The following is a 72,089-nucleotide window of genomic DNA, read 5'->3' on the forward strand; positions in this document are numbered from 1 at the left end:
AGGGTCTCTCCAAACTTCTTCAACAAGTCAGACTCGATCTTATCATCCTCTAAGTCGTTCCCTTTGACTGTACATGTGTAGGAGGTGACATGCTCGTTTGGGTTAGTCATTCCATTGTACTTAGGAATCTCAGGCATGCAAAAATTCTTAGGCATCGGCTTTGGAGCCCTGCTCGGAGGAAAAGGTTTTTGCACGAACTTCTTGGAATCCAGGCCTTTTAGTATCGGCGGTGCTCCTAGGATTTGGTCGACCTTAAATTGTAGGTTTCCACCTTTTTGTCATTAGCTTCGATTTTCTTCTCCCCTAATTTTACCCATTTTGTCAGTTCCTCGAGCATCTTTATGATCTCGGGGTTAGTCCCCGATTCATTTTCATTCGACCTCTCTTCGACTGGTTCATCCCTACGGGTGACTTTCCGGGACGGATCAGGTTCAATTCTGCTCGGAGTGCAGCTTTGGTTCTGTAACTGCGTTATTGCCGCTTGTTGAGCCTGTAACATTTTGAAGATCATCCGTAAATTGATCCCGTCTCCTCCAATATTTTGTGTATTTAGAGCTGAGGATCGTGCTCTACCACAGACGCTATTTTCAGGGCCGGTCGGCAGATTTGTGTCGATAGCCACATGTGAGTTAGCGTCATTCGGGTCCGCGACCGAAATTCTGATGGGATCAACCGGCGGTTCCCCATCACTGGGAACTATGTTTTATTTTCACCGTGATGGCAGGACTCGTTGTCAACATATAGGGGTGTTGATTGTGAGTTTGACATTTTGAGCTTTAACCTGAAATTAGAGGCACTTCAAAGAACAAGTGTAAAATAGTATGTGTTATGGAAATTTGTATCAAATAACCACTATTATTCTTAGCCCCACGATGGGCACCAAACTGTTTACCCTCAAAATCGGATAACAATTGAATTTGTAGGTAGTTTTAAGGATATGCGGATTAACTTGACACAAAGTGATAAATGAAGTTGCAATTGAAATAAACAACGATAAAGTAAATTCAAACCACGCGAATTGAAAAGTTACAGTCTTGGGAGTTCAGTCACACTTGAACTGGATGCACTTTGATCGGTATCAAGATACAGAAGAACAAGAGCTTAAAGAGAGAAATAATAATATATTGCTTTAGAATGCGTGTTACCCTGTCCTAAATAAATTATCAGACCCCCTTTATATAGCTGAGGAATCCTACTTTAGGTACAATTCAATAAAAGGTAAAAAATCTCTTGATTTGCTGATTGTCGATTCCTTATTGATAAGTGCCGAGATTTCCGTCATAATATTCGACCGGTCACGGATATTTCGGTCTTCTGTTGGTTGTGCTAATAATGTTACTTTGAGCTCGTTCGGGGTTAGGATCGACTCATCACGGCCTCGATATTCTCCAAGGCAGGCGTTCCGGCCCCGGGTTCGATCTTCAGTCCTTTATTGTCATGTTCTGAGCCTGACTTATCATGCCGTAGACGAGTTCGATTTCGACCTTATACAATTTGGCAATTCAATAGTTTAATATTTGGTTTAAACTTTAAAAAAATAGTATTATGTATGGTATTTGATATTTAAAAATAAAATACCGAAATACGAATACCGTACCGAAATATATACTAAGTTACACAATACATATATTATTGATTATAACATAACTATTAAAGTTCTAAATTTTACTTTTCGTTAATTTTATATCTCTCTCTAATCTGAACCGTCTTTTCCCCACCATACTTGCCCCCCCCCCCCTTTTGGTTGCACTTGCATTTCAACCTTTCTTTCATCAAGGTTTAGTATTTTTAGTTTTTATCTTTACTTTCACCATGTTATAATATATTTTTTTGTATTGATGAACACCTTACTTAAGAATATTACTTTGAGTCGAACAAATCGAAGTTATGCCCATATTTTTGTCACAATAAGAATATTACAATATTTATCCTTGTCACTCCAGGCCTCAACACAGTAGCAATCCACACTTATCGCTCCGCACCTAAGACAATAATAATATCTGCCCTTATCGCTTCGCACTCGACACAAATAATAATATCCGCCCTTATCGCCCCACACCCTACACAATAGCAATATCCGTCCTTATCGCTCCGCACCCGATACAATAACAATATCAACTACAATTGCACGGTAAAATCCCAAATAATCTGCCCAAAATGTCCATATGTGCCCTAATTATAACAAAATAATGATGCTAAAATTTTATCAAGATATAAGCTCATAGTTAGGGGTGTCATTGGTTCGGTTCGACCGGTTATTTTATAAAATTTGTACCATATCAATTTTTCGGTTATTCTATTATGTATAACCAAAATTAGACTTTTCGAATCCGTCACAATCATGTCGGTTTCTCTTCGGTATCGGTACGTGTCGGTTAATTTTCGGTATTTTTTTTAATATCATGTAAAATTCACCATTAGAAGTAGAATTGCAATAACATATGTTCTTTTATAGGACTTAGCAAAACTCTCTAGACATTTTTAATGTTTAAAGGGTGATGAATTAAAAAAAAGATGGCTAGAGTATAGATCCATCAGCTATTCTACAACAACGTAAAAGAAATTAAACAAAGGCAAAGAAAATATTAATCACACGAGTTGAAAGATATACCAAGCTGGGACTCAAGAATAAAGTCTATAGAAGATTAAATATTCAAAAAGATAAATCTAAATTATATGAAAGGAAACATATTCAATACATTGTAATACTTTGTGTCTTGCTAATAAAGATACTCGAAATAACTTAGTTTAAGTAGAAGTAGCATAATAGGTTTTAGGAATTAGTATTTTGAGTTTAATTACTTGTTGGATTGTAATAGTTTTCATAATTCCAAGGCTCAAAGAAAATTTAATGCATTATTATTTTTAAATATACTAAATAAATATATTTTCTACATGTAAAATTTATTCGGCACGGTTTGGTATTTTTTCGGTTTATTTTTATAAAATAAAAAACCTACCCTAATTATTGGCGCGGTTATAGATTTATATAAAAACCTACGATTTCTTTTAAAAAAACTAAAAATCGATTCGGTGCGGTACGGTTCGATCGATTTAATCGGTTTTCGAATATCCATTGACACCCCTACTCATAGTTTAGCAACAAAATATGTAAGGACATAACAATAATAAAAATGCGGATGGATATTCAATATATATATAATATGACTATAGTTAAATGTAACGCCAGTAACCGAGGAACACCCCTACGCTCTTCAACCTTCAGGCCCCTCCCCTGCTCCAAAAGATTAAACAAAATTTCAACTTACCACAGTAACATGGGGTGGTATCTGCAACTTTTCTCTTTTTTCCCATTAGGTTCGTCGTTGATATAATTTGCCTCTCTGGCCTCTGCCATTGGATCGTCGTCTTGGGTTCTCCGATCCCCTTTACTTCCTTTTCTTCTTTGACATAGAGATGCAAAACCTCATTCTTGTTCTAAAATAACTTTTTTATTGGGGGAAGATGGGGAATATATTCGTGAAGAAACCGAAGATCACCGAAGTGGATAAAGCAATTCTCTCTTTAAAGACTCAAAGGCGTAAGCTTGCCCAATATCAGCAACAGGTATTATAAGAATAATTTCTGAGAACTTCATTTTCCCCCTTTTGGAATTCTAATTGCAGTTTCATTTTTGTTGGGCTAAACTTAATTTGCTTTATTCTAGGATGGCTAATTCACCTTTGCAGATAAGAGTCTTGCTACCAGCATTCTGTTGATCCTTGTGTCAAAAATGATTTGATACCCATCCCTTGATTATGCTAATTTCCACCCCAAAAAAATTAAATATTAAAAGAAAAAAAAAACCCCAAAAAAGAATAAGTTAGTCTAAGATGAGGTAGGGGAAGTTTCTTGGAATTCTGGTAATTGAAGGTTCAAGGTGATTGTCTACCTTGAGAATAAGAATTCTCACCCTTTCTTGGTGCCAAAGGCTCCACTTAGGGACTGATTTGCGAGACGTCCTCAAGGAATATTCTACTAAATACGTGTTGGTTTACGATCTGCTAATCCTTTCTGTAATTCATTGCTCTCAGCTAGAAGCTGTCATTGAAGCTGAGAAACAAGCTGCAAAGGACTTGCTACGCGAAAAGAAGAAAGATAGGGCCCTTTTAGCATTAAAGAAGAAGAAAGTTCAAGAAGAATTATTAAAGCAAGTTGATGTCTGGCTCATAAATGTTGAGCAGCAAGTAAGTAATTCTTCTTAGTTCCCCTGCTAAATGTCCGTATTTAAGCATTTCAATGTTTTCTGATTCATGTGCAAATTCTTTTAGTTGGCAGATATTGAACTGACAAGCAAGCAGAAGGCTGTCTTTGAGAGTTTGAAAACTGGAAATAATGCAATCAAAGCAATACAAAGTGAGATCAACCTAGAGGATGTTCAGAAGTTAATGGATGATACTGCAGAGGCAAAAGCTTATCAAGATGTAAGCTCATTTGATATAAAATCCCCTGTTATCTTAGATATGGTTAACTCTTATTAGTCTTGTGAGATTTGGGAGTTCATTCATGCTCGTTGAGTCATAATATTTCTGGAGTAGTACCGAAAGGGAGATGGCTAAAAGGTAAGGGGAAAAGATGAGAAAGGGGAGAAGAAGGAAAATCAAGAGGAAAAAGATTACAGTAAGGGAGATGGGACAAAGACAGGGCAAGAAATGATAAATGAAGAAGGTAGAAAGTTAAGAGGACAGATTATAATAGGAGAATCAATTCTTGTCTATGTAAAACAACATAAAAATGGGTCTGAACTCCGACCTATAGAATAAGAGCCTTAAAGAAGCCAGGACATTTGTTACAAGGCTATATCTGTATCCAAAGGTACAAACGAAAACCAAACGAAGTCTAACAATTGGAGATTGATAATAATCGGTGATAAAATCTGAATTAAAAGATCCTACATAATCTAAAAGATAATCTGAAAATAATCTAAAAATAAATGTAAATTATCTGAAAATCTGGGAAAACACATATAGAAGTTTATTTTTGTTGAGAATCTTTTCCTTTTTGTTGAGATTATTGATTTTTTCGCATCTATCTTGAATAAGGGGTTTCCCCCTAGTTTCATATGCATGTTGTTAATGTTTCTGGGTGAGGAAGCGTACGAATGTCGGAGGACAGATTAGCTCTGTGCACAAGAAACGCTCCACATGACTACCTATGCTTGAAGTGGCCCAAAGGTGTTGCTTCCAATTAGATTTGCGCTCTAGGCACTAGTCAACTGAGCTCCCTTTTGAGAATTATTGGGATAAACCGATAAAGTGATTAATATTTGTGCAACTTTGGTCTTTGAGCAAATAACTTGACCAGTTATTAAATTTATAGTTTCCTATAATGCAAGATGTGAATGTTGGAGGGATTAATCATCTGCCTTTAGACATTTTCGCTCCTAACTGTTAGATTTTGTTTAACTTCTCCAACTCTATAAGACTTTGCTTCACTCACATTTTTCTAAATTCAGTTTGAAGGACAGCAACAATGTATTTTATATAGTTCTAGTGCTGTTTATTCTCAGTCAATAACAACTGCAATTTGGAAAGAGATCAGCCTGGCAGTGAAGAACGCTCCCTTTCCTATCTTGGCTTTTTTCGATAACTGCTTGTATCCTTTTGCAGGAAGTGAATGCTATTCTGGGAGAGAAGCTATCTGCTGAAGATGAAGAGGAAGTTTTAGCAGAATTTGAGGATCTGGAATCTCAGGTCTGTCTTTTTATGATGCAGGCAATTGTTGCTAAAACTTCGTTCATTTATTTCTTTTGGCAACTATATGCTCCTTCTGGTGATAACAAAATTACAGCTTTGCTGTGGCCTTTTCAGCTTATAACTATGAATCATCTTAATTTTCCTACTGGGCTATACTTCCCTTTTTGGCTGAGGGATAATCAACTGCACTAAATGATCACCTTCGCTATAGCACTACAAAATATCTAGTTCTAGTATACTGCTATCTAGTTTTCTGTTGATGCGTTCTCCTTTTTTCGAGGGAGCAAAAACTTGGAGATAAAAAAAAATAATATACTGTTATAAACCCATGTAGGGGTCTATAGAGCCTTCAAAATCCTGAGATATTACTTTTCCCATCCCTTTGATATATGTATAGTATTTATAGGCTAATTTTGTGCGTGTGAGCCATTTGGACAACTTGATTGGAATCAGATGATACTTGAATTATGAACCAAGATGTGCTGAGTAAATTAGAAGTATTAAGTTATGCATGAGTCGTATTTTATTTTATTTTTGATAAGGTAAATTGTATTAATCAAAAGGGAGAAAACTCCCGTATACAAGAAGTATACCAAAAAATAGAGAATTTACATCAGAACATGATTCTCTACAAATAACGCTCAATCTTCTATACAAGCAGCGGCTATATGAGTGCATCAAGAAGTATGCATGAGTCGTATTCACAAGTATTCTTTTTTTTTTTTTTAAAAACTGAGCGCTAGTTTTTCTTTCGTGCAACATGATGTTACTTAATAATAAGGGCAGCCTGGTGCACGGGGGGCACCCTGGGGAAAGAGGGGGGGGGGGTTGAAGTAGGCAGCGTACCCTGAAGCAAGCATCGATGGCTGATTCCACGGCTCAAACCCATGACCTATAGGTCATATGGAGACAATTTTACTGTTGCTCCAAGTCCCCCCTTCAATATGATGTTCTTAGTAAACCATCAATTTAACTATCTGGTGTGGGCCCACAGATGATAGTTAAGACTGTATTTGGGAAAAGTTGTATGTTGTGACCTGTGTTTGATGCATATCCATTTACAAACTTCAGTATCATAGCGCCGGGTTCTTTTCTAGTTTCAAGATTCTAGCATCAAAAGTTGCTAGCAGTGTCTTCTTTCTCGATGTATGGTGTTAGTCGTTATAGACTCTGGTTTATTTTACTGCATAAGGATGCATCGGAAATAAAAGGTGTCCATACATGTAGAGATTAGCTGTCCCGTACAAATGTTAATGCTTCTTTCTGCTGAAAGTAGTAAAATATTTTCAGCACGTTAGGAGAGGAGTTCTCCATAAATTTGTACAGTTGTGAGTTATTTCCTTTACCCTCTTCCCTAACCCCTCATCTTGGTCATATTCCATATTCCAGTATCACTGTCATTTTCTCAATAATTACTAGTATGTATTTGACCTGATGGTGGAAAATTTGTACAGTTAAAACTTCAAGATCTGCCAGAAGTTCCTTCTACAGTACCTTTTGCTGAGAATGTTGAAGATAAACTGGATCTACCTGACGTACCAACTAAAGCACCAGTCATCACGGAAGCTGTTATGGAGGACGCGCAAGATACTTCAGCTAGCGTGGTTGTGCAAAAGAAAGGTTACTATTCTTTTCTCCCTTATTCTTATACACACACACGCACACACACAGAGACATCTTTACTAAATCATGTATTCTGAATTTTCTGTTCAAATTTGCACAGTTCTGGAGGAACCAATACCTGCTTGATTCCAGCGCAACTTGGTTGCTTCATATGTCATGTTTGGTAATTTTTCGAAAAGTGTGTCAAGTTTCAGGATGCTATAAAAGTATTCGATGTTTAAAATTTGTAATTTTTCAAAAGATCCTATCATATCTCCTGTGACTTGTGCAAATTGTGGTTCTGGGGTCATGTACAAGATTTCAGATTTGTACCGTGCTCTTGTGCGTTGCTGACTCGTACGAAGTCATTTATTTACCATTATCTTCATGCTCATGTCTGAGTAGTTTCCTGTAGTTCTGTTACCTTTGTATTGTGCAAGAAAGAAGGTAATTGTGTCTTTTAAGACCCAACTCATGTTTTAGATTGACCAAATGAGCCACCAGAAAATTAATGACTCATAACTTCATTGAAACATCTCAGAACTGGTTCCAACTCTAGTATGTGCTAATTGCCTTACCAGCGTCCAAGCATTCTAAGCAAGGAATTGCCTTTCAAGGAAAGTTTCGTTTGGTTTTCCAAATGATGGTATCAGTACATAAGCCTTCGTTAATGTTGTGTTTTCCTAAGCTTGAGGAACTACTCTGACATATACCATGCAAAGCACCCAGACGTTTTTCCAGCCATCTAATTTCACCATTTTTTTTTGCATAACATTTGCTAAGAGACCGCAAATCATATGCAACCTCTAAGAGGAAAATAAAGTAATTGTAGGTGAAAAAGGGGATAAAGAAAGCAACAGCAGACAAACAGGAAAAGAATGTGAAAATAACATGGACTAGCCAGTTTTCGGATAGATATTAGAGCGTTTGCAAAGTCATTGAAAAATATCAATTATTTTATGCGGAAATAAAATCTGGACAAAAATACCCTAGCTGAAATATGAAAAGGATTATGGAGCTCCTTTATAGTATAAACTTCCAGCATATTATGTTGGAACTCCAACATATTATGAAATTCCAGCACATTATGCTGGAATTTGATATGTAAAAGATTCGAACTCCATCATATTATAAAAGAATTTTTTCGTATTTTAAGGGTGTTTTTGTTCAGATTTTATTTTACATGAAAAAATGATTAAATTTCGATTACTTTTAAAATTGTGACTATTTTTCAATTAGCAGTTGTAAACCATGCTATTTTTGTTTTTTTCCCTAAAAAGAATAGCGAGCAAAAACTTCTTAAAATTTTACAACATATTTAAGACATCCGAAATTTCTACATTTTTAGTACTACAGTCAAACCTCTCTATAATAGCCTCGTTTGTTCCAAATATTTTTGAATGTTATAGCGAAATACTATTATACAGAACATATATTATAACATAACATAAAAATTGGTTCTGAAAAAGTTTCGCTAAGGAAATCCAAAAGGGGTAGAGGTATTTTGATATTTTGTAGCTGGAATAATGCTGGTTTTTTGCACCCTTAGATCAAGAGGGCTCTAAATCTGACCAATAAGGGAAAAATTCTTGACTGTAGAACATTTATCCGATTTCACCACATTAAAACTCTTATCTTGCAGCTTGTCGAAAATAACTCCATTGTAATCCATCATTAAAATGGAGATTTTCCTGAACACTCTTCATCGATACAAACTCCGTTACATACTTGTTTTTTGATAAAAACTGGACAAAATATCCTGAATTTTTTTGGGTTTTAACACATTGTGGCATATGAAACTTGATTCATATATCAAATCCAGAGGCGGATCTAGAAATTCAAGAAGATGAGTGCACCACTGCTGACAACGACGAAAGAGGGACGAGTCGCAACTACCAAATTTGCGATTCAAGCAATTTTCAGGTTAAGATTCTAAAGTCACTAGAGTTGGGGGCTTGGTAGATGATGAGAGATATGTGAGATAGGCGTATTCTTTTTCTCCCGAAAAATTCAATTTACATACTAAAGATGTAAATTATTAGTATTACCGATTATGTTTGCTTAGAGATTAATTATAGGTAATTTCTTACCACAACCATTTGATTGGTAACCTCTAATAGTAAGTAATCTATCAAGCTAGTACAATTATAGTGATAATGTACATATCTTTTAGCTAATATATTTGACTGCAATGCTAAGCCTTTTTTAAGAGGGGAAAAAAAAAGAGGTTAAGGCTGTTTGGTTGTGGCAAAAAAAAGCAGGAAAAAAATAGAAAAAGGAAAAAAGAAAGATTCAAAGGGAAAAAAGGAAAAAGATAAAGAAAGAGTTTGGCACTTGCCTGCGGACAAGGGGCAAAATCAAAAGAATGCTCTAAATGAGATTTTATCTCATTACCTCCTAGCAAAGTATGTGTCTTATGGTAAAAGGTTGAGCCAGTGCACCAAACACTCATTTGAGAGTATGGGGGCATAGACAAATATATCACCTTTTTAAAAATAAAATGTATGGTAAAAATACAAATTTAGAGCCACAAACATGGGTTCACATGCACCAATGGCTCCAAGGCAGATCCGCCACTGATCAAATCGTGTCGTTCTTTATTCACTGTATGTGCCTTGCATGTGTCCAATGTTTTTAGAGAAGTTCGAGTTAATATCTCGAAAATTATCTCTGAAGAAAGTGAAGAAAAAGAAGAAGCCAAAGCCATTGAATTGATTCAGGAACAAGAAGTGATAGCAACTCTTCATGGTGAGAAATGACAAAAGACTGTATATAGTATAAATATATCAGAAGGTGGCTAAAACTTGAAGATAAAGAAATAGGTAACTTTATTCCCAAATAGAGTAGTGTTCGTAAACTGTATTTGTAAAATAATTCTAGAGAAGATAAAATAATATATAAACAGAAATGTAAACAAAACAGAATTTAATCTAAGCCTACTGAATTCAAAGGAACTTAATCCTCTCCTTATACCCGAGGTTTTGGATTATTTCCTCACTGGATAGAATGAATTACAAACTGGTGTAGCGGTACTTCAAACCCCAGTGTTTCAGCGAACACAATGATCGGTAGCAAATCACACTTACTGTTACTTTCTTTGTAGTTAAAATAATGCAGAAGAAATGAGGAGAATTCAGAAATTCGTATGAAAAATCTGAGAGAATTGACTGCAATTTATAGCCCCAACATGTTGAGTTCAAACGAAGAGGTGTAACTCTTCAGAGGTCAGTTACGTAAAACGGCCACAATGTAAATGGTTATTTATGCAAATTAAAACGGGAATTCAATAACTTTTCCGTTACAAAAAATGGACGGGCAGAGAAATTACTTAAGATGGATAATTTGGATTTAATATTAATTTCCGTTACAAAAACGGATCTTTAATAATATTACGTTAATATTTACTATTAATAAATAAATTTGGTCCAAAAAATTAATTAATCAATCATTTGACCAAACCCGAAGCCGAAGCCGAGCCGAGGAGCGAGCGGCGACGACACAAGGTTTGCCTTCTTCTTAACTCTTTAAGAGCTAAGAGAAGAGCAATTATATATATACCCATCAAAAGTCTTTTCCTCCTCCAATATAGGACAATGTCCCTTTATCAAAGAGGGAAATTCAAATATTTCATTTTCCCTCTATTTTCTATTCACCCTCTTTTAAGCTAAAATAGCTTAAATAGCCCAACAATCCCCCACATGAATGGGGAATGGCTATATCACAAAAATATGCATGAAAAATTGTGTGATTCACAAGCAAGGATTAATCGCATCTGGATAAGTATTTGAACTTTCCGTAGTGAACTTATGTCGAATATACTCGGTCAATCGGTAGATTTGATATCTTTGAACCGTCGAACTTTGGTGTATACCTAGACAACCATAAGTCACACAATTAACCCTTAACCGTCTTTGGTTCTCATTGTTGTGTTCGTTTCAGCCATGAACACCGCATGATTTCATAAGTGCGTAGAGAACTGGCCTTACAAAATTCTCCTTGAAGCGGCTAACACTTCACACTTACATAGGTGATTCCTAAACGTGTCATCCTATAGATACACTATTTGATATACCCCGTATCAAATTTAGAAATCATTAAAAAACCTTAATGCTTATCCTTGGTACTGAACATTGTCTCGTCACGAGAATGAACGAAAATTTTATTTGACAATGTTAAACCGTCATTAATGACTTTGTTTGATCTCTTTAAACCTAGATCTTGGGACCTCCAGTCTTTTAGGTAGAGTTAAGGCCATAATGACTTGTTCTCGGCCATAGTCTCATTCCCCTCGATGATTTCTCAACTACCTCTCTAATTAAGCCTTTCGTAAGTGGATCCGACACATTATCGCTTGATTTTACGTAGTCAATTATGATAATTCCTCTAGAGAGTAATTTCCTAACGGTTTTATGTCTTCGTCGTATATGACTAGATTTACCGTTATACATAACGCTCCCAGCCTTTCTAATTGCCGCTTGACTATCGCAATGTATGCATATTGGTGCAACAGATTGGACCAAAATGGAATGTCTTCCCATAAATTTTGGAGCCATTCAGCTTCTCCACTGGCTTTATCTAAGGCTACGAACTCGGCCTCCATTGTAAATCAGGCAATACAAGTTTGTTTGGACAACTTCCAAGATACCTCTCATCCACCAATAGTGAATACAGATCCACTTGTGGACTTAGAATCAGTTGAACAGGTGATCCAATTTGCATCACAGTATCCCTCAATCACCGCAGGATATTTACTATAGTGCAAAGCAAAGTCCTGGGTATGTTTTAAATATCCCAAAAATCATTTCATTTCCATCTAATGAGATTGACATGGATTAATCGTGTATTGACTCAACTTACTTATAACACAAACTATATCTGGTCGTATACAATTCACGATATACATTGAACATCCCAACACACGAGCATAATCGAATTGTGATATGCTTTGGCCTTTATTCTTTGCTAGCGCAAGATTCACGTCAATTGGAGTCTTTGCAACTTTAAAATCTAAGTGCTTGAATTTTTCAAGTATTGTCTTAATATAATAAGATTGTGACAATGCCAAACATTGAGGAGTCTTATGGATCTTAATACGTAGAATTAAATCAGCAACTCTCAAGTCCTTCATATCAAACTTGCTAATTAGCATAAGCTTAGTCACATTTATGTTGGCAATGTCATTACTCATAATAAACATATAATCCACATATAAGCAAACAATGACTATGTGATTTGGAACATTTTTAATGTATACACATTTATTACATTCATTTATCTTAAAACCATTTGACAACATTGTTTGGTCAAATTTCGTATGCCATTGTTTGGGTGCTTGTTCTAATCCATAAATGGACTTAACAAGTCTACATACCTTCTTCTCTTTACCTGGAACCACAAACCCTTTAGGTTGTTCCATGTAGATTTCTTCTCCAAATCTCCATTTAAGAAAGTTGTCTTAACGTCCATTTGATGAATTTCAAGATCATAAACTGCAGCTACCGCTACTAATGTTCGTATGGACGTAATTCTTGTAACTGGAGAGTATGTATCAAAATAGTAAAGACCTTCTTGTTGTCTATACCCTTCGACCACAAGTCTTGCCTTATATTTATCAATAACGCCATCATCTTTCATTTTCCTCTTAAAAATCCATTTAGAACCCAACGGTTTATTTCTAGGAGGAATATCAACCAATTCTCATATATGGTTGTCCAATATAGATTCTATTTCACTATTGACTGCCTCTTTCCAAAATAATGATTCCGAAGAAGACATAGCTTCTTTAAATGTTCGAAGCTCATTTTGCAATAAGAAAGTCAGAAAATCTGGTCCAAATAAAGTAGACGTTCTTCGACGTTTATTATGTCTTGGATCCTCCTGATTAAACGTACTTTCTTTTGTTTCTTCCCGAGGTCATTTAGATCTTTCACCAATCGACTCACATTACTTTTTATATGGATATATATTTTCAAAGAACTCAACATTATCTGATTCTATAACCGTATTATTATAAATGTCGGAATTTTTTGATTTATGACCAGAAATCGATATGCTTTACTATTAGTCACATATCCTATGAAAATACAATCAACGGTTTTCGGTCCTATTTTTAACCTTTTGGGTTTAGGAACTTGCACTTTTGCCAAACACCTCAACACTTTGAAATAATTCAAGTTGGGCTTCCTTCCTTTCCATTTTTATATGGAATCGATTATGTTTTGCTATGGGGTACTCGATTTAGTATCCGGTTAGCCGTAAGAATGGCTTACCCCCACAAGTTCTATGGCAAACCAGAACTTATCAACAATGCGTTCATCATCTCCTTTAATGAACGATTCTTTGTTTCCGCAATCCCATTGGATTGGGATGTGTAAGGGTCTGTTATTTGATGAATAACTCCATATTCTAAACATATTTCTTCAAAAGGAGATTCATATTCACCACCCCTATCACTTTTTATCATTTTGATTTTCTTGTTAAGTTGCATTTTAACTTTATTTTTGTATTGTTTGCATGCGTCTATTGCTTCATCTTTACTATTAAGTAAGTAAACATAGCAATATCGAGTACTATCGTTAATAAAAGTTATGAAATACTTCTTTCTACTGTGAGATGGTATTGACTTCATGTCGCAAATATTTGTGTGAATTAAGTCTAAAGGATTTGAATTCCTTTTAACTGACTTATAAGGATGTTTAACATACTTAAATTTCACACATATTTGACATTTTGATTTGTCGCATTCAAACTTAGGCAATACTTCCAAGTTAATCATTTTCTACGAGGTTTTAAAATTGACTTGTCCCAAACATATACGCCATAAATCATTTGACTCAAGTAAGTAAGAAGAAGCTGAAATTTTATTATTCTCAACGACCATTACATTCAGTTTGAAAAGTCCCTCAGTGAAGTAACCTTTTCCTACAAACATCTCATTCTTACTTATTACAACCTTATCAGATACAAAAACACATTTAAACCTGTTCTTAATGAGAAGTCCATCAGAGACTAAGTTCTTCCTAATCTCGGGAACATGAAGGACATTGTTCAGAGTCACAACCTTGCCAATATCTTGCCACATCCTTCAATTTTGGCAGTTGCAGAATTTCCTAGAGAAAGCGCCTCTTCGGGTCCAACGGGAGCATATGTAACAAACGCTTCTCTAATAGCACAAACATGGCGAGTGACTCCAGAATCAATCCACCACTCCTTAGGATTTCCACCAGGTTGCATTCAAAAAGCATAGCACATAAGTCAATAACATCTTCGCGATTTTCAACCATGTTTGCTTGACCCTTCTTCTTGTCTTTCTTTGGAGCACGACAATCTGCAGATTTGTGTCCAACTTTCCCACAGTTGTAGCAATTTCCGTTGATCCGCTTCTTGCTTGGGAGTTCTTTTCGGTCCAGAAGCGTTCTTCCTCTTTTTATTATTCTGAGGAGCATCCTCAACAATGTTTGCTCCCATTATTGTTGAGTTTCCATGACCTTTCTTTTCACCAGCTTTGTTGTCCTCTTCGATTCTCAACCGAACAACAAGCAACATCTCCTTGCGTTTGTGTTTCAAGTAAAATCCTTCCACAAAGGAGGCAACTCTCAATCATCGCTACAACTTGGAATGCTTCATTGATGACAAGACCTTCAATGAAAATTATGTTAGTAAAAACAATATAATTAATACTTTCAACATCAGTATTAATTTGAATTATACCTTCAGCAAGGAGATCGTGAATAATCACTTCCAATTCCTGGACTTGGGTAATAACAGACTTGCTATCTACTATTTTGTAGTCTAAACATTTAGCAGCAACGCATTTCTTCAACCCAACATCTTCAATTTTGAATTTTCTTTCAAGCGCAATCCACAATTCTTTTGACGTCTCCACATTACTTTAGACGTTATACAGATCGTCCTCCAGTCCGCTAAGAATCTAATTCTTGCATAGAAAATCAGAATGCTTCCACGCCTTAGTCAAGAGAAAGCGTTCATTGTCTGGAGTTTCATCGGGCTGAACATGAACATCTTCCTTAATGAACTTCTGTAGACTTAAAGTCATCAAGTAGAAGAACATCTTCTGCTGCCACTGCTTGAAATCAATCCAGGAAAATTTTCCAGGTTTTTTTGCCGGTGTCAATGCAGGTATTGTTTGGCTTGTTGATGCATTGACAGTCACCATAGGAATAGTCTGGTTCCCATTGTCATTCATCATTTCTGTAAAAGAATGACACAAGGAAACATTAAAATCATGTAGATTTTAATCTCCAATGGAGTAGAAAACCACAAAGGTTTTAGTCTCCAGAACAGTGAGTATAACACAAATACAGAAAATATTAAGTTCCTTAAGCTTGTTTGTAAACTGTATTTGTAAAATAATTCTGGAAAAGATAAAATAACATATAACCAGAAATGTAAACAAAACAGAATTTAATCCAAGCCCAGTGAATTCACAGTGTTTTCTTAAGGAACTTAATCCCCTCCTTGTACCCGAGGTTTTGGATTATTTTCTCCCAGGATAGAACGAATTACACACTTGTGTAGCGATACTTCAAACCCCAGTGTTTCAGCGAACACAATGATCGGTAGTAAATCACACTTACTGTTGCTTTCTTTGTCGTTAAAATAATGCAGAAGAAATGAGGAGAATTCAGAAATTCGTATGGAAAATCTGAGAGAATGGACTACAATTTGTAGCCCCAATATGTTGAGTTCAAACGAAGAGGTGTAACTCTTTAGAGGTCAGTTACGTAAACGACCATAACGTAAATGGCCATTTATGCAAATTAAAACGGGAATTCAATTATTTTTCCATTACAAAAAATGGATGGGCAGAGAAATTACTTAAGACGAATAATTTGGATTTAATATTAATTTTTTGTTACAAAAACGGATCTTTAATAATATTATGTTAATATTTACTATTAACAAATAAATTTGGTCCAAAAATTAATCAATCAATCGATCATTTGACTAATCCAAATACCAATCTAAATCCAAATCTGAAGCCGAATCCGAAGTCGAGCCGAGCAGAGGCGAGTGCAGAGAAATTACTTAAGACGGATAATTTAGATTTAATATTAATTTTCTGTTACAAAAATGGAACTTTAATTATATTACGTTAATATTTACTATTAACAAATAAATTTGGTCCAAAAAATTAATCAATCCGAAGCCGAGCGATGACGGTGCGAGGCTTGTCTTCTTCTTAACTCTTTAAGAGCTAAAAGAAGAGCAATTATATATATACCCATCAAAAGTCTTTTCCTCCTCCAATATGGGACAATGTCCCTTTGTCAAGGAGGGAAACTCAAATATTTCATTTTTCCTCCATTTTCCATTCACCCTCTTTTAAGTTAAAATAGCTTAAATAACATAACAGTAGGAAAATGAGGAGAAAAAGCTGTGGACGGCTTAGTACAAGTCAATACTAGCACTCTTTTCCAGAACAATTAGAAGGAGCAAATTTTCATTATTTAGGGTAATAATCTTTTGGCAAAATGACCTCTGGACATCTAAACTTGTACTCGTTTGTCAATGCGGTAAATTAACTTAGAACTTTTCCATTTGAACACTTCAAGTTAATTAAATGAATATCAATAAACATCTCTGACCGTTAACTATGCTTATGTGGCATTGGCACTGTCTATGTGGCAAAGATGCGTGCAAATAAGGCTTAAAAGGCGCGTTGATAGAAAAAATCTGATTAAAAATTCTGAAATAGAAATAATTATTAAAAACGTAACTAAAATAATAAAAATGAAAGTAAATATAACAAAAAAAACTCATCTCCTCTCCCTCTTTCTCCACCCCACCCCCTTCCCCTTTCCCTTCCCTTTCTGCTATGTCATTCCTCTGTCCCCTCCTCTTCTTCCCGTCCCCAATATCTTCGTCGTTTTTTCTTCTCCCCATCTTCTTGTCAAAAAGTGTTGTTTAGTTAAAAGAGAAAAAAAAGAGTTGAAGGTTGAAGATATGTTGTGTGTGAGGGATTGGCTTTATATGGAGAAGATGGGACGATTAGACCGATGGATAGTTGGTCTACTAATAGATAAGAAAATTGATAGGTTTTAAATGTTCCTGCCTTATGTTTTGATGATCTAACAAACTTACTGTTAAGAACCAAATAGGGAACCTGGCCTACTTGGACTATACTGCAAGCTTAATGAATTCCAAGCTAAAGGTGAACTGCTACAGCTTTAACAGCTAGGAACCCAAACAAGGATTTGATACCCTTGTGGTTCCCTTATCACAATACAAGTCAATTGGTCACAGCTGGAAATGAAGTGACTGACTGCACTGTTTTTGCCGCACTGCACTGTCTCCAACGCCACTCATTCTCTAACCAAATAAAGTACTCACATCATTTCAAGTGACTTGATCAAGGTTTACCTACAATCAGTTTATACAAAACATCACTTGAAGGTTTCAGTTTCTTATTCAAGCTTTTTTCCAAAACAGAGAAATCAATCCTCACAAGCTTGAAGAACAAAGTTGAACGCAGCTACAGACCAATTCCTAAAAGATAGCTTGTTGTTGTCCTAGTTGAGTTGTAACTTTGTGATTGTACTTATTGTATCTCCTAAACTGCTTAGCTAGAAGCGTTTGATTAGGAATCCTCTTGTAAATCCGTAAACTCCTTAAGTTTATGTTGTGACTAGATTTAGTCATAAGCAAAAGTCTTTGTAATTGTAGAGTTACAAAGTGGATTGTGGTAAGAGCATCGCAAGTTAGTAAAGGCCTTTGTAACTAGGAAGTCACAAAGTGGCTTGTGGTAAGAGTACCACAAGTCAGTTGAGTAAATCTTTTGTAATGTAGTCATTGCAAAGTGGCTTGTAATAGGTTTTTTACAAGTTAGTGAAGTTGAAAGCCTACAGGTGCATGTCATGGTTTTTGATCCCCTTGTGTGGGAATTTTCCGCATAAAAATCCTCTACCTTATTTACGTACTGTTTTAGTAACATTCTTAGTAGAATCTTATAGAGGACCAGGTACTCTACTGTTTGGTGGACTCATACAAACTAGCAATTGGTATCAGAGCGAGTTCCTCCTATCAGGCTAACACCTAGGAAGGATCCTCATGGCTGCTCCACCAAATTTGGAATAAGGTCAATCTACATACCGACCACCCAAGTTAAATGGAAAATACTATGGGTGGTGGAAAACAAGAATGCACGATTTTATCAAGGCCGAGGATTGTGGGATATCGTATGCGATGGTCCTTATGTTCCAACCAAGGTACTAGAGGAACTTTCATTTTCAATGACAAAAACCAGCAAAGAGTACACTGAAGCAGATAAGAAAGCTGTGGAGAAGAATTTTCGTGCCAAGAAAATTCTAGTATGTGGAATAGAACCTGAAGAGTACAATAGAATCTCCACCTGTGATACTGCCAATGAGATATGGGAAGCTTTGCAAACAGCTCATAAGGGAACTACACAAGTAAAACAGTCTAAGATTGATATGCTCACGACTGAGTATTAACTCTTCAAAATGAGGGACGATGAATCTATTCAAGATATGGACACAAGACTCACTTCCATCATAAATGAGTTACACTCCCCTGATGAAACTATTCCTAGAAACAAGCTAGTAAGGAAAATCCTCAGCATTCTGCCTAGCTCTTGGGAAAGCAAAGTGAATGCTATTACTGAATCAAAGGACTTATAGGAGCTGACCATAGAAGAACTGATCGGAAACTTGAAGACTTATGAGTTGAAGAGAAAGATAAACAGTAAAAGAAGAGAACCGAAGAAGGAAAAGAACCTGGTACATAAAGCATATAATAATGATTCAAGTGAGGAAGACAGTGACATGGCTTAATTAACCAAAATATTTCAGAAGATGGTCAGAAGAAATGGAAAAATGCTAAAAAAGGACAGTTATAATAGACCAAGAAACTGCGATCTTTGTTACAAGTGTGGAAAGCCTGGACATTTCATGAAAGATTGCCCTCTCTTGAAGCAAGAATTCTCCAAGAACTATCATGAGAAAACATCTAAGACTAACCCGGTTCCTTTCAAGGACTTCAAGAGAAAAAGATCTGCTGACAATATGATGCGACAAACTCTTGCAACATGGGGGGGATTCATCCAGTGAGTCTGAAGATGAACCTGATACTAGTAATAGTTCCATGATCACAGTTGAAGGCGAAAAGACTGGATATGACTCAACTTTTGCTTTGATGGCTCAATCAGATGATGATGAAGGCAATGTCAACAAAAAGGTAAATTTCATGGATGCTCAGAGAAATCTGAAATCCTATTCTCCAAAAAAACTCATGTCTTTGGCTGATGTATTAATCACTGCTTTTCATAGTCTTGTGGAGGATAGGGATTCTTTGACCGTAGAATTAGGAGAATCTGAACAAACTAGAGATGACTTAGTGGCTGTAGTTACTGACCATAAGAAAACCATTGAAATCCTCAGAAAAGAAAAGAGTGATCTGTTGGCAAAAATTGCAGATAAAAGGGAAACAATAGTGAAACCATGGACTAAGTAAAAACCTGAAAGTTCTAAAAAGGGAAAGGAGATAGCCAGTGAGGAACACAATAAGATTGAAAATGAGGCGAAAGCTATGAGATCTAGAATATGTGCTGAAATTGAGAAAAACGAGCTTCTCCAAACTAATCTGGAAAGAGTAAAGAATGATCTTGAAAAACCCCTAAAATGGACCTGGTCCTTAGAAGCTACCACTGCCTTGCATACTAATGATTGTGAAAACAGGCAGGGAGAAGGGTTCCAAAGGGAGAAAACTCCTCACAACCTTCACAGTAAGTACATCACTGTCTCTGATAACTAGTCTTTTACCCAATGTGGGAACACTGGGCACTTCAAAAAAGATGTCCAAGCCAAGAATCAATCAGTTCAGAAAAACAAAGTGTTTGCTGAAATAGTGACTACAAAAGAGGGACTAGGTTCCACTCACAAAAAAAAAGCACATTACCTGCATGGACTAAGAGAACTCTTATTCATCCTCTTGCTTACTACAAGGGACCCAAACTTGCTTGGGTTCCTAAAACTAACTCCTAATCTCTTATGTAGGGAACAATGAAAGGAAGCGGTCAATAATGGTTCATGGATAGTGGGTGTTCAAAATACATGACGGGGAACACCACAAACTTTCTTTCACTAAAAGCCCTGCAAGGAGGGAGTGTATACTTTGGCAATGGTAAAAAAGGGTACATTCTTGGAGTTGGAAAAGTCGGGAAGTCACTTACTCACTCTATTGAAAATGTGTACTATGTAAATGGCCTTAAGTACAGTCTCTTGAGTGTCTCTTAAATCTGTGATAAAGGAAACAAGGTGGAATTCTTGTCCAAAATATGTACAGTCACTAATCATGTGACCGGTGAAATAGTACTTGTGGCCAAAAGATACAAGAGCATCTATGTCGCTGATTTCGAGTCCTTACAGAGTGGTGATCTGAGATGTCTAAAAGTTGTTGATGATGAAGCTGAACTATGGCACAGAAGACTGGGCCATGCAAGTTTTTCTCTTCTGAACAAACTAATTCAGAAGGACCTGGTCCATGGTCTGCCTATGTCACAATTCAAGATGCAAAAAGTCTGTGATGCCTGTGCTAGAGGAAAACATATGAAGTCCTCTTTTAAGTCTAAAAGAGATGTGAGCACCTCAAAGCCACTAGAGCTTTTGCATATGGATCTGTGTGGACCTATGAGAGTGCAAAGTAGAGGAGGAAAAAGATACATTTTTCTGATAGTAGATGACTACTCCAGATTCATATGGACTTTGTTTCTCAAAACCAAAGATGAAACTATTGAGGTATTTGTGTCTTTTGTGAAGAAAATTCAGGTGAAGATGGAGTCTAGAGTCGCATGCATTAGATCAGATCATGGGACAAAATTTGACAATGTCAAATTTGATGAATTCTGCAATGAAAATGGCATCACACAAAACTTCTCAGCTCTCAAAACTCCCCAGCAAAATGGAGTAGTAGAAAGGAAGAACAGAACTCTGGAAAAAATGGCAAGAACAATGCTGATCGACAGTGGAATTGCAAATATCTTCTGGGCTGAAGTTGTCAATACTACCTGCTACTTGGTGAACAGGTGCATGATCAGATCACTTCTGAACCAAACCCCGTATGAATTGTTGAATGGAAGGAAACCCAAGCTGACTCACCTAAGAACATTTGGGTATAAATGCTATGTTCTCAACAATGGAAAGGATCAACTTGGTAAATTCGATGCCAAGAGTGATGAAAGAATATTTCTGGGATACTCTTCTCAAATCAAGGCTTATAAGATATATAATAAGCGGACTCAATATGTTGAGGAAAGTGTCCATGTTATTTTTGATGAATATTATCCATTATGTGAGAAAAGTGCTGAAGAAGATCAAGACGGAGAACCCTTACTAGTCCTTGGTGAAGTCATTAACATGATAAATGGAAAGGCAGATATGATGAGTCAAGTAAAGGAGCCAAATGAAGAAAACACTGCCTCATCTTCAAAATAACCAAACACCTCAATTACAACCACTGAAGCTGAAGAAAGAGTGGTTGATGCAGTTCAGGGAACTCCACTAGCACCTGAGAGAAGAACAGAGGAAAATCAGCCAAACATACCTTCTTCCTCTTAGAATGAACCTCAGGCGTCTAACTGGAGACACCATAGCTCCCATCTAATAGACAACATTATTACTCCTCTAGATTTCGGAGTACAAACCAGGTCAAGAGCCAGAAATTCACTTGCCTTCACAGCCTTTCTCTCCCAGATAGAACCCAAAAATATCAAGGAAGCTTTGAAAGATGCAGATTGGATTACAGCCATGCAAGACGAGCTACATCAGTTTGAGAGAAATAATGTGTGGCACCTGATACCTAGACCCCCAGATCAAACCATTATAGGAACCAGGTGGGTATTCAGAAACAAGCTCGATGAACATGGAATTACCACAAGGAACAAGGCCAGGCTAGTGGTCCAAGGCTACAATCAGGAGAAAGGGATTGACTATGATGAAACGTTTGCTCCAGTGGCTCACATGGAATCTATTAGAATTCTAATCACTTTTGCATCTCATATGGAATTCACCTTGTTCCAAATGGATATCAAGAGTGCATTTTTGAATGGACTCCTTAAGGAAGAAGTCTATGTGAAGCAACCCCCAGGGTTTGAATGCCATGAGCACCTTGAATATATGTTTAAACTGAACAAAGCTCTGTACGGGCTAAAGTAGGCTCCTCGAGCTTGGTATGAAAAGTTGTCAAAGTTGCTCTTGGAAAATGGCTTTAAAAGAGGGAAAATTGACAACATTTTTTTCTTAAAGAAACGAGGAAGGAACCTGCTCATTGTTCAGGTCTATGTTGATGATATCATTTTTGGAGCAATAACTGATTCTCGGTGTGAAGAATTTGCAAAACTCATGGGAAGTGAATTTGAAATGAGCATGATGGGGGAACTGAACTTCTTTCTGGGTCTTCAAGTAAAACAGTCCCCAAAGGGTATATCCATTTGTCAGCAAAAATACATCAGAGAGCTCTTGAAGAGGTTTGATATGGAGGCATCAACGGTGATAGACACTCCCATTGCTACTACCACTCGACTGGACATGGATGAAACTAGATCTCCTGTGAATCAAACCATGTATAGAGGCATTATTGGGTCTCTCCTCTATCTCACTGCCAGCAGACCTGATATTATTTTCAGTGTGGGGCTATGTGCAAGGTTTTAATCAAATCCCAAGGAATCTCACTTGAAGGCTGCCAAAAGAATACTAAGATATCTCAAAGGAACACAAGACCTGGTGTTGTATTATCCATCAGGTGACAGTTTTAATCTGATTGGGTATGGTGATGCAGATTATGCAGGTTGTCTTGTGGACATGAAAAGCACTTCTGGAATGTCTCACTTCTTAGGTTCATGTCTTATCTCTTGGGGCACAAGGAAGCAAAATCCAGTGGCTCTTTCAATAGCTGAAGCTAAATATGTAGCCGTAGTATCCTGCTGTGCTAAGATTTTATGGATCAAGTAGCAATTGGAGGACTTTGGGGTACTCACTAAGAGAGTTCCCCTTCTATGTGACAACACCAGTGCACTCAATATGGCCAAGAATCCAATTCAACACAAAAGGACAAAACATATCGATGTGAGGCATCATTTTCTGAGGGACAATATGGAGAAAAGGCTGATATGTATGAAGTTCTGTAGCACAGAAGATCAAATTGTAGACATTTTCACCAAGGCGCTAAGTAGGAACAATTTGAAAGAAATAGAATGAAGTTAGGGCTTTTAAAGCCCAATTGAGAACCTGATTCCTCTTTAGCTGACTTTTACCTTCAAAAAATAACTGGCTCAAAGTGTTTTCTGGCCATGTCTAACTCACTTCAATACCATTGCAGGTAAACACGCATGATGAGTATAGAAGTTGTAGATGTAGTGCATGAACGATAAAAGAGGATTTATTCTTTCAAATAAAAAGGTCAAGAACCTGGTTCTTGTACCAAAGGTTAGTAGTTATGTGCATCCTTTAATACACGTCTTAAAAAGGGGTACAAAACACAACTGCCATGTCATCAACTTTTCAGATCCTGCTGTCACGTCTCTTCATTTCAAATCGTTCCATGTCCCTCTGAAACATTGCAATTCTCCACGCCCAACCGCCATTTCAGAACCGGTGCCTATTCCTCTCTCTTTATAAGTATCCTCTCCTTTTAAAAACCCTCTTTTATGCTCTTCCTAACCATAAGTCTTACACTAGAATTTCCCAAAAAGGATTGTCACACCACTTCTTTCAATGTCTAAGACAACTTCCGATCTCCCTGTCACAGTCGTAACTACTACTGATCAATCTATGGAGCCTTCCGTTCTCACTGAGCCTTCCTCACCCACTATTACTCATGCCGCTACAATCACAACTCACCCAGTTTCCCAGTCTCTTCCTAATTCAAAAACCCTTAAAACTACTGCTCTGTTCTCCCCATCGTCTGAGGCTCCCACCAGTCAAAAACCAAGTGGAGAACAAGGTCAAAACCCTGAGGCCACAAAGAGTTCTGCCATCGTTGCTACCGATTCCATGGTGGTGGTAGCACCATTTGAGGAAGAGAAAAATGTTGTAACCGTTTTTGTAGTGTCTGTTGATGGTGCACCGCATGGGATTACATCTCAGAAAAACGAGGCACAAAGTGTGGAGGAAGAAGGGGCCATTGTAATTGTTAAAGGGGATGCAATAGCATATACTACTGGGGCATCACATGAGGAACCTGATCCCTCTCCGGAGGACCCAGGTTAGGGCTCTCGTTCCCAGGACAGCGCTGTTCCTGCATTCGATGCTGTGGCCCTAGAAATTTAAGCACCTGAAATGAGATTCGGCGATGAAGAGGACCTAGATAATATGGCGCTTGATGCATTCATAAGTAAGTGGAGGGTTGTGTCCACCCCTGAGTCTGAAACCAAACGACCTACTACCAGGCTTCAAGTTAAAGTGGCCTATGATTCTGCCCTTCAAAAGAGCAAGAAGAGTAGTAAGAAGAAAAGAAGAAAGTTGGTGAAAGACGGTGTACCTGTAAGTGATGAGGTGATCCCTGTAGTCGAGGTGGAAGAGGAAACCCTAGATGAACCTGGTTCACTTGTCCCTAGTGGCTAAAATTGATGGAGTTGGACGGTGAAAATGGTAGGTTTTGTCAAGAATCAAAATGGGTAAGTAAAATTGGTGACGATGAAAAAGGAGCGGAAGGAATATGCTTTCTATTATATTTGGGTTTGGCCATTTAGACTTGACTTAAGGGTGTGTGGTGGTGGTGGAATTATGGTAGAGTAACAGTTGGGGCATGAGTGTGATGAAGAGAAAGAAAAGTAATAATTTAGAAAATTGGTAAATTGGTAATTAAAAAGTGAAACCCACATATTACACGTGTCGAAAAATAAAAAGCCATAAAGTGTGACCTATCATTGTTGTTAGGCAATTGAAGCTCACGCTAGGGGTGGGCATTGGTCGGTTCGGTTCGATTATGAATATTATCGGTTTTGCCTATCGGTTATCGGTTTACAAATATCATAACCCGATAACCAAACCAATAAGATATTAGTTATCAGTTACTGGTTAATCGGTTATCGATCGGTTCGGTTATCGGTTTGCCCCATAAGATATAACAACTAAAACATTTTCGCAATGTATAAAACTATTTCACAATGTATAAAACTGTTTCGGTATAAAACTATTTTGCTAAAACAGTTTTATAAGATTTTAAGAACTGTTTTGCTAAAACTCTTTTCAGAACTGTTTTGCTAAAACTCTTTTCAGAACTGTTCTATTTCACAAGAATTTAACTTAGCTGCAACATCCAATAGAATAAATACTAACCAAAGTTTTTATCTTTCATTCTTCAACCCAAAATCAAGTAGCGTATAGGGTCTTTGAACATTGATATCTACTTTTTTACTCTAGTACAGAATTATGTATATAGATTAAAAAGTTTATTAGTTATGAAATACAAATTTTATAATAACTGACACAAGATAACTTTGTAACAGCTCAATAATTAAAGTACACGACAAATCTCACTTCAGCTTTCAAACAAACTAAGAAAAATCCAAAGCAAGAATACTTTCAAACAAACTAAGAAAAAGATGAAAATGAAGCAACTAAAAAATTACACGAAGAATCAAGATGAAGCTGAGGAATGCGGCTGAGAAATGCGACGGAAGAGTGAAGTGAAGATGAGACTGAAGGAATCTGATGGATCTGAGAAATGAAGTGAAGATGCGACTGAAGAGTGAAAGAAAGAAGCTGAGAAATGCGATTGATGCCAGCCTGAATCTTGATGGGCTGGCTGGGTGAAGACGTGATGCCACTGACGCCGGCCTGAGTCTTGACGGGGGCTGACTGGTGAGGGCGTGAGGCGAAGAAAATGAGAAAGAATAGGAAAATCAAAGAGTGAGTCAGTGAACTATGAATTATGAAACCCTAGTATGTATATACTTAAGGGTAAACTAGTAAATTAGTTAATCCTTATTGGGTTATCAATTTTACCCAATAACAGAATTGCCTAACCGAGCCCGAATCGATACCCAATAAAAAATATTTTTTAACCCGTTACCGAACCGTTAACCCAATACCGATAACCCAATAAATAATTAACAGTTCGGGTTATCGGTTTTATCCGATATATGCCCACCCCTAGCTCACGCTCTGTTGGAGATGTTTATTGATATTCATTTCATTAAGTTGAAGTGTTCAAATGGAAAAGTTCTAAGTTGGTTTACCAGGTTGACAAATGAGTATAAGTTTAAGTGGCTAGAGGCCATTTTGCCTAATCTTTTCTAACGAAATAATAAGCTAAACACAAATTGTCGGGATCGAAATAACATGGTGCATACGGAAGCTAACAATGGAAAACTTGATATGTCTCGTAAAGACTACATTGTAGAGTTTATTGTCTTTTGTTGTGAGAAGAAAACGTCAATTTATAGAAGTAAAAAACTTTTCCCCAAGAAATGAATAAGACATATAAAGGAGATTTATTCTTTTTAGGCGTCTTATTCCCCTCCTTCCAGAAATATAATCCTAATAGGTTAGAAATTCAGTACAAAACCCTAACACAAATGACATATAAAAACATTGAAAAACCTAATGGAGTATTGTTATTTACCGATTACGAAATAGAGCTTTTGTGTAGTTATTATTTATTCCAAATCTTTAATATTTTTTGGAGCTTAAGTGATACACGACCAGTGTAAGAAATATTTTATATTATCAAGTCAGTTAAAAGACATCTACAAATAAGCCTTTTAAAATGTGAAATTTATAATTCTGAAAATAAAATAATTAAACTTTCTTTTTGTATGAAATTGATACATACCAATTTTACCATTTGCTATTAAATAAAATTAGCTGTTGTGCAAGTGAAGATCTCATTATCCTCAATTCTCCCGAACTCTGTTCCTCTTCCCATGCATGTCCGCTCCCTCTGCTTCACTCTGATCTATTCTTCAAACATACCCCAATTTTGATTCCATTTTTTTGACTCATTCTTCTCTGCATGCTTTCCTTCTTCCTTAATTTCACCACTGATTATTTCTCTCCCTTTTCCTACGTACAAAATGGAGCTTTTTCCAGTTTCCTCTGTCTTTCTAAAAAAAACAAAAGAAATCTTCTGAAATAGAAAAGTCTGTGGAGTTGATGAATTCAAATCTTTTTGCATGTTTTTGAAATTAAAATATTTTCATTAGACAAATGACTCTGACTTGGAATTAAATTTAGTACTCCAACTAGATTTGATTACATGGACGAAAGCAAAGACGATGACGCACGTGCATGGGATCAGAATCCGAGTAGCACACAACCTGTTCGACAAAATCAATCCAAAAGCCACCAGCTGAGAACATATACAGGGACGCACCCCAAGTGTGGGCCCCACCACCACCAGCTCCGCAATAATTGGAGCCTCGATGATGGCATCACTAATCACAATCATAATTATGGTTTGCCGCAAGAGGATTATTTATCAAATGATATTAAGGGCTCCTCCGATTTGATTAATCAAAAGATTGAAGGTATTGGGCTGGCGGCGGATGGTTCAGATGATAAGAATCATGAATTGCCATTGCCGGAGTTTGAAGGAACTGGTGGTGGACTTGGAATCTTTAAAGTCCCAGTTCGTGCCCCTCTTCATCCTGCACGTCCTTCTTGCCTTGAGCTCAGGCCACACCCCCTCAAAGAAACCCAGGTAAACAAAATTCGTACTCCCTCTGTCCCGTTTTCTGTGACGGTATTTGACTGAATATAGAGTTTAATTATGAAAGAAAGACTTTTGAAACTTGTGGTATAAAACAAGAGTAATAGACATTTGTATAGCTCAATATATCATTGAGGATAGAATAGAAAGTTTATAAGTTAAACCGTCTCTAAATATAAAATGTGTCATTCTTTTGACCGGATAAAGATTAAAGTGTGTCATCATGCTCAATATTTTTATGGAGAAAATCCAGTGGAAGATGTTTTACCTTGGGGAATTATTTGGTTGTTCATTAACCTATCTCACATATAGTACATCTATTAGACAATGGCGGAGTCAGAAATTTATGTAAGGGATTTAAAAAAAATTAGAACGTCAGACCTGAGATTTGAACCTGTGCCTAAAGCAATTTTTGGACCCCTTTGCCACTTCATTCTAACCACAAAAAAAATCATTTTTACCCTATTTGCTTCGTTGGATTTTTTCAACGAAGGGGATTCAGCTGTACCCCTTTCCTTGACCTAGTTCCCCTTGGGTATTAGACGGAGGGCAGGGTATGATGATGGTGCTCTGTTATTATTTTTGAGCATTAAGGTTAACAACTAAGATACACATGTTGGTTAAAACAAGTGGTATGGGATAAGAGTTTGAAATATCTGTAAAAGGAAAATGACATCCACTCATAAGTGACGAAATAATTGTGTCTTTTGATGAAAATATTTTCTTTAGAGAAAACAGTTTACAAATACTAGAAACTGAATTATTCAAGAAACATGATACCAAGCACATCCAGTGTACTGTGTTTATTGGTAGAAACAAATGTACATGTTGGAAACACAGTTTTGAATGTGCATTGTCCCAAATAAAAAAAGATGAAGTCAGGAATCAGCTAAAAAATATTTTAAATGGATGGGTATTTTTAGAAGAGTAATGCATGCACTTCTGTACAGGTTGGGAAATTTTTCCTTTTCTCTTTTCAAAATTTTAATAACAATACAGGTTGGGAAATTTTTGAGGACCATTGCCTGTACAGAGACACAACTATGGGCAGGGCAAGAATCTGGGGTAAGAGTGTGGAATTTTTCAGATCAGTATGAGCCTGGAATGGGAGCTGGAGGTCGTGCAAGGAGAGGGGATGAGGATGCAGCACCATTTTATGAGTCGGCTGATATGTCACCCGCATTATGTTTGATGGTTGATTCTGGGAATGAGTTGATCTGGAGTGGGCATAAGGATGGCAAGATTAGGTCTTGGAGAATGGACCAGCCTAGTTCTGATGATTCCCCTTTCAAGGAAGGCCTCTCCTGGCAGGCTCATCGTGGTCCCGTTCTTTCAATGGTGATATCTTCTTATGGTAATGTCTAGTTTTTCCTTGTTCACGTTTTCAATTCATATATTAAACTAACCTATGATCCTAGTCAATGTTTATCAATTTGATCACCCTATTTAACTTCTATTGTTATCATTCTCAAAAAAAAAAAAAAAATTATATTGTTATCTTGTCTTACTGGTCTACTTCACCGACCTTATCTTAGCTTTAATTTTGCTGAAATAATCTTTTGCTTCTGATAGTGTTCCAAGATCAATATATCATAACTACTCACTTCTTGGAGAACAATATATCATGATTGCTCACTTCTTGGAGAACAATATATCATGATTGCTCACTTCTTGGTCCAGGTGATATATGGTCTGGGTTTGAAGGTGGTATCATCGAGATTTGGCCACGTGAAGCAGTAAACAAATCTCTCTCTCTATCACCAGAAGAAACACACATGGCTGCTTTACTCGTGGAAAGGTCATTCGTTAACCTTAGAAGCCAAGTTACAGTTAATGGTGTATGTAATATCTCATCTTCTGATGTAAAGTGTTTGCTCTCTGATCATGTAAGAGGAAAAATCTGGGCAGCTGGATCTCTATCCTTCTCGTTATGGTATGTTCCTCTACATTCTTCCAGATGAACATGATGTATGTATTTGTTTAATGTTAATTCATAAGGGAAGAGGTAAAACTTTCTTTATTGATTAATTGTTTAGCCACTAATTACCCTGATAGTTGGACAACTGCAGGGATGCACGGACTAGGGAACTCCTGAAAGTGTATAATATAGACGGTCAGATTGAGAATGGGGTTGATATGTCATCGATGCCAGACCAAGCAGTGGAAGATGAGAGGAATGTCAAGCTTGTCTCCAAATCTAAAAAAGAAAAGTCACAAGGAAGTAACTTTTTTCAGCGTTCACGCAATGCTATAATGGGAGCTGCAGGTGCTGTACGTCGAGTTGCAACAAAGGGGGCAGGGGCATTTGCAGAAGATAATAGGAAAATAGAGGCCCTTGTGCTTGCATCCGATGGGATGATTTGGAGTGGATGTTCAAATGGCTTACTTGTGCAGTGGGATGGAAATGGCAATCGTTTGCAAGATTTCCATCATCATCCTTGCGCTGTTCTTTGCTTATGTGCTCATGGTTCTTTAATATGGGTTGGCTATGTAAGTGGTATGGTACAGGTCCTGGACCTTGAAGGGAACTTGCTAGCTGGTTGGGTTGCTCACAGCGGGCCTGTAATAAAATTGGCAGTCGGGGATGACTATGTTTTTAGCTTAGCTAATCATGGAGGTATACGTGGATGGGCCCTCGCCACTCCAGGACCTATTGATAACATATTACTATCAGAAAGAGCTGAGAAAAAATATTTATACACCAGACACGATAATTTTAGGATTTTGGTAGGTACGTGGAACGTTGGTGAAGGAAAAGCGTCACAGGAAGCACTGGCAACTTGGCTGGGTTCTGCAATTTTGGATGTTGGGATTGTAGTAATTGGTTTGCAAGAAGTAGAAATGGGAGCAGGGTTTCTTGCAATGTCTGCTGCAAAAGAAACTGTAAGCTATCAAAGCACACCCTTTACATCTTGTAAAGAAAATGGACCTTGCGCCTAACTCAACCTCAAAAGCTAGGTCATAAGGTGAGGATTGTCCAAGATAATATAAGAAAACAATAATTCATTCCCTCACCCAATGTAGGACATTCTAGCCCCTGCATGCCCAGGGTTAGACATTTGGAGTGTGGAAAATATAACATGGGAGTCCAACATTGGGTAACTAGAGAGTTGAGATGAGGCAAGTTCTAATATCATGCAAAGAATGTACTTTGGCCTAACTCAACCTAAAACTAGCTCATGAGGTGAGGGGTTATCCAAATCCATATAGGGAAACAACATCTCATTCCCTCCACCAATGTCCCAAAAACTAATTAAAAGGGAAAAGGAGACAAAGGCCAAAGCATTGACTGAAGAGAGGGCAAAGAGATTCGCCTTTGACTTCTTCTCCGCTTACTGACAGAGACGTGCTAACACATCTTATAGGGATCCTAGCTGATCTAATTGAAACACCACCTGCAACTGGTAATTTTGGCATTCAGTAGAAAACAATAAGTAATTAAAATACTTGAGCTATCTATTATTCAGGCCCAAAAAGTCAAGAATCCATTAGCTAAAAGATTTGACAATATACAATGTCTATTCTGTCACTAACTGGTTATCAAATACCTGAGCATGATTAAGAGATTTGCGGACATGGTCTACCATTGTATGTATCCTGTAGGTAGAATCTTAGATCCACTAAAGGAACTTTTGCATTTCAAGAAGCAATTATTGAGCACAGAAAAGTTGTATACCCATTGGCTTTTCTTCTTTTTTTAATTGTTTCTATTACATAGGGGGATCAGGGAAGGGCAGGAAGCGCGGGGTAGTGGGAGTCAGACCCACACCTATTGTGTGGGAGACTCCCACTTACCACTAGGCTATAAACCTTGGTGATGTACTGGATGGCTTTAAATGCTCAATTTAGTTAGCAAGACTTGATCTCTTTAGCAGATCTCTTTCAATAGTTCCAAGTCTATCATTAATTCAATTTTGTATTTGATATTATTGATAATTGAGGATACTCATATTGGCAACCATGTGGATAGTGAAGCCTTATACTTTCCTGATCTTTTCTAATGTGCATAGCATTATCCTGATCGCAATGTCAACTGTAGGTAGGACTAGAAGGAACTTCTAGTGGGCAATGGTGGCAGGATGCAATAGGAAAAACTTTGGACGAAGGATCAACTTTCGAAAGGGTAGGATCAAGGCAACTAGCTGGCTTGCTTATTGCTATCTGGTAAGAACTTATGACGGTTAATTTAATAAGCTATTCTCCATTCTTCAAGCTGAAATGAAAGCCGTGCCTCAAAAACCCCATTCTTCGCAAAACTTCGTATTTTGGACTGAATTGGCTGAAGTATTTCTTCCATTGGCTCCTGCCTATTCATACTACTAAAATATTATGTTTATTAACACCCTTTAACTTACCGCAACTATTTTGGGATTGAAGTGCAATTGATTTATTGATTGTTAATCTTTAACTTAGGGTGAGAAAAACTCTTAGAGCACATGTCGGGGACCTTGACGTTGCGGCAGTTGCATGTGGTTTAGGACGTGCATTTGGTAATAAGGTAAGTATCTCTTCATGTTAAGAGGTATAGCAAATCATTGATCTTGTCCAGATTACAATTCATCAAACTATTTAAGTAGTAAAATTGGACAAAATTCTAGGTAGTCATTCAAGGTGAGGTAATGAAGATGATTGAGACACTACTTAAAAAAATTAAGGGCTTCGTCTTCTAGTCTAAGTTATTGTCTTTTTCTCCTTGAAAAGGGAAATGAATTGGCTGGCACAATGTTTTTATGGTTATACAATTATAATGCAGGGTGGAGTTGGTCTGCGGTTAAGAGTACTTGATCGGATTATGTGCTTTGTGAACTGTCACTTCGCAGCACATTTAGAAGCAGTCAACCGCCGCAATGCTGATTTTGACCATATATATAGAACAATGGCTTTCACTCGATCTTCTAACCTTCTGGACAATGCTGCTGGTATGCTGCGATACCTGTTTTTGACTTGCTCTCTTGTCTTCTCCACATATTTACTGTGGCTGCTTTACTCTTCTGGTCTGCCATGGATCCTCTCTCTTGCAGCTGGTGTTTCATCTGCTGCTCAAATGCTTCGTGGTACAGATGTATGATGCAGTATTTGTGTTCATCAGTTTCATACTATCTTTACAATTGAACTAACGCTTAACATCCTCTATAAAAGGCTGCAGCAATTAGTCCTGATGAGGAAAAGCCTGACCTTGCTGAAGCTGATATGGTGATTTTCTGTGGTGATCTTAATTATCGTCTTTTTGGAATATCTTATGACGAAGCAAGGGACTTTGTCTCGCAAAGATGCTTTGAATGGCTTAGAGAGAAAGATCAATTAAGAGCAGAAATGAAAGCTGGCAAAGTCTTCCAAGGGATGCGTGAAGCAATCATCAAATTTCCTCCAACTTACAAATTTGAAAAGGGGAAACCAGGATTAGGAGGTGAGATATATTTGTAATGATTAACATGTGACTCAACATCTTACTTTCTTACACTTTGTTAAGTACTAGTTAAACTGTTTTTTTTTTTTGGTGTGTTCTAATGACAAAGATATGTCCAAGAACCAGTTCGGGATTGCCTTTGGATTGTATTTCTTATTGCAAGAAATGTCAAAAAGGACTGAAAGATGTTTTCTCTTTCCACCTTAGGATATGATTCTGGGGAGAAGAAACGAATTCCAGCTTGGTGTGACCGAGTGCTGTATCGAGATAGCCGGGTAGCTCCTTCTATGGAGTGCAGTTTAGGGTGCCCTGTAGTTGCCTCCATTTTACAGTAGGTTTTCTCAAGGCGCTCAGTAGGCTCTTTCTTGCTTCATGTAGAGACTAATTTCTCTTATGTGATAGGTATGATGCTTGCATGGAAGTGACCGAAAGTGATCATAAGCCCGTAAGATGCAAATTTAACATTGAAGTTGCCCATCTTGATAGATCAGTAAGGAGACAAGAGTTTGGGAAGATTTTCCGGTATAATGATAAAATCAGGTCTTTATTGGCAGAACTGCGTTATTTACCTGAAGTAGCTGTCAGCACCAGCCAGATATTTCTTCAGAATCAAGAAGCATTCAGCTTAATAATTACCAACAGAAGCAGACAAGATAATGCTTTCTTCCAAATCACTTGCCAAGGTCAATTAGCTATCAACGAGGACAAGCAAAAATCAGAGAATCGTCCCAAAGGCTCTTTTGGCTTTCCCCGTTGGCTTGAGGTGATTTCCAAGGCCATGGCTTATTGAACAATCACTCTTCTCGAGTCCCAAGAAAAATATTTTTTGGTGAATTTACTTATCCATACGAAACTTCACCGGTTATGAAAAGAGCCTAAACATAGATTCAAGCTTCAAGGATTGTTTGTCCCTTATTTTTTTCAATTCCTGGCTTCTTACATCATAATTATGGAGTGTCATCACAAAATGGATAAAGGCGAAACTCCCTCTACATAATACATTTTGTAACATGTTGTAAACGACAGAAAAAGCATACTTAATCCAGGAACCTGAGCTCATATACTTTACTTTCTATACTAAAATAGAAAATTAGCATTTTATACTACTCTGGACTGAAAGTAGACCTCTTCTGCAAGCAATGCCGCTTATAAGTTTGTCTGATTCAGGTCACACCTGCGGCTGGCATGATCAAATCTGATCAAGATGTTGAGATCTTGGTACGTCAAGAAGATTTTTATAATACAGAAGATACTGCAGATGGTATTCCACCAAGAAAATGGTCTGAGGACACGAGAGAAAAGGAGGTGATTTTGATGATCAATGTGAAAGCCAGTCGCTCAACTGAGGTGAGAACACGTCAAGTACACCTCCGCTGCAGTTTCTCAGCTAATGCAGTATGCATGATTTCAAGAAGCAGTTCCAGAGGAAATGAAGGGAGCTCCCACCAAAGGTCAAACAGTTCCAGAAGAAATGAAGGGAGCTCTCACCACAGGTCAAACAGCTCGAAAAGAAATGAAGGGAGCTCGCACCACAAGTCAAACAGTTCCAGAAGAAATGAAGGGAGCTCCCATCACAGGTCTGCTCTTCAACATGTGGGGAGTGCGTCTGACATGATGAATGACCATCAAGGCTTTCATCGTACCTGATATCTGCATGAAAGCCTATAAACAAAAACAAAACAATTGCACCACAAGGGGGTTCCAAGCTATATTCTCTGATGTAAAAGGTTGGGGTCCCTTTGCTGACAATACGTGATAGATCTAGATGTATATACTCATAAGATGATTAGTGAGGAGCTTGGTATCCAGCTCAGAAATCTGGGCATAGAGTATTCATTCCCTCTTCCATTTTTGCAGTAGAACTAAGTTCCTAGATTTTTTATTGTTACTTTTATCGCAAAATTATATGATAAATTTTGCATTTTTGATCAGTCAAAAGCTGTTTATGGTTCACCAAAAGACTACTCGATTGTAGGATTCTTGCCAATTCTTTATTGTACAGTTCTTTTGTTGACTAAGCTGTTCTCAGTCGTGTTACATTCATGTTACATTCAGAGAATGGCTGCTCTGCAAGTCTCTTGTCCTGCATATGTGCTGATATGCATGGGAAGAAACATAAAAGATGCTGGATATATTGTGATTCTGGTACCTTATTGTAATTACCACCTCATGTCTAGAATCAAGATACTCTAGATGGGGAAGAAAGAAGGAAGTAAAAAATTGTTAAATGATGCAAATAAGGTAAATCATGAAAGAAAGCAAGAAACTTATCTTGATTTGAGTTCTTCTTCCATGCAGGGGCGGCCCTTCCATAAAGCAAGTAAAACAACTGCTTTAGGCCTCATATTTGTGGGGGCCCCATTTTTTGTTACACCTAATAGACTATGTATAAGTTTAAAAAGAGTTATATAAAGTGAAAAAGCTTGATTTCTTTCTTTAACAAATATAGAGAAGAATGATTTACAAATGCTATAATTTCTACCAAGGAAATTACACTTGAAATGAATGTCGAGCCCGAATTTCGTAAGAAATGTGTTATATATAGGAAGTAATAATTTTATTATTATGTTGATAATGAAATCTCAAAATATTTTGAAGAGTCCTTTAGAGTTGATTACTTTTATACATAATAGACAAGTCTATTTTTTCACTTCAAAATAGATTCGAACAATTCGAAGCATATGAAAATATTTTTGGTTTTCTATTTGGCAGTAAAAACTAAGATCACTAGATGTTGGACATTTGAAAAAATATTGCCTTAACCTTGAATATTCTTTAAAGTATAATTATCAATTCGATTTTGACAGTTTAGATTTATTTTCTGAATTAAAAGTATTAAGTAAAATAGTACAATTAGAAGATATCAGTTTAGTTGATACACTTAATCAAATAAAAAGATTTAATTCTTTTTCAAATGCCTAAATTGCTTATGAAATAATGTTAATAACTCATGTTACGTTGCTTCAGCAGAAAGAAGTATTCAAAATTAAAATTGATAAAATCTTACATAAGTACAACAATGTCATAAGAAAGGTTAAATGGATTAGCTATATTGTCAAAAGAGAAATACTTATTAGGAGTTATTGATTATAAGAAAATTATTAATTACTTTGTATCTAAGCAAAGCTAAAAAATAGACTTCAAATAAATAATAAAAAAAATTAAAAAGTTAAGGCTCATCATAAAGTTTGGCTTTAGGGTAAAAATTGCACGGGGCGCCCTATTTGGTCGTCCCCATTTAACATATACCCATTTTTTTTAAAACTTTTAACTTGTACCTAATTTTTAAATAACTTCAGCCCCCTTTCTCCTCCTCATTCTCCTCCTTCGTTTTCTTCTTCTTTCTTCTTCTGCTGTTGGTGCAGATTATTTTTTAGGTAAAATTTCTTTTAAACTGTTGGTGCATAGAAGTTAAAACTTTCTTTTGTACCTTTATATGACTAAAAAAGAAATTATTTTCCATAGTTCCTTTTGTGAGCGGAAACTATCAAGATACCATTGTTAAGTGACGACGTCTTTGCATTTTAATCGTATTACGGAGCTCATTATTTGTTCTCGCAATCAGGGATGATTAATTTGCATTTATTTACTTCTTTTTTAGGGGTTGTTTTGATAAATATTATTAAGGTGAAAGTTGTTTCTTGTAAAGCTAAATTGAGTATGTTAGCACATAAAAATTCTTGAGCCAGTGCTGAGATTTTACCCCAAAGATTTTAACAAACTAGCAAATTGTTTGATGGATGGATCCCCATCTTATTTGAGCAGATCCTATTCTAAAGCTAGCTTCCAAATAACTTCAGCTCTAGGACAGTTACAAAACAAAAACTTGAGCTCTAGAACTAAAGTTCGTCAGTTACAAAAACAAAAACTCTGAAGTTCGCCAGTTACAAACAAAAACTTTCGACAGTTACAAAACAAAAACTTCAGCTCTAGAGCTGAAATTCGACAGTTACAAAAAAAAAACTTTAGCTTCAGGCCCGGCTACTAGAATGCTGAAGTTTTGCGTGATTGTCTTTGCTACTTCAGCCTCGTATGCTGAAGTTATGCGAAAAAGCGGGTACGCTTGCAATTTTTTTTGCAAAGCGGCCACAAGTTAAAACGTGGCACAAAAAGCGAGTATAGATACAAATGCCCAGCTTTAGGCCACAAAATTCCTAGTTGACTAGTTGACTCATGGTTCGGGACCATGCCTAGTTGACTCATCCGAAAACTGAATACACTACCTCAACCAAACTGTGCAGTCTCATCAGCTCAAAATCATGTCAAAGGGGAGAACGTAACAGGTGGACCAACTTTGAAGGACGGAGACCTGGTTCTTGGTGTTGTCAAAATTTGGCATCATTCGGTGACACTTCCATTCATGTGACTGATTTGTCTGGAAAGCAATCCATGGTTCGTATCACTGATGGTATGAAGGTTTCTAGCTGATAGGCATGTATCTTCTCCAGAGCTGTGCTTGTAGCCAAAATGTTGTTTACTGGATGCGAAGTGGCATGAATGTATCCTTCATATTAGCACTACAAAGGATGAGGCTGAGGTTATTCGTGGCGACTCTTGGGTCATTGGGAAAAGTCTAGTCGCTGAAACTTATTCGTGGCAATAGGTGGAAACAAGGCTACGAACACCTAGCTTTGGTGGTCAGCGCTCTCAGGTCTTATGCTCACTGTGTAAAAAAAAAAAAATTGACAATAGAAGTGACATTTAAATTGTACATGAAATTTCACTTCTTTAAGCATACATTCCTGTACTTCTTCATATATATACACACACATGCGCCAGCGTGCGCGCGCACACACACTAGGAAAGGTTGCTGGCACAAAGATACTAGAGAGAGAGAATGGCCTACGCCTCAATCTTGCTAAATGCACAAACTAGAAACTATTAGCCAACGGAAAATAACCGGCAAAATTAGGATAAATTGGGTTCCCAATGTTCAGCCTAAATACTGTTACATGATTCTTGGAGTCGGAGAACTTGCTCAAACTAGAGATTCTGCTCCTTTAAAACCTACTAATTATCAATCCTGAACTGAGATTTTCCTTTCCTTAAGACACAATGTTGTGCTCTTATTATATTACAAGCTCAACTTTCTCAGGGCATGTTGGCAGAATTCTAACAAATTATGGCAGCTGGAAAAGATGGACCTTCATGATGAGGCAAAAAAAACTATCATAAAATATACAATGACACCATTTTGTTTGATGAACTAAGAAGTTGATCACGTATATAGGCATAAAAGTAAATAGCAGCCATCCCCACATTCTTGTCACGGAGTGCCAATCTGGTGTGCTAGTATTGGAGCCATATAGTTAGTCAACTTCAAGAGAGCATGCTTCTCGAAACTGTCCGCATTTTTATGAGGCGAAAACTGAAAGATCTGCTAAGGCTTCATTTTGAACTTGTAAGGAATATGCAACCCCAGTTTGCAACAATTCAGTGGTTGCAGGAACCCACATTAGAGAATTTTGCGGGGACAGATATAATAGAAATATTATTGAGAATCTATTGAAACTCTCTGCTCATTTGTTCCTAAGCAGCACAGATCCTTTTTGTACTTTCACCATTCTGAATCTGATGCCATGGCAGAAGTTCTTGGACCTCATGTTTGAGAACTGCATATATTTGCTTATAGTTTTAATTACAAAGCTGTGTTTTATGTCATAGGCAGAAAGCTGTCTGATTGTTCTTCCTAGACTGCATACATCCTCTTGTAGTTCTCACTGCAAAGCTCCGTATCTGATGCCACAGACAATGGAAAAGAACGTGAATGAGTCTCATCTCTTCTAATGCTCCTCAGCCTCGATTCTTCTAGCCTATGTTGAACTACACAATAGCACATGGAGCCAATTGTAGTGAGCATTATTATGCTACCAATTACAGTTGCATAGACAGCAAGCCATCTTTCCTTAGATCCAACTACCACGTAACTAAGAGAGATAAAGGCGATCGAGATGAAGAGGCAAGCTGCCCACATGAGCTTGTTTATCCAAAACATGAGTCGCTTCTTTGCTTTCTGTTCAATCACGACCACGGATGTCTGGACCACGACAACAGCAACTGAAATAAACAAGGCCATACTGTCGAACAAGAAGAAGATTATGAAAGCTGCTTTTCTGCCTACGTTTGCTTCGCCAAGAGAAAATCCATCTGTTTTCTCTTCAACATATTGGCCAGGTACAGTGAAGATGGCAGCAAAAGCAACAGTAGCAATAAGGACAGCGACAACTGTTGCATTGTTGATGGCATTATTAAGACCACTAATGTGGAGCTTCTTCACCTTCAATGCAATTTTTCGTACTCTGAAGCCAGTCTGCCGACTCTGTTGGAGCTGGGAGTGCACATCATGTTTTATGTCACTGACAGTCTGCTTGAGTTGCTTTGCAGCAGGGGGGGGCTTCCCGTGATCTTTGGAATGGGTAGCTCCGGCCTCTATCAAAATAGAAACAAGCTCTGGAGTTCCAAACTTTTCTGCAATATCAAGAACCGTTTCTCCAGCCTTATTAATTGCACTGAGATCGATGCCCTCAATTGATATAAGACATTGCACCATCTGCAATTACACATAGCAGAATTTTATTAGGACATCGGTTTTCCTAGATTGAACATGCAAAAGACATTGTACCATCTGCAATTACACATAGCATAGTTTCATACAGACAACTAAAAAGGGCACGCGAAGTAGGACTTTGGTTTTCCTAGATTAAAAAAAAATTATAGCCAAAGAATCTATCTCAAAAACTTTCTATCACTTAAACTGGCCGGAACATCAAATGCACAACTTCGAGCTAGAGACTGCACAGTAGCTTGATTCTTGATGTCCCTATAAATGAACATTTTAAATATAACAGCAGAACAAGCCTGCACTTGGAAACGTACTTGGGAGTTATATCGCCAAGGTATCATATATGTAAACACAATAATTTAGCAGTGACCATATGTAAAAGACCTAATCCCAGAAAAAATGGATTCGGAAGAAACAAGCAAGATAACATTTTGCTTGTTCGTCCTTGTGGTTTCTTTTTTTCTTGTGGTTGAATTAAGTAAGCTATCTTGCTTTCAGGAGGCATTGAAATCTGTTAGCTGTTTATGTCAGCTCTTACAGACTTTAGGTTTAGTGATAAAGAAAATACAGGATTTTCTGGAAGGAAAAGCGCATTTTGGTGACAAATAAGCTACTTTTCTCTTAAATATATAGGATCCATTTATCAGTTTTAGTTGGAATTTTTTAAAAACGTTCCAACATTTCAAAAGATTTTCCAGACTAGTAAATAAGATTAAAATAATGGGATAATTATTAAATATTTCTCCAACTTCTACATTAAGTCATCAATGAAGTACCCCTTATTGGTTGCTCTTATGTCAAACACAGCCATCTAAGATAAGCTACTTCTGAATGAGGAACGTATCACGTACACACAAAGAATGCAGCTTATGTGGGTCAAAATTTTCATATTAAATTAAAGTAACAGACACTGACCAAGTGCGTGCAAATCATAGAATAAATTCAGATCACGTGTGTGAGGACATGATATATGACATTAAAAGATTAAGTGTTTCTAAAATCTAAATATTCCTTCTCTCCAGGAATATAACTGTCTAGCAAGGAAACTGGAACTTATCAGTAACTCATTTCGATAACCATTTTGTGGCACGAAAAGAACTCACTCTTCACCTGCCCATTATCCCTCAAGTTTGAAACTTTTTTTCTTGATTAACCAGATAAACAGTATTCGCTCAATCTACGAGCATTTCTTCAAGATAGAAAACACATACTACATTCGCCTCACACATAAAAAATCTCAACTTCGTGGAAGTTGCTTTACGAGAAAAGACAGGTTAAACAAGCAAACCTGTACCCTCCCCTTTCTTGTTGCAATATGAAGTACTCTGTTTCCTTTGTTATCTTCCAAGGCCAATACAGCAGGATTTGGTTTGATTAATTCAAGCACAATGTCACCATTTTGTCCCTTTGCAGCCATGTGTAGGGCAGTCTGGCCTTTTTTATCTGTTCTAAAACCAATATCAGGATCCTTGCTCAGAAGGGATCTAACTATCTCCAAGTGGCCCATTCTTGCTGCTGTATGGAGCACAGTCTTTCCATTGTTCCGAGCAATCTTAACCAGGTTTGAATCAATCTCCAGAAGCATATTTACTACATGAATATGTCCCTGTGCAGCTGCTGTGTGTAACGCCGTAGAATTGGATGAATCTGTAGTCATGACTAGGTTTGGAAATGAATGCAGCAGTTCCTCCAGTACATCTGCAATTTTACCCCCAAAGCTGTTTACAAGTGCAAGCAAGAAAGGAACCTATATTGAGAAACAAACTTGAAACAACAATAAAAGATCAAGATATGACCGCTAAAGTTTCTTTTTCCGGTCCCCACAAACATATAAGCTCTAATGTGATCAAGTTACACAGGCTAAGTGTTAGGATCGAGGTTCCAGGTGCTATGTGCAGTTTGATGAAACAAGCCCTAACGACAAAATTAAGACTACGAAGAGAAATGCACCAAAAAGAAACAATGATATATGTGGTTCGATCATCAGATACATGTCCCCAGATGGAAATTAGCAATCTACCATTTCAGATATGGTAGAAAAGAGAGTGAAATTAGAGAAACTACCTAATAATCTAGGAAGCAACAAGAAAGAGAATAATCTCTATAATGAATATCTCACAAATGGATTACTCACACAAGTATTTTCTCAGAACAAATCTCTCTAACTCGGAGGAGACTAAATTGTGGATAATATCAATTGGAAAAGAATGAGTTTCAATTAATATGAGTTCGTGACCTTTTCACCAAATTGGCCATTTCATTGCTTTAGGCCAAAGTGGAGGCAACTTTTTCCTTTTTTAGCAGATTGGTCATTTTATCTCTTTAAGCCACAGTTGAAGCCACATTTTTTTTTTTTTTGAATTGATAACTTTTGTATATATTAATAACATCAGTACATAGGTTGTACTGAAAACCAAATTTACAAGTAGGTGGTAAGTAGATGTGCTGGTGTGCAACCTAGCAAGATCCTAGTATGTCTACGATTGTCAATGTATCTTCTGTGTAAATCTGTTTACACCAAAAACAAAAAAGAAGAATACAATTGAGTTTGATCTTCTGTACTGGGTTGCTTCTATCTTCAAAACATCTAGCATTCCTTCCCCTCCAGACTGTCCACCAGATACAAGCTGGGACAGTCCTCCATCTATCTCTGTTAGTTGCTTCAGCACCAGCTTCTTCCCAACTATAAAGAACTTCATTAATCTTGCTTGGCATTGTCCATGAAATACCCCTAAGACTAATAAAGATTTTCCATAGTTGGTCTGTTATCTTGCAATGTAGAAATAAATGGCTAACAGTCTCAGCGTTACACATAGGAAACATCTTGAACACAGTGAAATTCCTCTTTTTATGAGATTATCCTGGGTTAATACAGCCTCCTTTGCTAGTAGCCAAGAGAAACATGCTACCTTATATGGAATCTTTGTTCTCCGTATATGCTTCCATCTTGAAGCCACTTTTCCTTTTCGCCAAAAAAACTTATCCCATTTCTTCAGGCCAAGTTAAGGCCACATTTTTCCTTATGACCAAATTTCCATTTTTCTCTTTTACCAAAATGCCATTCAGGCCATGTTTCTAACACTAGCCTAACCAATTGCCAAGAGGAATCTCTAAGCTGGTAACATTCATAAATAAGGTGACAAAAAATACAAATTAGCTATAGAATGCAAGGCAATTAGGGAGCCAAGCCAGACAATAAACTGCTAAATATCTGTTTGTCATAGGCTTTCATGCTTTAGTCAATCTACTCAACTATCTAGGGAAACTAGAACTAGGATGAAGGAAAGGATTTCCTCCAGTCCAGTTGATGAAAAAAAAGGAACTTAAGTAATTAGATATTCCTATCGACAAGAAAAGATAGGAGCTGGCACTTCTCCTATCTTTTCTCCAAGCTCCTATCTTTTCTCCGCATTTCTTAAATTCTAAATTTCAGAACTTCGTATTCTACATTACATATATCAGGCAAAAAAATATTAGTCAAGGTTGGCAGTTGGCACTGAGATGAGACGAAAAGGAGGCACATATTCCTTCAACATCTATCTGCTAAATGTGATAATGTGACAAACGTCTCCACTTTTCAGAACATGCTCTTTGGTAAATGCAAGGAAGTTAGATTTGGCTGAGGGCTTCACCACATTGGCTGAGGGCTTCACCACACTTGGTCTTGTCCATTAATTGTGGATCAAGAAGAATGCCACCCTTATATTGATACATTAAAGGCGGGTGATGTCATGTACAGGAGAAATAGTAGTTAGGAAATCAAGATTAGTCAGTTGTTAGTGAGATTAATTGAGAAATCAGTTAAACACCAGCCTATAAATAATTTGAGCCACAGCAGTGAAGGACGAAGAATGAAAATATGAAGAATTCCCCTTTCTCTCAAATATTTCCTATCCTAATTCTCTCCCTTCTCTTCTCTTGATCTCTTTCCTTCTCTCTTCTCTCCCTCATTCAATTCTTTCTCATTTAAGATGTGCTTAAATATTTCAATGGAGTTCATTCTAGTTCTTAGTACTAATTGTAATCTTTGAGTTGTACTACTGCTTGTAAACTTTCCAATTTAGTTTCTTTAATTCTTGAGTACATTACAGGTGATAACATAGGAGACTGCACTTGAAAATGATCAATAATTTCAGCAACTAGGCTTGTGGAAACTTGTGTATTCATAATTATCTATATTCTTACTCAATCCTACAGTGAAATGGTCAAACAAGAAGTTTAAGACAGAAATAATCTGTACTACAGCATATCAAATTAAAGGTCTGGAAACTCAGATCCAGGATAGAAGTTGCACACTCTATTTACAGATATTAGTAGTGATAAATTGCATGTGAAGTACCAATTAAGTACCAATTTCAAGTCCACAATATACCAAATAAAGCACAATTATCCTTGAAGTCCACATTTTTACTGGAAACTTTGACTCTTCAAAAGCAAATCTGAAAAGTTAATTCAGACTTCAACATTTTCTTATTCCTTTTTTTTGTTCTTTTTTCTTTTTAATTGGGGGGGGGGGGGTTCTGTGTTAGAAGACTCACCAAGATGACCCTGCCTTGCTGCAACATGGAGAGTATCATAGCCATTATTTGCCACAATTGAAGCAATTTCAAGGTCTAAATGTTTCAAGAACTCTGCAACAACCAAACTGTGGCCATTCTCAGCAGCAACATACAAAGCAGTCTCACCCTCTTGGTTTTGCTTACATAGCAAATCTTTTATGCCTTTCTCATCAAACTTGTCAACAATTTCTTTCACTTTTCCTAAATTCCCTCCTCTAGCTGCAAGGTGGAGAATCGAATCCCCTCGTTTCCCCGGTGATTCCTTACCCCTTTTCCTCTCACCACCAAAACTCAATTGCCTCTCCATTGCTATCCTAAAGCTTTTCTGCTTTTCCATTATTCCTCTAAAGCTTTTCTGCTGCTCCGTCGCCCCATTTCGAAAACTCTGTTGCTTTTCCATTGTTGGACCCTGGAAACTAACCTGTTTCTCCATTACTTTAAAAAAAAAAACTCAATCCAAAATCTTAATAGATTTCTTGTATATCAGTTCTCCTTATAATAAAAATCCCAACTTTTTCCACTTTCAAGAACTACAAAGGTTGAAACTTTTCGTCATTATCACTTCAATTTGGGAAGGAATGTACTAAAATATTACATTTTCCACATTTCTGGCTAAAAATCTATAGTAGCATTGGTTCCATGGGAATCTCCTAAATCAGAAACTAAAAATCTGAAGCAATTTAAACAACCTTTTACGTAATGAGTCTTGAAGCTATCCAGAATAAGCAAATCACAGGTTAAAAAGTAACAATCTTTCAGTGGATTTACAGAACAGGAAAGCAAAGCAAGACCTCAAATTAAATAAATTGAGACAAAAGAACTGATCTTTCGACAAATATAGAGCTCAACTTCATTTTTTATAAAACCCCAGAAGCTGAAAATCAGAAAATCTTGTTTGGTGACAGATGAAATCTTGAAAAACCCCAAAAAAAATCAAGAACAGGAAACACCATCAACCTTATGGGATATACCATTTACATGTATAATAATACCAAAAGCAGTATATAAGCAACAAAAAAGTCACTGAATCCAATGGCTTTGCCCACTTCTTTTTTTTTGTCAGGCTCTACGTGAACACGGTTACTATTTGAAGATTTTATTATAAATATTTTAACTCAATGAATCCATTTGACTAAAAAATTTTAAAAAATAAAAATATTTTTAAATTTATGGTGTAAAATTAGTTATATATATAATCTTGTGTCGTTATAAATTATTGCATAAACGTAAATTATTTTCATATAAAAAAAGAAGTTAGTATTATTTTTGGCATGAAGTAAATACGAAATAAATTCACATAAATTTAAACGAATGAAATATTAATTATTACTACTCTATCCAAAAAGAAATAACTTCTCCTTTTTACTCTTTCGTAGGACATTATTTTAGAATGTAGAAGTTGGTTACTTAAAGAGGCAACTTGTTAGTCGCCATTGATATTAACATCAAACGTGCACTAAAAGACAGAGATACATACGGCTGACAGCAAGGGGGCCATTGGTATATATATATATATATATATATATATATATATATATATATATATATATATATATATATATATATATTGTTCAAGCATGAGGTGATAAGATAATTGGTGGGGTCCCCTCCCACAGTGTGATTTAAGAGGGCAATCATAAGGCAGTTTAGTCACAAAAGATTCAGATATTAGCAAGAAAGAATAAAAAGAGAAAAATACAACAAGAAGCTAAGGGTGGTTAATATTTATCGTGAAAATAATAATAACAATCAAATTTGATTTTGTTGTTCTAAAAATACGTGATCTATTTTTATGCTAGTTGTAAGTCAAAAGATGCTAAAGTAAAAGACTAGAAAGCAAGATTATAGCTAGAAAACGATATAATACTCAAACCAAACGGCTGAAGATCGGGGCCTCGAGCTTGCTTATTCAGGGCTTCGAGGTCGAGTCTGATGTCCCGCCGAGGGTAATCGAGGGACGACTAACAGTTATAGTAAAATCAATAACGGTTGTTTATGGCCAATGATAAGCAGTAAATGATGAACAATAAATAGAACACAATCAATGTAAGCAATAAATGGAAGCAATGAGATCAAGAGAATATGTTAAAGAGCAGAGAGAATGTTCTTGTGTATTTAGTATTGAGCAACAGGTCCTCTACAAAATGACAAGGATCCCTTTTATATATAAAGGGGAACCCCAACATAGTACAAATACATTTATTACAAAGATATAGAGATGGGACTGCTAGTTGATGCCATGATTCGGGTCTGAACTTAGCTCACTAGACTTTATCAGCTCTAGTTATGCGCCTTGGGAACTCCCCACTTTTTCATTATAGTCGTTGGTCTGCACTGCCCCGAGGTCGAGCGTCGATAGCCCTCGGGGTAAACCTCGAACATAGTCTCGAACCTGTGAAATGTGCTTACGAGGCATCGCAACGACGGAAAATTGGACTCTCCGATTTTACTGCATACAGATAGTCCCCGCGTTTCTTAGAGTGAAAATGATAAGAAACGACCTTGAATTCCTGCGCCTCTGGTACTTCCGTAACGACGGCAGTCATAAGGTGCCGAAAGATCGCATACACACACCCCTTGAAAGCCTTTGTATTGATTACAACGGTAGGCTGTCCTTTGGCCTCCTTCAACGCGCGTGGGGGTCTCTATAAATACCTCTTCTCTCGTTCTTTATAACTCACTGCACCACCAAGCCCCCCCAAAAAGGTTCCTTCTACCTTCACTTTTGTTCTTTCTTCGGAACGCAATTTCCCTTTCTCCTCTGAAATCTTTTAGGAATGGCGAAAACTTCCACCTCTGCTTCTTAGGAGAACGTGACCTCCTCCTCTTCGCTTCCATCTAAAGGAAAAGCGACAATGCCTCCTCGTGTTGAGGAATGCGTTCCAAGACCTTTTGCAATGACTTCCGATTTCAAGGTCGAGAAACCTTCTTCGAAGCCGGGGCATCGTGAGTCTGTGTCTTAGTATATTAGCTCAATAACAAATGTCGAAAGGGTGAGGACTGATTGCCGCTGGGGGGATGCAGTGCTTGTGGAGATCCCTTCTTGGGAGGAGGATATAAAGACATACAAAGTCGATTTTCGCAGTGTGTATTCTTACCCATTTACCCTTGGGACGGTGGGGCCATCCTTGCCTCCGATAGACTCGTGATTATCGACTTCTGCCAATAGTATCAAGTGGCACTCGGCCAAATTCACCCTTCGTTCTAGCGCATTGTCTACATGATCAGGTACTACATGAACATGATTGAGGAGATGCCCTTCACCCTCGATCACATGATCAGGATGTACAACCCCCATCTCTTCCATGGGGGTCTGATTAAGCTCTACTACCGAGCTTCGAGGGCCCTTTTTGCTTTCATCGAAGAAGTTGGGAACGGAGGGTAGATGAGCCGCTTTGTCCGAGTTAGAACTTCGGACTTTATCTCGGTGGAAAGGATGCCGTTCCCCGAAAAGTGGAACATGGAACGTAAGTAGATACGTTTTTTTAGCATTTCCTTGCTTCTTTTTAGGTACATCTTTCCACGCCCTTAATTTTTTCTGCTAATGCAGCCGTGGCAATTTACCCTAGCGCGGTCACGGACCTCTCGGGCTGGGTCGGTCGGCTAGACTTGATTTGTCCATATGCTGAGCGAGTGTGGCGTGATCTGTCCCAAGCTTGATGGGAAGCCAAGGACCATGGTGAGCCTTTACTCCTGCTTCAGTCGTACCTTTTAATCTGAATTGCTACTGATAGTGTCCTTACTCCATGTGCTTACCTCTTGCATTCGCGTAGGTCTGGTGGAGGTCCCCTTGATGAAGGGAACATCGCTTGGTGAAGAGGGTACCTCGGGACCCGATGAAGGGAAGAAAAGACAAAGGGAGCCGTCGAATGAACCTTCGGAATCCAAGAAGACCAAGGTGGAAGAAACTAAGGCCGATCCGGCAACCCTATCTCCAGAAGTAGTGGGAAGTCCCCGAGTTGAAGGCGAGGGGGGAAATAATTTCTTGATAGCGTCCGAGGGAAGGGAAAACCTGATCGACCCTTGTATACGGTGAAATCGGAGGGTCCAATTCCTCATCATCGAGGCACCTCAGAAGATCATCTCAAAGCCTCGAGGCTACAAGGCTATAGTCGAGTTTTCCCCCTCGAGGTTCGTCGATGCCCGATCTTGGGACAATGTTGACCACGACTATGGTAGAAATGAGGAGTTCCTAAGGTACACGGCTAGGACTGACAGAGCCTAGTGGACTACCCTAACCCTGAATCAGGGTGTCATCTAGCTGTCCCATCTCCGTTTCTTTGCCAATAATATATTTTGTACTATGTTGGGATTCCCCTCTTATATAAAGGGGATCTATATCATTTTGTAAAGGGTTGTTGCTTCAGTTGCTCCATACGAAATATACAAGAACATTTTCTTTGCTCTCTAACACATTCTCTAGATATTATTGATTCCCTTTATTATCTTCATTATTGTTCATCATTTATTGCTTATCATTGGCCATAAAGAGCCTTCGTTGATCTCATTATAACTGTTAGCTATATTTCGACCACCTTCGATAGCTCCAAGCCGAGCTTTGGAATCGACCCCGAGGCCTCCGAATCGACAAGCTCGAGGCCCAAATTGTTAACCTATCGGTTTGGTTATCGCCTTATCCTTTACTCCTATTTCGTTTCTAAGTCTCACACATAGCATCATCTGCTTAACAACTAGCATAAAAATAGATCACATATTTTTAGAGTCCCATAATCAAATTTAATTGTTATTACTATTTTCACGGTAAACAGTTTGGCGCCCACCGTGGGACTAAAAATAATAGTGATTATTTTCTTGTTGGTTTAGCTACACAACGCAAGTTACTTTTCACGCTTTTTCTTGTCCAATATCTTCGATTTGAGGTCAAAGTGTCCGACTCAGTAAACAACAATCTGGAGAACCACAGAGAAAATGGCGTAGATGTTCCAGGTGTTGGTGTGCCACCACGAAACCCTGGGAATGTACCAGAACCAATCCCCGTGGACGCGGTTTCACATGATGGCCAACACATCGACTTAAGCTCCCACACTGATAGGAGCGTGCAACAAGGGGATCCAAAAGAAGCTCGGGAAACCCCAACTAGGGAAGAACGAGAGGTTAGACTTTGTGTTATTTTTGAAATGTTGCAGTCACAACAGCTGGCTATTGCTCAGCTGCAAAGTCACCAGAAAACTCCTAGCATGGTAGCACCGGGGACAGCTCCCCTAGCCGAACAGGTACTGGAGAGATCGAGCAATAACGGGTCGATGACCGATCCCATCATCGTAAAAATGCTCGAGGACCTCACCAGAAGGATTGATTCGGGTGAGAAAATGATAGAAGCCAATGACAAAAAGGTCGAGACCTACAACTATAGGGTCGACCAAATTCCGGGCGCACCCCCGGTCCTAAAAGGGGTAGATTTGAAGAAGTTCGTACAAAGGCCATTCCCAGAGGAGGCAGCTCCAAAACCCATCCTAAAGAAGTTTAGAATGCCAGACCTTCCAAAATACAACGGGACCTCAGACCCCAACGAGCACGTTACTGCTTACACTTGCGCAGTGAAGGGTAACGACATAAAGGACGACGGGATCGAGTTTGTCTTACTAAAGAAGTTCGGGAAAACACTCTTGATAGATCTTAAATACTCTTGCCTTATGTTTTGATGATCTAACAAACTAACTATTAAGAACCAGATAGGGAACTTGACCTACTTGGATTGCTGCAAACTTTAACGGATTCCAGCTAAAGATGAACTACTACAACTTTAGGAGCTAGGAACCAAACAAGGACCTGATGCTCTTGTGGTTTCCTCATAGTAGTACAAAGTTATTTGGACATAGCTGGAAATGAAGTGACTGACGGTACTGTTTCTGCCGCACTGCACTACACTGTCAGCCCACTCATTCTCTAACAAAAAAAAGTACTCATATCATTTCAAGTGACGTGATCAAGATGTACCAAATGAGCTTTATACAAAAACATCACTGGAAGGGTTCTGTTTCTCATTCAAGCCCCTTGAAAAAAATAGAGAAATCATCCTCACATGCTTGAAGAACAAGGTTGAACGCCACTATGGACAGTTCCTAAACAATTGATTGTCACTGTCCTAGTTGAGTTGTAACCTTGTTATTATACTTATTGTATCTCCTAAACCGCTTACCTAGAAGCATTTTGATTAGGAATCCTCTTGTAAATCTGTAAACTCGTTGAGTTTATGTTGTGACTAGATTTAGTCATAAGGAAAAGTCTTTGTAATCATAGTGTTACAAAGTGGCTTGTGGTGATAGCATCACAAGTTAGAGAAAGCCTTTGTAACTAGGATAGTCACAAAGTGGCTTGTGGTAAAGGTACCAAAAGTTAGTTGAGTAAATCCTTTGCAATTGGAATTATTGTAAAGTGGCTTGTAATAGGTAAGATTACAAGTTAGTGAAGTTAAAAGCCTACAGATGTAGGTCGTGATTTTTTGATCCGCTTGTGTGGGATTTTTTCACGTAAAAATCCTCTGCCTCATTTACTTATTGCTTTATTAAGTGCTCTCAGCAGAATCTTGTAGAGGATCAAGTACTCTACGATTTGGTGAACCCATACAAACTAACAGTTGGTATCAAAGCAGGTTCCTCCTATCAGGCTAACACCTAGGAAGAATCCTCATGACGGCTCCACTAAATTTTGAAGAAGGTCAATCCATATACCGACTCCCCAAGTTTGATGGAAAATGCTATTGGTGGTGGAAAGCTAGAATGCACGACTTCATCATGGCTGAAGACTGTCAACTATGGGATATCATTTGTGATGGCCCTTATGTTCCAATCAAGGTACTAGATGAATTCCCATTTTCAATGGAAAAAACCAGCAAAGAATACACTGAAGCAGACAAGAAAGCGATGGAAAAGAATTTTCGTACCAAGAAAATTCTAGTATATGGATTGGGACCTAAAGAGTACGACATAATCTCTACCTGCGATACTTCAAAGGAAATATGGGAGGCTTTGCAAACAACTCATGTGGGAACTACACAAGTAAAACAAGATAAACCTAATACTGGTGATAGTTCCATGATAGCAATTGAAGGAGATGAGATTGGATACGACTCAATGTTTGCTTTGATGGCTCAATCAGATGATGATGAAGACAATGGCAACAAAGAGGTAAACTTCAGGGATGTTTAGAGAAATCTGAAATCCTATTCTCCAAAAAAACTCATGTGTTTAGCTGATGTTTTAATTACTGCCTTTTGTAGTCTTGCGGAGGATAGGGATTCCTTGATCTTAGAACTAGAAGAATCTGAATATACAGAGAAGACTTAGTCGCTGCAGTTACTGATCATAAGAAAACCATTGAAAATCTTAGAAAAGAAAAGAGTGATCTGTTGGCAGAAATTGCAAACCAAAGGGAAACAATAGTAAAACTATGGACTAAGTCAAAACCTGAAAGTTCTGAAAGAGGAAATGAGATATCTAGTGAGGAATGCCTTAGGCTTGAAGATGAGGTGAAGGCTATGAGATGTAGGATATGTGCTGAAATTGAGAAAAACGAGTTCCTCCAAGCCAATCTAGAAAAAGTAATGAATGATCTTGAAAGGTCTCTAAAGTGGACCTAGTCCTCAGAAGCTACCACTACCTTGCTTACTAATAATAGTGAAAAAATGCAGGAAGTAGGGTTCCAAAGGGAGAAAACTCCTCACAACCCTCACAGTAAGAGCATCACTGTATCTGATAACTAGCCTCGTACCCAATGAGGGAACACTGGGCGCTTCAAGGAAGGTGTCCAGGCCAAGAATCAATTAGCTCAGAAAGATAAAGTGGCTGCTGAAACCGTGACCACAAAAGAGGGACCAGGTTCCACTCACAAAAAATGCACGTTACCTGCATGGACTAAGAGAGTTCTTATTCATCCTCTTGCTTACTACAAAGGACCCAAACTTGTTTAGGTTCCTAAAATTAACTCATAATCTCTTGTGCAGGGAACAATGATAGGAAGCAGTCAACAATAGTTCATGGATAATGGATGTTCGAAACATATGATTGGGAACACCACAAACTTTCTTTCACTAAAAGCTCTGCAAGGAGGGAGTGTATCCTTTGGCAACGGTAAAAAGGGGTACATTCTTGGAGTTGGAAAAGTTGGGCAGTCACTCACTCATTCTATTGAAAATGTGTACTATGTCAATGGACTTAAGTACAATCTCCTGAGTGTCTCGTAAATTTGTGATAAAGGAAAAAAGGTTGAATTCTTATCCAAAATATGTACAGTCACTGACCTTGTGACAGGTGAAATAGTTCTGGTGGCCAAAAGATACAAGAACATCTATGTTGTTGATTTTGAATCTTTACAGAGTGGTGATCTGAGTTGTTTGAAGGCGGTTGACGATGATGTTGAACTGTGGCACAGAAGACTGGGCCATGCAAGCTTTTCCCTTCTGGACAAACTAATTTAGAAGGACCTGGTCCACGGTCTGCCTATGTTACAATTCAAAACTCAAAAAGTCTGTGATGCCTGTGCTAGAGAAAAACATGTAAAGTCCTCTTTTAAGTCAAAAAGAGATGTGAGCATCTCAAAGCCGCTTGAGCTCCTGCATATGGATCTGTGTGGACCTATGAGGGTGCAAAGCAGAGGAGGAAAGAGATACATTTTCGTAATCATGGATGACTACTCCAGATTCACATGGACTCTATTTCTCAGAACAAAAGATGAAACTGTTGAAGTATTTGTGGCCTTTGTGAAGAAAATCTAGGTGAAGATGGAGTCTAGAGTGGTATGCATTGTAGACACGTGATTTTTGACCTTCCCCAAAATTTTTATATTTTAGCACGTAAATATTTAATTTAGGCCTAATATAGCTATTTCAACTCATTTTAACTCTTTTATTTTATTTTCTTACAAGAAAAATAAAAATTACAAACAAGTATTTTAGTTTATGTACTTTTCATAAAAAAATAATTTTAAAAAAATAGTACCTTGTTTTTATCTTTATATAATTTCGAAAACACAAAAATAGTTTATATTTAGTTTAATTAATTAGGATTAGCTTTGGTATTGTGCAATGTTTCTATCTTATTTTAAAATGCATTATGTAGTATTTCAGATTATGAAAAAATACAAAAAATATATATATTGCATCTGCATTTTGGATTTTATTTTACATTTTTAGATTAATTAAGTAAGTTGTTGTTGAAAAAATAGAAAAAAATCATAAAAAATAGTCATGTGACATTTTACTCTTTAATTTTCAAATTTTGGCAATTTTCTTTTAATTTGGTTTTTAATTAGTTGTAATAATTATTAGGGTTAATTAATTTAATTTTCTAAGATAATTTGGGGATAGAAATTAATTTAGGTTTTATTTAAAAAAAAAAAGAGTCTTACCTAACTAATTAGGAAGCTTCTATATTGGTAGGGTAAAACTAACACTAATGAAAATTAAATAATAACACTAACTAGTAGATAATTAAAGAAGTTAAAAGTATAATTTGTAATGGAAAATGCACTAATTTGATGCCTATTTGGAGATTAGAGAGCAGGAGAAAGAGGGGAGAGGGCTGGAAAAAAAAGAGCTAAAAAATTAGTGCCTATGTATACACGCTATATACACTATATATACACTTTATATAGACTGAGCAGAAAAACGAATTCTGGGACCTAAATCCAAAAAGAAAACTTCTACCATCTAAACCATTAATTACTCACTTAGTTAAGAAGCAGGAGGTCTTTGAATTACAAAGGAAAACACACACACACATACACACCTGGTCGGAAATACAGCAGAAACAGTGACAGTACATGAGAGTTTTCCAGTCATCAAGCCGTTGATGTCGTCATCGAGGTTCCGCTCGTCGTTCTTTGTTCGTTTTCAGATTTGTTCTCTTCCATCTGAAGCAATATTTTTGTAAGTTATTCGAATATAACTGCTACATCTACTTCTTTCACTGTTGTCCGTGTCATTTTTAGACCTTGCATGAGGTATATGATCTTATAACGATAGGGTAGGCTATCTGTTTGTTGAAATGAGATTCATGGCTGATTGTTGCGTTTTGAAATTTCTAAGGATGTCTTTGTCTTCCTAATACGTATTTGAACCCTTAAAAATACGTATATCATGTTTGTTTAAGCTGTTGATATCTCTAGGAATAGAATTGCATTCTGCCGCATATTGTTCACTATGTATTCCCTGTTTTGCTACGCTACCACTATGTGCTCCATAACAATCAATTCCATCATGTTTCTGTGATTAGAGTTTCATTTACATTTTTGTTAGAAATTAGCGCTGGTTCTCATGTGTAGCGTACATGATTCACTTTGTATTCTTTTTATTGTTAGTTTATAAAAAGTTGCCTAGTTTTGTTGTACTTTGCTTAAAATCTTTTGATAGAGTTTTGTTAATTATTTTTTTTGAGTTAAGTTACGTGTTAGAAATAATTGTCAGGTTAGTGTATTGTTCGTTTAATTCCTGTTGATTGAGGGGTTTTTTTTAGTTTCAATGCAAATGAATTTAAAATTTGAGAAATGAAGGCAAGTTAATCGTGTAAGTTAGTGAAAGGGGAAAGAATTTTAGACTTAAAATAGTGTTCATCGTAACTAAATTATCGTGACTACGGTACGGTTCCCGTGGTGTAGTTGTGGTACATAATTTCAAATTAGCTTTAAATACGTATATCCTTAATTCATTTAGTTGAATAGTTTTGAGGTGTGCCATTCACACATTTGAATCATATAACCTATGGCCCTCACTTGATTAATCTTAATTCTTTAGAATAATTGAGGTGTGCCATTAGCGAACTTTCCACGGCCCTCGCAAACTTGAAAACGTGTAGTTGCTTTATATGTGTAATATTAAATTAACTTCCTTAAACTCGGGTGTGCATTTAATGTGACCCAATTCCAATTCTCAACAACGTTAAATAAAATGTGCCGTGGACCACGGGTGCATTTCATGTGGCGTGGTTCAAGGCATGTTTTAAATAACGTTGAATCTTTCCTAAAATAATTAAATAAAAGCGGTTAAAAGCTAAAATTGACACATAGGTTCAACATGTATTAAAATCAGATAAATAAGCCGAATATAACAGTTGAGCGACCGTGCTAGAACCACGGAACCCGAAAATGCTTAACACCTTCTCCCGGGTTAACAGAATTCCTTACTCGGATTTCTGGTTTGCGGACTGTTAAACAGAGTCATATTTTCCTCGATTCGGGATTCAACCGGTGACTTGGGACACCATAAATCTCCCAAGTGGTGACTCTGATTTTTAATAATAAATCTCGTTTCGATTGTCCTTTAATTGGAAAAACTCTCTTATGCCCTCCCGGGGGTATAGTGAAAAAGGAGGTGTGACAGCTCTGGCGACTCTGCTGGGGACGATTAACCCAGAACCACTGGTTCAGGGTTAGAAATTTGAGCTTGGAATAATTGTTATATTGGCTTTATTTATTATCTGATTTTATTACATTTTTTTCATCTAATGTGTTAAATGTTGCTTTTACCGCTTTGTTATTGTGTGAATTGTATATAAATTGTTACGAAACCCATCTTCTCTCTGAGTCTTCTAAATCATGAAGAAGGGTGCACTTCGTGTGACTTCTTTTCTGTAGAGTCAATCCCATTTTTTAGAACGAGATTCGGATAAGTTGCTAAGCCGGTGAAGCTTTTGTATTCCCGGTATGCTGCCTCATCCTCGGCTCGAGTTGTCCGCTCGGGTAAGCCAGGTTTAGAACAATACACTCAGGTTTTAAACCTAGTATGACAAAACCACATGCCGGATCCCTAGTAGGAACGTTTGTTTGCATCATGTGCATTTGACTTTGGAGACTCAACACAGGGGGTTGGGTCTGTCTAGGACAGGTGTACCTGAAATAAAAAAGACCATCATGATGCATCTTACTTGCTACATGTGCATTTATATGCTTCGGACTCGCATGCTGACTGGCTTTTAAATATTGGGAAAAATAAAAAAAAATGAAAAAAAGAAGAAGAGAAATAGCAGTGTAGAGGGTTAAGAGAGTTAATCACTAGTTTTGAAAATACCAATGCCCGAATAGTGTCGAAATTCTGCCAAATGTTTTTTAGAAAATGAAAAAAAAAAGTTTTTATTTTAAACAGTTTGTTTTATTCAAAAAGAAAAAAAAAGTCTTTATTTTTAGTTTATCTTGTTTTCAAAATAGTTTATTTAGGAAAAAAATAGTCTATTTTATTTGCCCGAACTACGTCGGTTTGATTCTCACCGGATGTGAGATACGTAGGCAACCCTCATCGGGTCCAACTTTCCCTTTTTGCAAAAATACCCAGAAAATGTCAAAAATTTTATTATAAGTCGGGCGGTGCCGTTGTTGTCAAAAATAGCCAAATGTTCCTGAAAGGGACGCCGGAGGGCTGACTTTGCATAAACGGCCACTTTTGGCCATTTTTTTTTGAATTTTGACCAATTAGCCCACACAGCCTTAGAATCCTCGTCCCCGAGGCTCTGTAAGGCCGTGTTCTCAATGTCGGGTTACTATTTTTGAAAAACCAGAAAAGAGTCTTAAATAAATCAAGTGATGCTATTTTTGTCAAAAATAGCCAAATGTTCCCGAAAGGGACGCCGGAAGGCTAACTTTGCATAAACGGCCACTTTTAATCATCCTTTAGAGTTTTGATCAGTTGACCCTCACAGCCTTCATCCCCGAAGTGCTGAAAGGCCGTGTTCGGAAAACGGATCTTTCTTTCTGAAAATATAGTCAAATCATTTTTTGAGTCAAATAATTTTTTGCTTTTGTTTAAATCGCCTTAATAAATGTGCAGGATGAGCACAAGTGAAAACAAACCCTTCACCGTCTTTAGCGAGGTCCCTCTCCAGTTCCATATGTGGTGGGGCGATTTGGGAAAAAACAGCAAAGAAATAGTGGTCGGAGTCTTGGGGGGTCTCATCAGTCTACTAAATGTCAAGGCAAGGACGAATGTCATCGAGGCTTTGATACCATTTTGGGACCCGACCCGAAATGTATTTCGCTTTGCGGATTTTGAGCTTACACCCACACTGGAGGAAGTAGCAGGTTATGTGGGTATGAATGGGAATCTGAGAAGTCAGTATCTGTTGTCACCAAGGCCGGTATCGCCACACCGATTTCTGGACTTGTTAAATATCAGCCGGACTGTGCAAAATAATGATTTATCAAAAGAATGCTGCGCTCTTCAGTTCTTATATCAGCGTTATGGTAATCCGTGGGGTTTTGACGAGCCAAATTTGGGACTGACTCACGCCGGAAATAGAGGTAAATGGGAAGCAAGACGAACCTTGGCATTCATAACGGCATTCTTAGGAATCATGGTTTGCCCACGAGACGATAAGAAAATAGAGATAGGTCTCGTGGGGATGGTTGATGTCACAATGAAAAGGGCTGATAACACTATAGTTCCCTTGATCTTATCAGAAATATACCGAGCATTGACCGTGTGTAAGGAGGGAGGAAGTTTTTTCCAAGGTTGCAATCTATTACTTCAGTTGTGGATACATGAACATCTCTGCCATCAAGTGGGGTATATGAACTTCGGGCTGACTGGTTTGAACTGCATTGAAAAGTTTGAGAAGCGGGTAACGGGTGTTGCGTTCCCCGAGGGTATTGGAGATTGGTTTATACGACTGAGATCACTAACGGCGGACCAAATTGAATGGGCATTTGGGTGGTTGCCCGCTACTGAAGCAATATACATGTCGGCCAAAGAATGTTATGTTCTTCTGATGGGTGTCCGTAGTATCCAACCATACGCTCCCCATCGGGTATTGCATCAATTGGGAAGGTTCCAGATTATCCCTCATGATGAAGATTCGAGCAAGCATACCATCGAACTAAGACCGAATGCCACAGTCCCGGAAGATACAATTCGCAAATTGTGGCATGAATGCAGATTCCTTGAGCCCAAAACTATGGTGCGAGATTTAGCCAAAGGCGAGATGGACCCGAAGTATGATGCATGGTTTGGGAAAAGGTTCCGTATTCGTCAAAGGCCTGCTAAAAGAGCCCATGTCCAGCAATTCACGAATGACTCGCAAGAACAATGGGGCTAGCTGGCAAGAGAAGAAGGCTATCGGGTTGAAATTGACAAGCTAAACAACAAATTGAGGATCTGAAATATGAAAATAGCGTGCAAGTCGATGCTGACACAGGAAAAAAGAACAGATTGACTCAAGCAAATAAGGCCTTGAAAGCCCAAATCCAACGAGTTAGAATGGATGCCGACAACCAACAAAGGAGCTGGTTCGACGAAGGTCTGATAACTGGGTTGAGAAACCAAGTCATTGAAAGCCGAGAGGGTTTGGCAAGATCAGAGGCCTGCATAGCAAGAATTCGGGCCAGATGGGCAAAAGGTACAACAGCGCGAGCAAAGCACTTACGGCAAGTGAGAAGGGATTATGAAGTGAGCATTGAAATATTAAGAGAAACAAATTCCACTCTCAAAGATCGGGTCTTTAAACAAGCCCGAAATGCCAGAACGGACAGGAAGCGCTGCTATGATTTAATGGCCCGAATGGAAGAACAAATGGAGAGGTTCCAAGATCAACTCGCTGACAACGCTCAAGGACTGGGAGCAAAGAATCAACGAATAGAGCAACTGTTCATGGAAAGGGATAGAATCAGGGGTAGAATTGAGGAGATTGGGCATTACGTCACCATGAGGTGCCTAGCATGTGAGGAAATACCCCGTGATACCCTTTTTGCTTCAGTCATAGGTTACGTCCATCGAATCATGGAAGAATTGAAAAGCTTGCAAAGGGGCCTTGCACCAAAGCCCGCGGAAAGGCCGAACGATGCCCCGTGGGCACCAAAATTCAAAGCGTTAATGTACTCCTAGTTCAAATCTGTATTTTTCTATTTTCAAAAGTCTGTTGTCTGTCCGTGTGTTTCCTTTTGGCATCAAATTATGTTAGTACTTCGGAGTCTGTATTTTGTTTTCCTTTTCCAAATAGGTAGTTTGTAATAGAAGTTTTAGTAATGAAATAAATTTTCCAAAAATTGGTGTCTTTATTTGTGGTAGAACTACGCACGGTCTGATTCATGCGAGGACATAATACATAGGCAATCCACATAAGATTTGACCACCGCTAAAAGAAAAAGTGAATAAAAGGAAGGAAAAGAAAGAAAGGAAAAGAAAGAAAGGAAAAGAGAGAAAGAGAAAGCAAATAAAGGAAAGTTTCAGAAACACCTAATGGGCACAAGTAAAATAAGCCGGGATGATGCATACGGAGCAAAGACATGTTAGAAATGGTTAAAATGCCTAGGAACATTGCATTCCCCAACGTGCAATTGCAATATGTGTTAAACTCTAACGCTAATAAGTTTGTTGTTTTCCAGAGATTTCAAACCAGTTAGTTTGTTAGAACGTTCTGGCAGATTACCATTACCAAACAAGATCCAAAGGGCCCATACCGAAAAGCATGACTAAATCAGAAAATAGTGTTGAAGAGGAAAGGACGGAAAGTCAGATGCTGAAAGAGGCAATGGAAAAAATGTAAAAAATGAGACTGGAGATGAACGAGATGCAGCTAGCCCTGGCTAGGGTACAAAAGGGGACTGAACCACCCGTTACTCCTACTCTCCCACCAGGACACACGCCAGAATACCCTTCACCCGGCCCTTCGACAAGCTTCCCAAGTCACCACTACTATCAGGGAAGAAATCCCTATGATCCCCAAGCTCCACCACCCAATCAGAACCTTCCCCCACCAAATGTTCCTGTTTTCGTGGCACCCCCACCAGCCACGTTAGAAAGATCATCCAGTGGGCCATTGTTTTAGGCTCACGATAACCAATATTACCCCCTGAACCTACCCTCAAAGCACCCGAGCCATATACTTATAATCCTCACTTTGAAATCCCGGTGGAGACTAAAAAGCCGTCTAAGGGCCCGGAGCAGGACGAAGTGCTTCGAAAATTTAAAAGCCTGGAGCAGTCCTTCAGGAATATACATGGGTTAGGCAATCAGGTCAGTGTAGCTTACAAAGATCTATGTCCTTTCCCTGATTTTCAATTACCGGCAGGGTTCAAGATGCCAAAGTTTGATCTATACAAGGGGCACGGTGATCCAATGACACATCTGCGAGGGTTTTGCAGCAAGATGAGAGGAGCAGGTGGTAAAGATGAGCTGCTAATAGCTTACTTTGGTCAAAGTCTAAGTGGGTCTGCACTGGAATGGTACACAAGACAGGATCCGAGGAGGTGGTACACCTGGGACGATCTAGCATAAGCATTCGCAGGTCACTTCCAATACAACCTTGAGATCGTCCCTGACCGTCTCACATTGCTGAAACTTGAGAAGAAGCCGGGAGAGAGATTTAGAGAATTTGGGTTCCGGTGGAGAGAACAGGCAGCAAGAGTGGATCCTCCGATGAGAGAGGGGGAAATGGTGGACTACATTCTGCAGACTCTAGAGCCAACTTACTTTGGTCACTTGGTGACGTCAGTTGGCAAATCTCTCAATGAGGTGGTGAAAATGGGCGGTATGATTGAAGAGGGACTTAAGTCCAACAAAATCCTGAGCTATTCAGCAATCAAAGCAATAACTCAGGCCATTCAGAGTGGCACGGGAGGTGCGCTCGGGAAGAAGAAAAGAGAAGAGGTCGCAACAATAGAGGCAGGTAATTGGTCTAGATCGAGAGTTCCTTTCCCCCGCTACCAAGCCAGACCCCATCACCCAAATTACCCACACACTCCAAATTACCCTCCACAGCCCTACTACCTACCACAAGAACCACATTTCTTCATCCATCAAGCCCAGACATATACCCAGCCTCCGGCTCACCCACAGTGGCACGCGCTGGCTCTCCAAAATACCTATCCACCTCCACAGAATACATATCCACCTCCACAAAACACATATCCACCACCAAGGGCCTACAGGAATCCCACAGGGCCAGGTTTCCGGGGGAATCAGGCTTTCAGAAATGAAAGGGTGCAGAGACAAAGAACATTCACTGAGTTGGGAGAAACATATACTGCTTTGTTCCACAAATTAAGGCCGTTAGGTTTGTTGAGTCCTGTTGAGACCAGATTGCCGAATCCCCTTCCCCAAAATATGGACCACTCGGTAAGTTGTGAGTATTGTTCGGGGGCTCCCGGACATGATACCGAGAAGTGTTGGAAGTTGAAATGTGCAGTGCAAGATCTTATTGACACCAACAAGATCGAGGTTCAGACACCGGAGGCACCCAACATCAATCAGAACCCGTTTCCAGCACACCACGAAACCCATATGATCGAGCTTGTGCATGAAGGAGGGGAGCTAAAGAAACCCTCACAGACGGTGATGATGATCCATGCCAGTCCAAAAGAAAAGTCGACAGGTGGAGAAGAGGTGGTACAGTTGGAAAAGGTAGACGTCAAGCCAGTAGTGGTGATGGGGAAGAGTTCGCCTGTTGTTGCAAAGAATCCAGAGCCGGTCAAAGTAACGGTGCGAGGGGTACCAAGCAAGCCAGCATGCATAGGGCCAGTTGTCATCAGGCCAGTAATGCAGATGCCAATAACCAGCGAGAAAGCCGTGCCATGGAGATACACTAAAGCGATGGTAATGTACAAATGGAAGGAGGTTGTGGAAGAAGTATGTGAGTCCCAGGGCTTAACTCGTTCGGGAAGGTGTTTTGCTCTCGTAGAGTTAAGAAGGTCCAACCCAGCGGAGGTAAAGAAGCCAGTGACAGAGGAAGAGGCTGAGGAGTTTTTGAAGAAAATGAAGGCACAAGACTACTCCATTGTGGAGTAGTTAAGAAAGACCCCAGCACAGATTTCGCTACTATCACTGCTGATCCATTCCAGCGATCATTGCCAGGCATTGATGAAAATCCTGAACGAGGCCCATGTTCCGGATAAAATCTCTGTAAATCACTTGGAGAGGATAGTGCACAAAATCTTCGAGGTAAACCGAGTGACGTTTTCTGATGATGAATTGCCAGCAGAGGGTACAGAACACAACAAAGCCCTATACTTGACCGTGAAATGCGAAGACTCGGTGGTCACCCGAGTATTGATTGATAATGGATCAAGCGCCAACATCTGTACTTTGACTACTCTAAACAAGTTGAAAGTTGATCATGACCGGATTCACAAGAACAGTGTCTGCGTCCGAGGTTTCGATAGAGGTGGTACCGACACGGTGGGTGATATCATACCGGGATTGACCATTGGTCCAGTGGAATTCACCATGGAATTCCAAGTGGTAGACGTGGCAGTATCATACAATCTTCTATTGGGGCGACCATGTATCCATGCCGCCAAAGCAGTGCCTTCTACATTGCACCAGATGGTGAAATTTGAATGGGACAGGTAGGAGATAGTGGTGCCGGGGATGACGGTACATGCATTGTGAGTGATGCCGTTGTGCCATTCATAGAAACTGATGACGACAAAGGTCCATGGGTGTACCAGGTTTTCGACGCGGTTTCAGTGGATAAAATTTCTGAAGGCGAGGACCTTCCACTTCCCAGGATCGCAGCTGCGACCTTCATGGTAGCCTCGGAAATGCTAAACAGCGGGTTTGTACCAGGAAAAGGTTTGGGGGTTGATCTGCAAGGTATGGTCTAGCCAGTTTCTTTGCCCAAGAACCTGGACACTTTTGGGCTAGGATTCAAGCCTACGGCAACAGATGTAAGGCAGGCCCAAAAGTTGAAGAAGAAAGTTTGGGTTCTTCCCAAGCCAGTTCCACGTCTTTCCAGATCCTTTGTCATAGCAGGTATCAGAAGGTTGTCAGTCCCCAAAATTCTCGGACCTCTGATTGGGTCAGATGGAGATTTGATTCAGGGTTTTGAAAGGCTGTTCGCCGACGTCAACGTGATAGAAGTTGGAGAAGGTTCCAGTAGGGCAGATATACAGTTTGTAGGGCCTAGGGCCAATATCAATAATTGGACAGCTACTCCTCTTCCTACCGGGAGGGAGTCTTGGTAGTAGGCTCTGGATTTTCTTTCTTGTTTTCTGGATTATTCCAGAGTTGTAATCCAGTTTTGTTTTATTTTTGTATTCGACAAAAGCGTGAAACTCTGTTATCCCGCATTTTAATAAAGTGAAAGTTTTCTCTCTTTATTTTATTTTAATTCTGTTTTCTTCTTTTCTCTTTTTGAACAGTTCTCTTTATACTGGTTCTAATGACATGGCATGCACAACGGATCTTCAACCTAGTCTAAAAAATCAATCTGATTCCGAACTAATTGTACAAGAGGTCGATTATGATGATGAATCGGAATACGATGAGGATGAAGCCTTTGAAGAGATAAACAGAGAATTAAGCCAGTTCGAAGAGAAACCCAAGCCCAATTTGAACGACACTGAAGCTGTCAATTTAGGGGATGCAGACGATGTCAGGGAAACCAAAATAAGCATCCACATTGAGCCGAACATCAGGAAGGAACTAATCAAAGCACTCATTGAATTCAAAGATGTTTTTGCATGGTCGTACGATGACATGCCGGGCTTAAGCACCTATCTAGTGGTTCACAAATTGCCCACTGACCCGGCGTGCCCTCCCGTCAAGAAGAAATTGAGGAAGTTCAAGACAGATATGAGTGTGAAGATTAAAGAAGAAGTAACCAAGCAGCTACAAGCAAAGGTTATTCGGGTCACTCGATATCCTGATTGGTTGGCTAATGTGGTGCCAGTGCCGAAGAGATGGGAAGATCAGAGTGTGTGTCAATTACCGCAATTTGAACAGGGCAAGCCCCAAGGACAACTTTCCATTACCCAACATCCATATCTTGATCGATAATTGTGTCGGACGTGAGATCGGGTCTTTTGTAGATTGCTATGCTGGGTATCATCAGATTCTGATGGATGAAGAAGATGCGGAAAAGACGACATTCATTATGCCGTGGCGGACTTATTGCTACCGGGTAATGCCTTTTGGCTTGAAGAACGTTGGGGCAACGTACATGAGAGCAATGACTACGGTGTTTCATGACACGATACACAAAGAGATTGAGGTGTACGTAGATGTTCAAATTCTTATCAATATCTGGTAGTATGATGCTCAACCACCAAACAGGGGCAATAGATTTTCTTTGTTGTATCTATTTTGCTGAAGTCAGGAGCCTGCCTGGAGAACAGAGGAATACATTTCAAGTTTTGAAGTGAGGAGCCCGCCTGGAGAACAGAGGAGTACAATTCAAGTGTTGAAGTCAGGAGCCCGCCTGGAGAACAGAGGTATCATGATTCAAATTGTAGTTTTCAACTTCTTATTAATATCCGATAATGTGATGCCCAGCCACTATGAGGGCAAGAAAATTTCTTCGTGGTGTTTGTTTTCTTAGAAGTCAGGAGCCCGCCTGGAGAACAGAGGAATACATTTCAAATGTCGAAGTCAGGAGCCTGCCTGGATAACAGAGGGATACATTTCACGTTTTGAAGTGAGGAGCCCGCCTGAAAAATAGAGAAGTCAGGAGCCCGCCTGGAGAACAGAGGAATACCTTTTTAAGTCAAGTAGTCAGTAACTCGCCGGGAGAGCGGAGGAATACAACAAAAATCAAGAGGAATACAACAAAAATCAAGAGAAATACATTCAAGATCAAGAAGTCAGGAGCTCGCCTAGAGAGCAGAGGAAGACGACAATGATCAAGATGGGGACATTTAAAGGATCAGTAATCAGGTACTAGCATAGCGAGAGGGAGATCATTTCAAGAAGTCAGTGAAAAGTGGCAACAATGGATTTCACCGGGAGAATACAAGTCAACATGGCAACAAGAGTTGCAAGATCGAGTTTGAAGATGTAGATAGAAATCTTGTAACTCATAGTTGATAGACTTAGTTAGTTTTTTTTTCATTTTGATGTAATAACAGGACCGCGGATCAGAACCTCGATGGAACGGCACCTCGACTGGCTCTCCACCTCGGCATACTTAATCATCTCACTCACTTCTGAACTACACGTGACCTGATTCCTTTATAGCCAAGGATATGTAGGCAGCCCAAATACCAGGGCTCGGTCACATTTCCCTTTTCTCTTAAGTTTTGGTCTCTTTAAATAAGGGTCGGGTCAAAAAACATGTCTAGTCGTTCTTTGTCTGAAAACTCTTCACGTTTCCAGTCAAAGAGGGGAAGCTGTAAACATGTGATTTTTGATCTTCCCCAAAACTTTTATATTTTAGCACGTAAATATTTAATTTAGGCCTAATATAGCTATTTCAACTCATTTTAACTCTTTTATTTTATTTTCTTACAAGAAAAATAAAATTACAAACAAGTATTTTAGTTTATGTACTTTTCATAAAAAAGCAATTTTAAAAAAATAGTACCTTGTTTTTATCTTTATATAATTTCGAAAACACAAAAATAGTTTATATTTAGTTTAATTAATTAGGATTAGCTTTGGTATTGTGCAATATTTCTGTCTTATTTTAATATGCATTATGTAGTATTTCAGATTATGAAAAAATACAAAAAATATATATATTGCATCTGCATTTTGGATTTTATTTTACATTTTTAGATTAATTAAGTAAGTTGTTGTTGAAAAAATAGAAAAAAATCATAAAAAATAGTCATGTTACATTTTACTCTTTAATTTTCAAATTTTGGCAATTTTCTTTTAATTTGGTTTTTAATTAGTTGTAATAATTATTAGGGTTAATTAATTTAATTTTCTAAGATAATTTGGGGATAGAAATTAATTTAGGTTTTATTTAAAAAAATGAAAAAGAGTCTTACCTAACTAATTAGGAAGCTTCTATATTGGTAGGGTAAACTAACACTAATGAAAATTAAATAATAACACTAACTAGTGGATAATTAAAGAAGTTAAAAGTATAATTTGTAATGGAAAATGCACTAATTTGATGCCTATTTGGAGATTAGAGAGCTGGAGAAAGAGGGGAGAGGGCTGGAAAAAAAAGAGCTGAAAAATTAGTGCCTATGTATACACGCTATATACACTATATATACACTTTATATAGACTGAGCAGAAAAACGAATTCTGGGACCTAAATCCAAAAAGAAAACTTCTACCATCTAAACCATTAATTACTCACTTAGTTAAGAAGCAGGAGGTCTTTGAATTACAAAGGAAAACACACACACACACACACACATACACACCTGGTCGGAAATACAGCAGAAACAGTGACAGTACATGAGAGTTTTCCAGTCATCAAGCCGTTGATGTCGTCATCGAGGTTCCGCTCGTCGTTCTTTGTTCGTTTTCAGATTTGTTCTCTTCCATCTGAAGCAATATTTTTGTAAGTTATTCGAATATAACTGCTACATCTACTTCTTTCACTGTTGTCCGTGTCATTTTTAGACCTTGCATGAGGTATATGATCTTATAACGATAGGGTAGGCTATCTGTTTGTTGAAATGAGATTCATGGCTGATTGTTGCGTTTTGAAATTTCTAAGGATGTCTTTGTCTTCCTAATACGTATTTGAACCCTTAAAAATACGCATATCATGTTTGTTTAAGCTGTTGATATCTCTAGGAATAGAATTGCATTCTGCCGCATATTGTTCACTATGTATTCCTTGTTTTGCTGCGCTACCACTATGTGCTCCATAACAATCAATTCCATCATGTTTCTGTGATTAGAGTTTCATTTACATTTTTGTTAGAAATTAGCGTTGGTTCTCATGTGTAGCGTACATGATTCACTTTGTATTCTTTTTATTGTTAGTTTATAAAAAGTTGCCTAGTTTTGTTGTACTTTGCTTAAAATCTTTTGATAGAGTTTTGTTAATTATTTTTTTGGGTTAACTTACGTGTTAGAAATAATTGTCAGGTTAGTGTATTGTTCGTTTAATTCCTGTTGATTGAGAGTTTTTTTTTAGTTTCAATGCAAATGAATTTAAAATTTGTGAAATGAAGGCAAGTTAATCGTGTAAGGTAGTGAAAGGGGAATTAATTTTAGACTTAAAATAGTGTTCATCGTAACTAAATTATCGTGACTACGGTTCGGTTCCCGTGGCGTAGTTGTGGTACATAATTTCAAATTAGCTTTAAATACGTATATCCTTAATTCATTTAGTTGAATAGTTTTGAGGTGTGCCATTCACACATTTGAATCATATAACCTATGGCCCTCACTTGATTAATTTTAATTCTTTAGAATAATCGAGGTGTGCCATTAGCGAACTTTCCACGGCCCTCGCAAACTTGAAAACATGTAGTTACTTTATATGTGTAATATTAAATTAACTTTCTTAAACTCGGGTGTGCATTTAATGTCACCCAATTCCAATTCTCAACAACGTTAAATAAAATGTGTCGTGGACCACGGGTGCATTTCATGTGGCGTGGTTCAAGGCATGTTTTAAATAACGTTGAATCTTTCCTAAAATAATTAAATAAAAGCGGTTAAAAGCTAAAATTGTTACATAGGTTCAATATGTATTAAAATCAGATAAATAAGCCGAATATGACAGTTTAGCGACCGTGCTAGAACCACGGAACCCTGAAATGCCTAACACCTTTTCCCCGGGTTAACAGAAATCCTTACTCGGATTTTTGGTTTGCGGACTGTTAAACAGAGTCATATTTTCCTCGATTCGGGATTCATCCGGTGACTTGGGACACCATAAATCTTCCAAGTGGCAACTCTAATTTTTAATAATAAATCTCATTTCGATTGTCCTTTAATTGGAAAAACTCTCTTATGCCCTCCTGGGGGTATAGTGAAAAAGGAGGTGTGACATGCATTAGATCAGATCATGGGACAGAATTTGACAATGTCAAATTTGATGAATTTTGCAATGAAAATGGGATCACTCACAATTTCTCAGCTCCCAAAACTCCCCAGCAAAATAGAGTAGTAGAAAGGAAGAACAGAACTTTGGAAGAAATGGCAAGAACAATGCTAATTGACAGTAGACTTGCAAAGAACTTCTGGGCTGAAGCTGTCAACACTGCCTGCTACTTAGTGAACAGGTGCATGGTCAAATCACTTCTGAACAAGACCCCGTGAATTGCTGAATGGAATAAAACCCAAGCTGACTCACCTAAGAACATTTGGATGCAAATGCTATGTTCTCAACAATGGAAAGGATCAGCTTGGTAAGTTCGATGCCAAAAGTGATGAAGGAATATCTCTTGGCTACTCTTCTCAAAGCAAGGCTTACAAGATATATAACAAGCGGACTCAATGTGTTGAAGAAAGCGGCTATGTTATTTTTGATGAACCTCATCCATCATTTGAGAAGAGTGCTGAGGAAGATCAAGATAGAGAACCCTTACTTGTTCCTGGTGAAGTCATTAACATGACAAACAGAAAAGCAGATATAATGAGTCAAGTAAAGGAGCCAAATGAAGATAATGTTGCCTCATCATCAACATAACCAAGCACTTCAATCACAACCACTAAAGCCGAAGAAAGAGTGGTTGATGCAGTTCACAGAACTCCACAGGCACCTGAGAGAAGGATAGAGGAAAATCAGCCAAACATACCTTCCTCCTCTCAGAATGAACCTCAGACATCCAACTAGAGTCATCAAAGCTCTCACCCTATAGACAACATAATCACTTCTCTAGATTCCAGAGTTCAAACCAATTCGAGAGCTAGAAATTCACTTGCCTTCTCAACCTTTCTCTCCCAGATAGAACCCAAAAACATCAAGGAAGCCTTGAAAGATGCAGATTGGATTATAGCCATGCAAGACGAGTTGTATCAGTTTGAGAGAAACAATATGTGGCACTTGGTACACAGACCCCCAGATAGAACCATCATAGAAACCAGATGGGTATTCATAAACAAGCTTGATGAACATGGAATTACCATAAGGAACAAGGCCAGGCTAATGGTCCAAGGCTACAATCAGGAGGAAGTGATTGACTGTGATGAAACATTTGCACCAGTGGCTCACATGGAAGCTATCAGAATTCTAATCGCTTTTGCTTCTCATATGGAATTCACCTTGTTCCAAATGTATGTCAAAAGTGCATTTTTGAATGGACTCCTTAAATAAGAAGTCTATGTGAAGAAACCCCCAGGGTTTGAATGTCATGAGCACCCTGAATATGTGTTCAAACTGGACAAAGCTCTGTACAGGCTAAAGCAGGCTCCTCGAGCTTGGTGTGAAAGATTGTCAAAATTTCTCTTAGAAAATGGTTTTAAGAGAGGGAAAATTGACAACACTCTTTTCTTAAAGAAACGTGGAAGGAACCTGCTCATTGTTCAGGTTTATGTTGATGATATCATTTTTGGAGCAACAATTGACTCCCTGTGTGAAGAATTTGCAAAACATATGGGAAGAGAATTTGAAATGAGCATGACGGGGGAATTAAAGTTCTTCCTAGGTCTTCAACTAAAATAGTTCCCAAAGGGAACTTCCATTTGTCAGCAAAAATACATCAGGGAACTCTTGAAGAGGTTTGACATGGAAGCATCAAAGGTGATAGACACTCCCATTGCAACTACGAATCGACTGGACATGGATTAAACTAGATCTCCTGTGAATTAAACAATGTATAGAGGCATTATTGGGTCTCTCCTCTATCTCACTGCCAGTCGACCTGATATTGTCTTTAATGTGGGGCTGTGTGCAAGGTTTTAATCAAATCCTAAGGAATCTCACTTGAAGTCTACCAAAAGGATACTAAGATATCTCAAGGGAACACATGACCTGGTGCTGTACTATCCATCAGGTGACAATTTTAATCTAATTGGGTATGCTGATGCAGACTATGCAGGTTATCATATAGATAGAAAAAGCACTTTTCGAATAGATCACTTCTTAGGTTTATGTCTTATCTCTTGGGGAACAAGGAAGCAAAATTCAGTGGCTTTGTCAATAGCTGAAGCTGAATATGTAGCTGCAGCATCCTGCTGTGCTCAACTTCTATGGATTAAGCAGCAATTGGAGGATTTTGGGGTACTCACTGAAAGTGTGCCCCTCCTATGTGACAACACCAGTGCACTCAACATGGTAAAAAATCCAGTTCAACATAAAAGGACCAAACATATTGACGTGAGGCATCATTTTCTGAGAGATAATGTGGAGAAAGGGTTGATATGCATAAAGTTCTGCAGCACAGAAGATCAAATTGCAGACATTTTCACCAAGGCATTAAGTAAGGAACAGTTTGAAAGAAACAGAGTAAAGCTGGGACTGTTGAGGCCAAATTAAGAACCTGATTCCTCTTTGGCTGGCTCGTATTCTTAAGAAATAATTGGTTCAAAGTGTTTTCTGGCCTTTTCTAACTCACTTCAATACCGTTGTAGGTAAATCTTCATGATGAGCATAGAAGCAATAGATGCAGTACATGACTAATAAAAGAGGATTAATTCTTTTCAAAAAAGGGGGGATGAAGAAAATGTTTTCTCAAGAACCAGGTTCTTGTACTAAAGGTTAGTAATTCTGTGCATCCTTTTAATACACATCTTAAAAAAGGTACAAAATACAACTGCCATATCATCAACTTTTCAGATCCTGTTGTCACGTCCTTTCAATTCAAACATTCCATCTCCCTCTAAAACATTGCAATTCTCCACGCCCTACCGCCGTTTCAGAACTGGTGCCTATTCATCTCCCTTCATAATTATCCTCACCTTTTAAAAACCCTCTCTTCTACTCTCCTTAACCATAAGCCCTACTCTAGATTCACCCAAAAGGGAAGGATCGTCACACTTTTTCTTCCAATGGTTGAGAAAACTTCCGATCTCTCTACCTCAGCTGTAACTACCTCTGACCCATCTATGGAACCTCTTGTTTTCACTGAGCCTTCGTCACCCTCTATCACTCTTAGTGCTGTAGTAACCCCTTCCCCAGTCGCCAAATCCCTTCCCAACTCAAAAACCCTTGAAATTACTATTTCGTTCTCCCCTTATCTGTTGTTACCACCAGTCAAACCCTAAGTGGAGAACAAGGTCGAAATACTGAGTTCACAAAAGGTTTCGCCATCGTTGCCGTCGATTCCATAGTTGTGGAAGGACCGGTTAAAGAAGAAAAGAATGTGTTTATGGTATACGCTGATGGGATATTGCATGAAGTTATTTCCTAGAAACATGAGTCACAAAGTGTGGGGGAAGAAGGGGCCACTATGGCTATTGAAGGGGATGCAGTAGCATACACTACTGGGGTATCACATGAGGAACCTGATCCCTCTCCGGAGGACCCAGGTCAGGACTCTCATCCCCAGGACAGTGCTGTTCCTACCTTCGATGTTGTGCCCTTAGAAATTCAAGAACCAGAAATGCGATCTAGTGATGAAGAAGACCTGGACAACGTGGCCCTTGATGCATTCATAAGTAAGCAAAGGGTTGTCTCCACCCCTGAGTCTGAAATTAAGAGGCCCACTACCGGGCTTCAAGTCAAAGTGGCCTACGATTTTACACTCCAAAAGAGCAAGAAAAGTAGTAAGAAGAAAAGAAAAAAGTTGGTGAAGGATGGTGTACCTGTAAGTGATGAAGTTATCCCTGTAGTTGAGGTGGGAGAGGGAACTTCTAAGGAACCTGGTTCTCTTGTTAGACGGTCCTCGAAAAGGGTTGAGCCCGTTTCAATGGAGAAAGGTCAACATCCAAGTCCAAGATGCAGGAGGTAATGAGTGATGAGGATGTACTAGTCAAGTCCAAGATGAAGGAAGTAATGAGTGATGAGGATGTACTAGTCAAGTCCAAGAGAAAAGGGAAAGTCAGTGGAGAAAAGCTT

General features: G+C 38.2%; 3 protein-coding genes across 5 annotated transcripts; 2 read left to right on the forward strand and 1 right to left on the reverse strand.

The window, feature by feature from the left end:
- The first annotated feature begins 3,185 nt into the window (after nucleotides 1-3,185).
- LOC104246591 (vacuolar protein sorting-associated protein 20 homolog 2-like) lies at nucleotides 3,186-7,692 on the forward strand. Its single transcript, XM_009802430.2, has 6 exons — nucleotides 3,186-3,567; nucleotides 4,035-4,187; nucleotides 4,272-4,424; nucleotides 5,610-5,693; nucleotides 7,151-7,316; nucleotides 7,420-7,692. Exons 1-6 carry the CDS (start codon nucleotides 3,466-3,468, stop codon nucleotides 7,443-7,445), a joined length of 684 nt encoding a protein of 227 aa, XP_009800732.1. The 5' UTR covers nucleotides 3,186-3,465; the 3' UTR covers nucleotides 7,446-7,692.
- A 19,462-nt stretch (nucleotides 7,693-27,154) lies between these two features.
- Nucleotides 27,155-35,358, forward strand: LOC104246590 (type I inositol polyphosphate 5-phosphatase 12-like). 3 transcript variants are annotated; one of them, XM_009802428.2, is made up of 12 exons: nucleotides 27,155-27,977; nucleotides 28,986-29,340; nucleotides 29,667-29,919; nucleotides 30,056-30,869; nucleotides 32,026-32,150; nucleotides 32,400-32,484; nucleotides 32,740-32,905; nucleotides 33,008-33,048; nucleotides 33,126-33,393; nucleotides 33,601-33,724; nucleotides 33,796-34,156; nucleotides 34,561-35,358. In XM_009802428.2, the coding sequence occupies exons 1-12, from the start codon at nucleotides 27,534-27,536 to the stop codon at nucleotides 35,038-35,040; spliced, it is 3,516 nt and encodes a 1,171-aa protein (XP_009800730.1). In that variant the 5' UTR covers nucleotides 27,155-27,533; the 3' UTR covers nucleotides 35,041-35,358. The 3 variants fall into 3 exon arrangements, with proteins under 3 accessions (XP_009800730.1, XP_009800729.1, XP_070016859.1); XM_009802427.2 differs by having other exon boundaries at nucleotides 32,740-33,048; XM_070160758.1 differs by having other exon boundaries at nucleotides 27,858-27,977; nucleotides 28,937-29,340; nucleotides 32,740-33,048.
- A 3,046-nt stretch (nucleotides 35,359-38,404) lies between these two features.
- Nucleotides 38,405-45,888, reverse strand: LOC104246589 (ankyrin repeat-containing protein At5g02620-like). Its single transcript, XM_009802425.2, has 3 exons — nucleotides 44,494-45,888; nucleotides 41,244-41,653; nucleotides 38,405-39,943 (listed from the first exon to the last, which is right to left on the reverse strand). The coding sequence occupies exons 1-3, from the start codon at nucleotides 44,945-44,947 to the stop codon at nucleotides 39,083-39,085; spliced, it is 1,725 nt and encodes a 574-aa protein (XP_009800727.1). The 5' UTR covers nucleotides 44,948-45,888; the 3' UTR covers nucleotides 38,405-39,082.
- Between the last annotated feature and the right edge of the window lie 26,201 nt (nucleotides 45,889-72,089).

The sequence above is a fragment of the Nicotiana sylvestris genome, chromosome 10 (genome assembly GCF_000393655.2).
Source record: "Nicotiana sylvestris chromosome 10, ASM39365v2, whole genome shotgun sequence".
NCBI classification, from domain to species: domain Eukaryota; kingdom Viridiplantae; phylum Streptophyta; class Magnoliopsida; order Solanales; family Solanaceae; genus Nicotiana; species Nicotiana sylvestris.

Bases quoted from the DNA above. Each gene is read 5' to 3' on its own strand.
- LOC104246589 (XM_009802425.2), bottom strand. From the start codon at position 44,947: ATGGAGAAACAGGTTAGTTTCCAGGGTCCAACAATGGAAAAGCAACAG. The intron at 41,654-44,493 runs GTGAGTCTTCTA...GTAAAATTGCAG, and splicing joins AGCAAGGCAGGGTCATCTTG to ATGTACTGGAGGAACTGCTG. The intron at 39,944-41,243 runs GTTTGCTTGTTT...GTGTAATTGCAG, and splicing joins CAAGAAAGGGGAGGGTACAG to ATGGTGCAATGTCTTATATC.
- LOC104246591 (XM_009802430.2), top strand. From the start codon at position 3,466: ATGGGGAATATATTCGTGAAGAAACCGAAGATCACCGAAGTGGATAAA. The intron at 3,568-4,034 runs GTATTATAAGAA...CATTGCTCTCAG, and splicing joins TTGCCCAATATCAGCAACAG to CTAGAAGCTGTCATTGAAGC. The intron at 7,317-7,419 runs GTTACTATTCTT...AAATTTGCACAG, and splicing joins CGTGGTTGTGCAAAAGAAAG to TTCTGGAGGAACCAATACCT.
- LOC104246590 (XM_009802427.2), top strand. From the start codon at position 27,534: ATGGACGAAAGCAAAGACGATGACGCACGTGCATGGGATCAGAATCCG. The intron at 29,920-30,055 runs GTATGTTCCTCT...GGACAACTGCAG, and splicing joins TCTCTATCCTTCTCGTTATG to GGATGCACGGACTAGGGAAC. The intron at 32,151-32,399 runs GTAAGAACTTAT...TCTTTAACTTAG, and splicing joins GGCTTGCTTATTGCTATCTG to GGTGAGAAAAACTCTTAGAG.